This window comes from Rutilus rutilus (assembly GCF_951802725.1).
Source record: "Rutilus rutilus genome assembly, chromosome: 12".
In the NCBI taxonomy this organism is placed as follows: domain Eukaryota; kingdom Metazoa; phylum Chordata; class Actinopteri; order Cypriniformes; family Leuciscidae; genus Rutilus; species Rutilus rutilus.
The window spans coordinates 26450762-26522850 of NC_140217.1; the positions used below are offsets into that span (position 1 = coordinate 26450762).

Consider the following 72089-nt stretch of genomic DNA (forward strand, 5'->3'; position numbering starts at 1 on the left):
ACAATCTATTAGAGACGGCGGAGAGCTGCTATCACTGTGCAGGCTGGCTCATTCAGAACTGGGAGTGAAGCTGACGGTGTGTGGAAACTAACACGGGCACTGCGCTGTGACCGTGTCACCTGCAATCAGCGCCAGCACCCGGCCAGATTAATCATGACAGTAGGCAATATTTCCAACATTATTAGAAGAGAAACCTAATATTTTGGGACATCAGGGATCTGGGTTCTGGTGTCCATCAAAGTGAGAGCCTTCATTTTATGCTCCGTGGATGGGTAACCTCGGCACTTAACCCCTTTTAGATATTCCATCTCTCTCCTCTCCTGTCTTTCAAAGCCGAGCTCAGCCCACCTTGGAGAATAAGAGGTGTCTGGCTACAGCTATGCATTCAACCAATCCGTAGTATCCACACCTATTATGCCACGTTTTCCGACAGCAAAAATAAGTGATAGTAAAGTGATCTGAAAATAATGTCCCTGCATGCCGAACACCTTGAAGGCGCTGGGTGGCAGACCAAAGGGCTGCAAGAAGTGAAAGCAAAAATGGCATCCGAGTGTATTGTATTGTATCTGAATGAAATGAAGGAGGAAGCTGTCTATGTACAAACACCTTAAACGGGAAATGCATTCATTTGTGTCTTTGCATTTGCAACTTGTTACCATTATTTAATGCATTCGGTATCATAAACTACCAATTAACAATATTTTTTATCAATTTAGGTTATTGTTAATTTCTTTATATACCAATACATTTTATTAATCTTAATGTATCATATGAGCAAACATTTATTATTATATATTTAATTGTGAAGCAAAAACTGGCATGCATTTAATGTAATGTTATAAAATGTAACTTTATATTAAAATAATGAAATATTTTTATTAATATAATCCAATGTAGAAACTTTTATTTTTATCTAGCTTGTTCATGAGATTTGGCACTTATTTAATTGTCATTTTTTCAGTTTGTGCTTAATCTATAAGAGGTAATTTATTCATTGATCTGACTCTCACCGCTCTCTCTCACACAGCTCCGTGGCTGTTTTCTAGCCAGCACATGTTTGATTTGTCTGGCACAGGACGCTTTGTGCACCAACGTGTGACTGTTCATTAAGGAGACTTAGTGTGTGTAATACACCATAGCGTTTCCCCATTTATTTAATTTGTAAGGCTCTGACATCAATTGTTGAGCTTCGTTTGCCCAGTCGTGGCATCAGATGTCAGTGTTAATAAGGTAGTGGAGGTGTGTGTGTGTGTCTATGTGTGTGTGTAAAGATGCAACCGCATGTGTGCTGGGTTGTGCCGTGCAAAGTAAAGCTGTGAAAATGCTTCGTTTCGACTCCAGTGTCTGAAAAGATCAGCAAGATTAAAGAACAGAGAGATAATGCATAAAGACATTCATTGCAGGCTATTTTGCCTTTAGAAAAATGTGTTGAATGTAATATAATCTCCATTTCCTCAGACATTTGAACTGTATCTATATATCTGGCAGACTTTTGCCTCTTGGGCCATTTCCCACATTCTTGCTTGGGTTTTAGGACAAGACATTTATTGACCAGCCTTTCTGGTCACATATTCTGTCCTTTTAGATTTCTATCGGTCTTTTATGCAGAATGGGCTCGCGTTTTAAAACTAAACCCCATTTGAATATGGGTGGACAAAAGGATGGTTTAAATCAGACAGCTGCCTTCTATGTGCTGGAAAACATGACTTCACGACACATCCTCATCTCAGGCCTGGACTCTTTTATCATTCACATTGGCTCTAACCATAAGCGCGCCTAGAATTTGATTAAAATGGACAAACACAATGGCCAAAGGTCTGTGGTGCACAATGCAGACAAAATGGCATGACTCAGTTCTCAAACGTACTCGGTCACAATTAAGAAGCTCTTTGTCACAGAGAGAAAAACACCATGATGGTGTTGTCCTCTGAGTTCAACCCACCCACTCACAGGTCCAAGCATAATTCATATGACAATGATACCCATTATGCTCTTGTTATGGCAACTCGGGAAAGGATGTTCTAACAAATAAGATGGCAAGATTATACCTTAAAAAAGGAGGGAAAAGCGGGATAATTCTGTCGTTGAGGACCAATATATTTGTACCCACGCACTTTGAGTCACCTCACAAAAGATCCAGTGTTTTCTATTCTCAGCAGCAGGCCTTGAACGGAGAAGCTTGGAATGCTTTGTAGGCTACGGAGGAGAATTTATTCTTTGTGGAGTTTCATGAAGTATGTTTTACCATACGCCTTTGCACCGGCTGTCAGACATTTGGAGTTGCAACAGGCTAAAGAAAGTTTGAATAGATTAGCAGAGTTATTGCAAATCTGCAGCCCACTAATGGATTAATCAGTGGGATGCAAATAGAGACTTTGTTCTGACTGACCAAAAAGGTGAACGCTGGTTTAATGACAAGCTCTGTATGCACAGTGTTAACGTCTACAGGGATAATTGATGCGCTCTTGGCCTCGATTTTATTTCGTTGAAGCAGTATTTTTGGTTGGACTCTAATGCAATTGCTCATTTAATTGGGGATATTGAGCTTAAATGCATTAGTTTGTGTGCATATTAAGCCAAGATTGTTTTATTTGGTTAACATAATTTTCAATGACTACTACTTTGTGAGCCAAAGCATTGTAAAAAAAACAACAGCAACCTTATTTACACACTTGTGCCTTCATACTGTTGTATAAATGCAATATCACACTCGTAGTCGTGAAATATGGCTCTGTAAGCACGGCTGTGATTACCTATGGCCGAATTCGTATGACCCACATCACGCGACTGCAAATGTAATAGGCCTATTGCATTTATACAACAGTTCGACGGCACAAGTGTGTAAATAAGAAAAACCTTAAAAACCCTCTTGTTTGTGGAATTATTTCCTTCCACCACTGATTCAAATCTCAAGTTGACAGTTTAACTGATGAGCCCAAGCCTCTATACTATTTCGAAAACATCACTTTAGAACCAGTAACGAAGGAACACTGAGATGCTTCATTGAAGTTGAAAGCCAAATGTAAAAATATGTAAAATACTTTAAAGCTATATGCTAAAATTATTATGTAGAGTATTACGAGAGAGAGATCAAATGGGCGAGTGTGATTACCTGCATCTGATACAGCACTCTCTACTCAACTCTACTCAATCAAGCTTCAATGAAGCGACTCAACGTTCCTTCGATACTAGTTCTAAAGTGACGTTTTAGAATTAGTAACAGAGGCTTGGGCTCAACTGTTAAACTGTCAACTTGAGACTTGGATCCATGGCGGAAGTAGTTCTGCACAAAACAGGGTTTTTATAGACACTCCGTTGTTGTTTCTTATTTATTTACTCACGTGTGCCGTCGAACTGTTGTATAAACGCAATATCACACCCGTAGCCGTGGGGGTTGGGGGTTAGGTGTCTTGCTCAAGGGGACCTCACCTCAGTCATTTCCTGCCTGTATTGAGAATCGAACCCGCAACCTTCAGGTTACCAGTCTGACTCTCTAACATAGGCCACAACTGCACTCATTTAGTCATATTAATCCCCCTCCCTTCATCTTTATTTGTTCGTCACTCTCTCAAATCTATGGAGGGTGAGGACTTTATTCAACCACCGAAGAAATGTTTCTTGGCAAAAACAGCTGCCCTGCTTTTCTTGCAGTTTATTAGTTAAAATGCAGTGTAATGAGAGAGAGAGCAAGAGCAACAACCCCCTGATTCAATAAAGAAACTACTTGTCTTGAACACAAAAGTGCGAAGCCTCAGTCACTCTCTATCAAGATGTGAATTTTTTTTATCACTTATACTGTCTGCCATTCGCATGCATGTACTCTCAGGTGTGTCGTCTTCATAGAGCCAAAGGTTGTGGTTACATTTAAAATAATTACTGGTACATTCCAGTGGAAAGAAACTTACAGTGTTACATGCACTATACATCTGTGAATAATATTTCTGCTGAATTAGTATTGAATATTGGTCATAATTATGAGGATTCACATAAATGCTTGTTTGGGGTTGATTATGAAAATAGGCAAGCGATTTGATTAACTGCTCATATGACTACAGTTCATGCAACTGGTCTTTTAGTCCAAAAGTATCACCTCCTGTCACCGTTTGACTGAAAAATTGTTAAATCTTTATTCCAAGACAAACTCCTTGTGTGTCTAAACATACTTGGCAATAAAGCTCATTCTTATTCTGATTAAAGGAAGATTTTCATCTTCTTGGAAAAATACCCCCCCCCCCACACACACAAAAAAACAACATTTTGAACATGAGCTTCGTATTAACATTTAATACGAAGCTACGAACCTCTCCAAAAAGTAAAACAGGCTATTTTATTCTTTGCTGTAGGTATTAGAAGTGTGATGTTAGAAGTTTTGGGAAGTAAACTTTTGTTTAGAAGTTTCGAGTTTTTTCATACACCACTGTGTTACTGTAAGTAACCATCTCAGTAATGAATTAAATATAATCAATTACCAGAACCTCCTAGGCAAAAATGTTTGCCTTCCCCTACCTTAATTGTATTGTTTCTTGAACAATATATTATGTTTTAACTGTCTTATTATATTCCCTTTAAGTCAACATAATAAAAACAAAAAGACACAATGATGTATTCACTTCTTGGAAATAAACTTGGGCAACAAACAACGATAATTGTTTGTCACAAGTATGAATTCCTGACTCCTGAAATGTAGTGTTCTCCACTGGTAAAAATGATCTTTTTTTAGCATGGCATGCAGTATAAATTGTCTCGCCAATTATCAAATAGCATCCTCGTCTCGTCTCTAATTGGCTGTTAGCAGCTGCTTGAAATATGAAACAAACAAGCCTGTTTTAAAGTTAAATGTGAAACTCGATTTAACAGTGCTCAGGTCTCTTCTACTACAAGACTGTGAGGTTGTGTGGCCTATACTTTTAATGGTAAATAAAATAACTGAAATAAAGTTGTTAACATCAGGTAATGTGTTATTTTAAGAGGTTTTGTTTTGGCGGACTATAGAATAGGTTTTCATGCTTGCATGTAAAAAAAAAAAAGTTCACACATTTTACATAATTGCAGCACCTCTCTTTCATGTTCTATTTAGTTCATGTCTCTATGAAGCCCCTCCTTTCAAAAAGTGTAATGTGCTCTGATTGGTCAGCTGGACCAGTGTGTTGTGATTGGTCAACCACTTTGAGTGTGTTTCGAAAATGATCATGCCCCACACCATAACCGTGAATTTCCACATATTTTACATAATTGCAGCACCTCTCTTTCCAGTCTGTCAGTAACGTGCTATTTAGTTTGTCTCCATGAAGCCCCTCCTTTCAAAAAGTGCAATGTGCTTTGATTGGTCAGCTGGACCAGTGTGTTGTGATTGGTCAAACACTTTGAGTGCATTTGAAAATTCTCATGCCCCATACCATAACCTTGAATTTCATCACACTACTAATTCAACCGTTCCAGGCCTCTCCCTTTTTTATTTTGTGGGAATTATTTAAATGAGGAATATTGTGACTTATACGTTCCTGGAAGAAAACTCAAGACTACAAGCAAGGCGTTTCAGGGAGTTTAGAAGCTGTGCTTTCTGAAATAGAGAATAACTCCCTTTGTGACTTTGTGCTTTGTAACTTTGCTGACCTTTTTCATGCGGGTTCTCATTGTTCTGAACACCGCTTTTAACCCTGAGTAAAGGAACATTTCACACTTGTAATTTAGATACAGGGTTAGCACCGCTTTTTACCCGGGGTTATGAAACCCTGCTCTGGAATGTGATTGGAAAAATATCAAATGGCGATGGAAAATGCAACAATTGGAGTAAAGAAGAGATCGTTATTCTTACCTTTTATAGTTCGAAAAGTTCACTCAGAAATAAACTTGATATTACAGTCAGCAATGTGTAATGACGACGCGCAATGCTAGAGCCTTTAGGCTTGTTCGACTGACTTGAAGCGGCGCTGCACAGACTGATCGGTTAATGACATGAAAGTACCGCGAGAGTGTTTAAAAAGCATTCGGAGCCATCTGCTCTCTAATCGCTCTCACTGTACTTTGTTGTCATTAACCGATCGGTCTGCGCAGCGCCGCTTCCAGTCGAACAAGCCTTTTATGTAAACGGGTCACGTGCTGCGTTTGTCCTGTCAGTAACACTGACAACGCAAATATGCAAATAAGTCTTTAACCTGGGGATTAGGAATGTGCAGTGTGAGGCCCCGATCAGACAGGACGTGTATTTTGCAGTGAGAGGCCCCTTTTTTAATTGTTTTCTATTTGCAGTGAGCGTTTTAGAACAAAAATTTGAGGCTGTCTACACTCGACTCGACAAAAAGCAGTTAGAAACCCATTTGTCCTTCGTATCAGAAGAAGCAATATCCCTTGAAGTACTGTATGTCAAAATGGGGCAACAGTTTACTGTTGTGGATTTGTCATGTCGTGTCTTGCCATGCCACATCCAGTGTAGACAGCATCATTGGTTATAATGGGTTTAGATATTTGTAAGTGTTGTGTGGTTGCTGTGTGTGTTCACAGCATTTTAATGACTTTAGGTCAGCTCTATAAAAAAATTAGTTGTCCATGCTAATGAGTATTTGTGAAAACGGTCTGCAAATATTTACTATATGCAAAACATGGACTATAATTTTGAGTAAAAAAAAAAAAGAAATCTATTGAAAGTAACATATTACTCGTTTTTTATTACTGGTCACACTGAAAGTGTGATTTCAATTTATAAATGCCAAATGCAATTATTTCAGCCTGTGGATCAAAAAAGCACTTAGAGAAACAACATTCTTTTGAAAGAGAGATTAAACAGGTCAGTACATGTGTCATAGGGATGCAGCTGTGGTGGTACACAAGGTAGTCTTTACAGAAGGACTTTTGTTGAAACATTACTGTATTATGCTAACTTGATCAGAGAGCGCACAGATCTAATGTAAAGTTGTTTCAAAACAGGTGGGCATCATTCCTAAACTAATTATCATGTTTGGGGAAACAAGTCTGTTGACGTGATTGCAAAAATGCGTTGGATTGCTAACAAGACTTATGAAGATCAAACTTTTGTAATATGTTTAATATGAACAAGAAACAGTTTGAATCTCTATCCCAACACTAAGAAGGCCAAAGTTGCAATGAAAGACTGGCGAGTGTCTGGCTGGCCCCTGTACAAAAAACATTTCCTCTTCATCTCAATGACTGATTCATTCTCAATTAAATGATTTTTAACTCTTTGAGGCATGTGTCTTGTTCAATTGAATCCAAGTGAGTAGTCCTCTCTTTTTTTCTCTTAAGGACATAAGACATCTTTTATCTCTCATTGGGAGTGACGTGGCCTCTGGACAAACTGCTAATTCGCCAAAACAAATTGACATCTGAAGAATTTTGGTAGTAGATTCACAGATTTACCTAACATCAGCCAAAGTCTGAATAAAGGTCTTTTGGACTCAACTGGAGGCAATAATCTCCTATTTAATTGTATTTCCCAAACTCATCATCATGTACTTGAATAACAAGGTTAATATGATAAGTTATGTATTGTGACATGCTTTTATGGCCTTAAATAGGCGGGGATCAGTCTCTGGAAAGGTCACCCTAGTGACTTTTATCCTTCACCACCAATACGTCATTCAAAACCTTTGTAATCTTCTGTGAAACACAAAAACATTATTTTTTTTTTTTTTGAAATGTCTGAGCTGCTTTGTTTCACAGTAAAACGGATTTTTAACGTCAGCATAAACATAACTATACAAGTGTTGTAAATTTTACTTTTTACACCATATTTTACACCATTTTACACCATATTCCTCAAGTTTTCTAAGTTTTGTTCCTCAATAAATGAATGAATGAATGGCGCTTGCTTTGCCATTTTTATAAAATTATTTTAATTTGTACATGTTCTTTCTGTTACTTTTTTGTTTTGTTGTGGAATGTTTGGGAGTTAATATATATTATACATATTCTGTTGAGTTCATGGAAATTTCCTTAAACCCTAAAACACAGCATAATGCAATTAAAATAAAAAATTAAATCGGGGTAAAACACCTTTTCCTACAAATACAGCACACTGGGCCCTATTTTTACAGACTTTTTCTTAGAGTGTATATATAAACATTTAGTAAAACATTGTAGTTTTGTGTTTTTTTCCCCAATTCAAACTGGTTGTATTTTAAGTTTGCCAACCGTATGATTGAAAACTGAGGAAAGATTGACATTTTGGTGGTGCAGGATAAAAGAGCCATGCAAAATATACTTTAGTCTTTGCTTCACTATACTGCAGTGCAGTCTTCTCTAAACCTTAAGGGAGCCGTTAAGGGTCTAATTTTCTAGTTAAAAATTCACCAAACAATGGCAGCTGTGCAGTCTTGATTTACCGTTTCTACCTTCATACTGTCTCAATCAAAGAGCATGAAAATAGTTTGAGATCCCTCTCTATCTACCCCCCTTTTCCCACAAACAGTTGATACAACATGATGAGAGATTTTTTAAAAAGCATCCTTTGTTTGTGTCCTGGTGTGCTTTAGAATCCTTTAATTAGGGAAAGTCATAGTGCCATCAGAGGATAGCAGCCCTGTAGGCTCATCGTGTATATTTGTTTTCACAGTGCTAGAGAGAAGTGATTGGGTTTTAATGGCCGGGGCCTGTGCTGTGCTTACCAATGCTCTAGCGCAAACTTCATTTTTATTACCTTGCGGAAAATATTTGCTCATTGCTTTCCTGTTTTGTTCTTTCTCAGCTTTGATCTCTCAGGGTAAACCAAAAGCCTTTGAATATAACAGTGCTATGATTATAGAATACGTAGAATATATTACATTGTGCTTATACATCTCTTTGAGTCTGTTTAAAATGTAACCATGAGCAGTACTTTTAATCATTCCTGAATGGGTAAAGCTGCAGGAAAGGAATGAGCTGACCAGCACAACCACAATTTAGTCAGTTGAATTAACGCTAGATTGACACCCTTAGATGTAGGGTTAAAGTTGATGCCACCTCAGGGTAAAAAAAGAGAGTTATTGATGCCAGTTCTCCTCTGATGCCTCAGGGTTCAGTCTCCTGGTCCCACACTATAGCACACAAAAGCATCTCTGTGCGAAACAGTATCAACTGCACATCTAGGGGTGAAGGGGCAGGTTGGACTGCATTTAATTGCTTTGTGAATCACTTGTCTGGATGCATGAAAACATGCAATGTTCATAGATGGTGCATTCTGAACACAATTAGTTTACATTATGAGTACAATCAAAACTGTACACTGATTTTAATAAGCGGCTAAATCAGGTCTTAATGTCCATCAGACCTCTGTGAAGCCAGTGCAGTTTTAATACCAGCCTCGGTCATCTCACTGCAGCCACTATTTTGTCCACTTCTGCTGTATAAAGTCATCCAGTCCAGTCGTTAGAGAAAGCGAAATTACATTACTGCTTTACTAATGTTTAATTACATTAATGTGCAATATCAGTCGTTAACGGCCATTAATTATAAATGAAGATGTAATGATGGCCATTAATATTTAATTAAAGAGCAATCAAGTGTTATTTGGCAGTGTTACAAAACTAGACACTAATAAAAGAAAGAATGTTCTCAGCCTGACAAGACAATGGCCAGTGTGCCATCATATATTGCAGGAACTGAATGAGAAGGGCATGGATACATTTTCACAACCTTTCAGAGGTGAAGTTACTTGCTGATGAGCTTGGCTAATGTTTATGCCTAATGTTTGTGATGAAACGTTCACATGTTATTGACTGCTTTGCTTATGCTCACTGAAAAATCATCAATTACTCACCTGAATGCATTTTGAAAAATGTCTTTGTGTTGTGTGTGTGTGTGTGCATGTATGTATGTGTTTGTGTATGTGTGTCAAAATACCCAACAGGGACAAAATATCCCCACAAAGAGGGCGATATGTCCTTATGGAATTTTTTTTTGTTCCCCATGAGAAAAACATCTTATAAATCATACTAAGTGACGTTTTTGTGATGGGTAGGTTTAGGGTTAGGGGATAGAATATAGAATATACAGTTTGTATAGTATGAACATCATTATGCCTATGGAAAGTCCCCATAAAACATGAAAATCTACACAAACAAAACGATGAAAAAGTGTGTGTGTGTGTGTGGGCACCCATATGATGGAAGTTTCAGTGGTGCAATGTTGTTTTGGACACCAATGACTTTAATTGTATAGACAAAAACAGTTGATACATTCTTCAAAACATCATTATCAAAGAAATGAATTCAGGTTTATAATGAAGTCACTATGAATAAATGTTGACAGATTTGTTATGTTTGGGTAGACTACCCGTCCAAGCTTAAAATGGATACATTTTAAAAAAGCCATTTTTTATGAAAATATTTGAGCTTAAAGTTGTGTATTTCTTGCTTTGTGTGTGTGTGAGTGTGTGTGTTTGTTTTATTTTTGTACAATTAATGCCACATGGTTCGATTATTTTATATTTTTTATTCCAGTGAAAATGATGCTTTTTCTTTTTTTTTGTGAAAATACTGTGTGGGGCCACTATATTTCACAATAATTCACATAATAACAAAGCAAAGCTTCGAAAACTGCTAAATACTGCAACAAAAACCTCAAGCAGTGTCTGTAGATGGATTCAGATTCTCAAAGACAATTCCTTTTTATTGCTGTGCGTAAACAAAGAGCAGAAATCAAAATGCAGTGGGCTGTTTTAGGGACACAATTGAAGACTGTTTGCTGTTGAGTTCAGGCCATGCTATTCTCATAGTTTGCCTTGTGGCCCAGACTGTTGTGATGAAGAACACCCATGCAGCTCTATTGAGATGGTAAGCACTGCTTGTTTACTCAAGTTTTCCTTTTTTCCACATCCACAGTTACCAGTTAGCAAAACAAAAGGGCCTATGAGGCAGTCATTTGTCGAGTGGGCTCGCAAGCACACTGTTCGAGTGGAGGAGGCCGGTTTGTGGTACGGCACATGTTTGTTAAGGTGGGTGTCACCATTGTTTTAACCCAGGACACCCTCCCTCTGTTCCTTGTGATGTCTTTGTGTCTGTCCTCATTGCTTCCAGAGTTTCCCTCTCCATGCTGGAAGAAAGTTTGAGGAGAGACATTGAGTAAATGTTTATTGGAGTTTATTGTTGCCATTTGATTCAGGATTGCACTTTACAGTAGAATTATCTGTACATTTAGGTTGACATTGTTGCCTTGGTAGCCAACTTATACTAAGTACATTAATCAATCCAAACCTGAATTTGTCCTCAAACAAAGAATGCTTATCCATAGTCAAATTTAGTTAACTTGGCTAATCTAGATAATGCTTAGTAAGAAAAAAAAGAAAAAAGAAAAGGGTTCTTAACCGAAAGGCAGGACTTTATAATGCTTTCCAGCCGCCATATCAAATGTTTTTTTGATATTAAGTTCAATATCTTCCATATTGAACTTAATATGGTTTTCTTCCATAAAGTTCCATCAATGAACCAGTAAAACAATTCTCGACACAATGAACAAAATATTTAATATACCCTAAAACTCAAAATAATGATGACCTATACATGACTCTTTAAAATAGTCATCACGTCTTTGTCTTTTGGCTTTGCAGTGAAGTCCAAGAACAGTTCCAAATGTCTGATCTTAAGGTCTATGAATAGATTGCAGATTAAAACGACTCAACAGAAAGCTTGAATCAGATATATTAGCATAAGATTATTACTTATCGGCTGAGATGAGATTCATTACTAATCGGCTTCTTTAATGCTAATAGTGTATATACACTCACCTAAAGGATTATTAGGAACACCATACTAATACGGTGTTTGACCCCCTTTCGCCTTCAGAACTGCCTTAATTCTACGTGGCATTGATTCAACAAGGTGCTGAAAGCATTCTTTAGAAATGTTGGCCCATATTGATTGGATAGCATCTTGCAGTTGATGGAGATTTTTGGGATGCACATCCAGGGCACGAAGCTCCCATTCCACCACATCCCAAAGATGCTCTATTGGGTTGAGATCTGGTGACTGTGGGGGCCATTTTAGTACAGTGAACTCATTGTCATGTTCAAGAAACCAATTTGAAATGATTCGAGCTTTGTGACATGGTGCATTATCCTGCTGGAAGTAGCCATCAGAGGATGGGTACATGGTGGTCATAAAGGGATTGACATGGTCAAAAACAATGCTCAGGTAGGCCGTGGCATTTAAACGATGCCCAATTGGCACTAAGGGGCCTAAAGTGTGCCAAGAAAACATCCCCCACACCATTACACCACCACCAGCAGCCTGCACAGTGGTAAAAAGGCATGATGGATCCATGTTCTCATTCTGTTTACGCCAAATTCTGACTCTACCATCTGAATGTCTCAACAGAAATCGAGACTCATCAGACCAGGCAACATTTTTCCAGTCTTCAACTGTCCAATTTTGGTGAGCTCGTGCAAATTGTAGCCTCTTTTTCCTATTTGTAGTGGAGATGAGTGGTACCCGGTGGGGTCTTCTGCTGTTGTAGCCTATCCGCCTCAAGGTTGTGCGTGTTGTGGCTTCACAAATGCTTTGCTGCATACCTCGGTTGTAACGAGTGGTTATTTCAGTCAAAGTTGCTCTTCTATCAGCTTGAATCAGTTGGCCCATTTTCCTCTGACCTCCAGCATCAACAAGGCATTTTCGCCCACAGGACTACCGCATACTGGATGTTTTTCCCTTTTCACACCATTCTTTGTAAACCCTAGAAATGGTTGTGCATGAAAATCCCAGTAACTGAGCAGATTGTGAAATACTCAGACCGGCCCGTCTGGCACCAACAACCATGCCACGCTCAAAATTGCTTAAATCACCTTTCTTTCCCATTCTGACATTCAGTTTGGAGTTCAGGAGATTGTCTTGACCAGGACCACACCCCTAAATGCATTGAAGCAACTGCCATGTGATTGTTTGATTAGATAATTGCATTAATGAGAAATTGAACAGATGTTCCTAATAATCCTTTAGGTGAGTGTATATATTTGCATTAAAGAAGCCTTTTTTATATTATATGTATGTCTCATATGGATCTCCCCTGACAGTAATGACTTAATGTTACTTTTCATCCATGCCATTATTCTGATCAAAATTACTTCTCAAGGACTTTTCCTTTTTTAAAAAATAATTTCTGTCTTCTTTCCAGCAACAAATATTGTGGTTAAAGACAGTTGAAAGTCTGTTTGAAAAGACTGAAAAAAGAAAAACTGTTTCACTGTTCATTTGCAGTTCAACACACTGAACTTTGTGACAGTTGTTAGAGTAATGTAAAAATATGAAAACTTTCCATTGCTTCATTAATGAAATATGTACATTTCCCCCTCTTCTAACAATTATGTGGCTGTGAAAGCACATATTTTAGATTAATAATCATATTCACATCTATAATGAGTGTAGCACAGTATTAGTGCAGACTAGTGTGTGAAAACCGCTCAGGCCATTCCTCAGGTCATCAGTATGCAGATAACACTACACTATAATTAAACACAATCCCCCATGCTATATTCACCCTGCAATAGTTCATCCAATTTTGTCCATCTGATGGGTTCACCCCTCATGGAGTCATTTTAAGACAGTTGTGTTGGTAGATATACAGCATATTAAATAGGCTTTTTTATGATAAATATATTCAGATTTTACATGTATTTTTTATTAATTTTTTGGCGAAAAGATAGTAAGATAGTCCGAGACATAGCACAACTCTTGAAGCTGAAGCTATCCGTATAGCACTGCCAATGGGTTTGAGAGTGTAAAGACGGTCACAAGGCGCTGATGCAACAATTTTACAGTGACTTAACAGGCTGGCAACTTCAGCGGCCACCCCATCATTCTTACTCCCAGATGAGTCCTAATAGATCAGTGGAGACTACGGAGTCATTACTGAGAGCAGATATACATTTTCAATCCATTTTACTTACTGGTACCTAAATCCATTATCTCATAGCTGTAGAAGTAGCAATGAGGGGTGTCTTGGCATTACTTTTCTGTATTTGAGAGAAAATCCAAACTTCACTGGAATAAATAGTTGACCTGATAAGTTGTAAATTGTGTTTAAGTACACTCTTTGTGTTTAAATAATACATTGGACTACTTATGTACTGCATCAGTTAATTTAGTTATGAGAAATAGCTGCTAGGTCTATCTTTGTATTCAGGGACTTTGCTTTTCCTTGTTTCTGTTTCCTTTGTTCTCTGTTTCCCACCACTCATTTGTAACCTTGGTTTCCAATTATGTTCACCTGCCCTTCCTCGTTATTTCCTGTGTATTTGAGCCTTCAGTTTATGCTGCGTTCACGTCATGTCGTAATTACTGTAAATAAAGCTCTGAATGCTTTAGAATCGCTCTCGCTGTACTTTGATGTCATACACCGATCGCTTTGCACAGCACCACTTCAAGCCAAACACACTTTCCGTTTTTCTCAAACAGCGACCCCTAGAGTCGCTGTGGAGTACTTGTATTTAGCGTTACCGTCGTAAATACCACTCACGCTGAGCCGTCTCTGAACTCTTTCGACCGCTCTTTCTTTGTTTTCTTCGTCGACTCTGCCATGATTTACTTATGAAATGCTTGCTAGTGTCTTCCATAGAGGCTGCTTCATTTGTTGTTGATGTATGTGACGTCGTGCCGCAAAGCAAGTTGTGATTCTCGCAAGATTTGTCGGGGCGCCACCTCTCAAACCTGCATTGCTGGTTTTGCTAGCGGCGTACCCCCCCAACCCCCCCACGCTTTGCTATCGGGATGATACGCCCTGCTACGAGTTCGTTTACCATCGAATTGATTTCGAAGCTGTTATGTTAAGGTACAAATCTTGCATAGTGTGCCTTTAAATCTGCAGTGGTCAGGTGGTACAAGTCGCAGCTCTCAGAAAATTATGAGTTTACTCATTGTAATTACAAGTTCTACAAGCACATTAAGGCTTTTTAGAGTTCAGAATCATTACGGTAATAACAACATTGCGATCTTGGTCCAATATTTTCTTTGTTTTAGTGTGAAGCTGTTGCGTTGTTTTTCTCATGTGGACTGGTTTCTTGTCGGATTACCTTCTTTTTTTTTTAAATAAATAAAGTTACTACGACTGGTATTATATCTACATGACCTCTTCCTTGCCTTCACCTCACCTGCACCGTAACAACACCTACATTTGATATATTTAAAGGGGATTTGTCATTTTGATTTCCTTGAATAGTGTAATACTGAGGCTCAGTGGCGTAATATTACAGTGTTTTTTTGAGGGTCCCTACATTGGTTTAACCAATGGTGTGAGTTTAGGGAAGGACTACTATTTTTTGATCACTTTATATGATGAATAGATTGAATTTACGCTTTTATTCACATATAAACATTGTTCAGCGAATATAAACAGAAGCTTGACGTGCTATAACAAACCTCTTGCGGAAGCTCAAACCAAGAGCAGGCATTCTTTTATAATTAATTTTATTCCATTTTTTTCTTGTTGTATCGTTTATAATGAATTACTTGAGGAATACTAAGAAGGTTGACGTCTAACTTTAAAACTAAATTGAAGACTCTAAAGGCTCACTAAAGACCCGAGGTATGCGTTTAAGGGATACATAACTAAAATCTTTTACTGTTGTTAGTTAGAACAAGAGCACAAGCACACCTGCATGAACTAATGTGATTAGCAAAGACATCACTTTGCTGAAGTGTGCACAGCCATTGCTTTTTAAATAAAGCAACATTGCTCTGCTTTGTCCAGCTTGTTTGCAACTTAATCGGACCACATTTGGCATCGCCATTGTGCACATGCTCTGAAAGACAAAGGAGGTGCTCGTTTCTTTTAATTAATCATTTAAATATTAGATTATGCTTTGTGTCATGTAAACTTAGTCTGAACGGTAGAGACTTCAGCTCAACTACACAGAAACCTGCTGTAGCTTGATTATAACTGTGCATGTATATGTATGTGATGATAGTCATTTGTCCTCTTGAGGATCTTTGGTGTCTCTGGACTCACAGATCGAGGAGCCTGCATTATGCAAGAAGTGCAACTGCTTCGGGGACACATTTCCAAGAGCTGGTACAAGCTCCCAGGAAAAACACTTACATGTTTTCCCCTACATTCTTGACTTCAGTGGAACATGTATAGATTCACAGGAGGAGGCATGAGCTGCTAGTCCACAGTGTGTGACGTTTCTTTCGGAATGTTAACAGTGTGTAACCTGACTCTGTCTATCACCCATGTTACCCAAACAGCATAGGCATACCCTATACCTCATCCCGTCCAACTCCTCACCCCACCTGAAACCGCATCCATTAGGTGTCAATGTCTTCTCAGTCATATTAGGATAGTGCCGTTATTGTTAGAAATGCTGCATGTTTTTCTCCGCCTTGTCTCCCAACAGCTGTGCCTATAACTCAGCGTCCATGTCTAGTTATGTTTTATTTTAATGCGAGGTGTGATGAGTTATTGGGTTTGAGAACTGCATGTTCTTTGGCCAGAGGTCATCTGACATTCTAAACTGACTAAATCTGACTTTGAGATGTGCTGGGCTTATATATCGCCTGGTTAAACCAGGTATTAACAGGCACCCAACACGTCCAACATGTTTGTGATCCGGTCTCTCAAACCACAAGAAGTTGAAAGACTGCTATGCATAGTGTAATTGCTAATACGACCTAATGCTTTCTTGTGCATCGAAGGACCACCTGTCAATCAACCATTGAACTAAATATACAGACTTCACAGAATATTCTCAGTATAGTGACACAGAATATTAATACCAGAAATGTGTCTTGGCTTACAACGTGTGATCAAATCGCAAAAGGCAGATGTTAATATCATGTATAAACGAGATCTATGACATGCATACAAAAATAATCCGGAGATCCCTAATGAAGCCACCTTAGATAATGCTGTTGCAAGAACATGGACATAAATTGGACTTCCTGAATATATTTTTGGTCTAAAATGTTTTGAGCTTGCCCACTTTTGACCACTTCCAGAGGTAGTCGAAAACTGCATTCGACCGGATTGCTTTCGTGGTGTAGACGCTCTTGTGGTCGAATGTGTTTGAACAGCCGCAAAAGACCACCTACTCTCTACCTACTGACCTAATGCGAAACACTATGGGAAGCACGCTAGTCAGATGGGATTTAAACTTTGTCGGCTGAAGACCCAAGTTTGATTTGAAGATGAAAAACGTACACCGCACAATGTTCTATCCCCATTCCTGATTTGTAACACACACTCAGAGTGTTCGTGTGGTCTTGCGGCTGCCGGAGCAGAAACAAAAGCTGCTGCTCTACGTATGTTTTTCTGTTGTGTCCGGGCACGCTAAAATGTAAATTGCGGGAACTTATTTCATCCATTACATTGAAAAATCTGAAAAAGCCCTTATATTTACCCACCCATAGACCCTCCGCTCAAAGAAATCAGGACATAAGTGGTTGAAAGTGGACAAAAGAGACCATTATTTAAAGGAAATGTTTCTCAATCGTCTACGGATGAAACGGATCTTAATACCAGATGTAAACAGGGCCTCATTCATTTAGCAGATGATTTTATCCAAAGCCATGTATAAAAAAAAAAAGAAGCAAAAATGTCTTTCCAGAACTTTCACTTTCATGGCTCCGCAGTGGTGGAACAATACTATATTGAGTTGTATGCATGTTATGGCTAATATTGTTAAATAAATTCCCAATATTATTCTATACTATTTTGATTAAACAGTAAATTAAAAATAAAATACTTAAAATAAAATGATTTGTGTGTTTAGGAATCACAAGATTATGTATAATATGAAAAATGTATGTCTCTTTTGATATTTGCTAAACATTACATGTCGTGTTTTTTTAAAATGTTTTGTATTTTTAAAGATTTACTTTTCCTGTCACCTCACAATCACGTAAAATGTATGTAAACTAAGGAGCTGAGTATGCACAAAGAATACCATATGCTACCGTTTAAACGTTTTTGAAAGAAGTCTCTTATGCTCACCACCGATGCATCAAAAATACAGTAAAAACAGTAATATTTTGCAATATTATTACAATTTAAAATGACTCTTTTCTATTTTAATATATTTTAAAATGTAATATATTCCTGTATTTTACACAGCTCACCCATGCCAACATCAGCAAGACAGATTGTGCATCGGGGCAAGCACTCAGGGAGGAGAACCGTAAGACTGGCTGCTCATAGGCATAACAAGAGCAGAGGTGATGCCTCCAAAGGTGAGAACTGCCCTTCTTCTGTCATCCCTGATGTTCTGGGGGCATCATCACCTTATTAGCCCGGTGAGACCTGGTAAAGGGGGTTGGTGCCCCAGATTGAAGAGGATTAGGGGAGCTGGTGAAAATCGCAGCTCCATGCGGAGAGACCTTCTCTAAGGAACAGGAGGGGGCAGATGGGAGGTGATCACAGGAAATCACAGGAACTCTGACACTGTTTGTGGTCCTGGAGTGTTAGTTCTCACCCATCATTGCCTTTGGTGCCATGGCCCACACTGGGGGAAGTTATTTTAGCACATTCATAAAAAGCGCCATTTAGCATTGTCACAACAACATTTAAAGCAGTGCTACTGAAAAGGAACACACGCACTACAAAGCCAGATGAGGGTCTTTGCGCAAGTGTACGTATTACTCTCAAGTAACTGTGAATGATCTCTCTGGGTACAAGTTATGGTGTTGATTACTTACATGACAGGAACAATGATTAAAACTTGGAGATGATAATGGTGTGGCATTCATGCATTGACAACTTTGACTCTATGTTCCTTTCCAAAGGTTGATGTATGGCATCATTAGGATAACCTCAGGCCCTTAAAGACACTAATCTTCTTCATCTTGTCCTTCACACTTTCTTGTTTTGACATTTAGAAATATGTGTGTGTGCACAGTACCTGTGGTGTGTGTATTGGCCATAGCAGTACTCATAGCAGCGTGCAGTGTTTTAGCTGTTTATTTGCTCACATATTATGCATTTTAAGAGATATTTCAATAGGATTTTAATGTAAAATTAGCAAAATTAAGATACAATTATATAATCACATGGTGCTTGATCATGCAAAATTTGACGCAATGATGCAAGGGTTTTGCGGCTGGTTACCAGGGTGTTGCTATGCAGTTAAATGTTCCGAATATTTTAAGTGTATGCGGTGGCTGGTGTGTTCAGAATGGTTGCTAGGTGGCTGCTAGGTTGTTGCTGGGTGATCAGGCCTAATTCAAAAGAGATCCTAACTCTGCTGGAAAAAAACTAAAAATAGGGCCTATATACCATGAAGCCGGTTTAGGACAGCTAAGTATGTTTCGGTTTAGTTTGTGCCAAACCTAGGTTTTAGGCATCATGAAAGTGGCTGGGCTTTTAGTGGTGATCATCGCCATAGTAAATTACGCTCCATGGCTAACCTGCTTCAGGACAGGTAATTTTCTGGGTAAGAGATCTCAAACCGAAATTGGACCAATCAGCTGTAAGCAAAGTGACACATCTCTGATGCAACAAAAGTCACTCCCCCAGTTTATATATATATATATATATATATACTATGTAATATTAATACACTTTGGAATCAATAGATAAAGCTTTAAAACTGAATACCTAGATATATCATCAACTATAAACTAACTTCATAACTCTCACTTGCTCTGATATAGCAAGATAGTTTCTTCTTGCTGTGTGAATTTATATACTTCATAATCTCTTAACCTTCAGCAGAAGAGGGAATTGAATCACGCTGATTATCTCGTGAGAAGTGAATAAAAATAAATAAAGTAAATAAAATTACCCTGATTTTTTTTTATTATTATTTTTTTATTTATTTATTTATTTTTTTTTTTTTTATTATTTAATGGGTGGCTGGTCTGTCTTCCAGCTCTCTTCAGCTAGTCTTCCAGTTAAAATGTGCCCCAAAAAAGAAAAATAATCACAGATTATCAGATTACATTCACGTTGGATTTCATGTGTTTCTTCAAATAACTACTGCTAAGTATATGCAATAGTCTATCACATTAGCAAGAACAACAAACTATATTCACTATATTTGTAAACACAGACATGTAATATAAGCATGTAGCTAATTTCAGTTTCCCTTTTCAGACCTGTCTGTATCCATCTAATAGCTCCCTTGAATTTAAAATTTGGTTTGTCAGGGCATCGGAATGGTGGTGGCTGTAAACACACTGCACTACCATCCGCCCAGTCGGGTTGCACTGGGCAAATGTTTGTCAGATCATCTCTGTAAACACGCACACCCCGACAGGGTCATTCAGAGGGTGTCCAACACTTAAGCCAGTGCGCTGATACCGCAGTCATGTCAACGGAAGTGTAAGCATATACCCAGTTTTCCTAACAAGTCAAGCTGACTGTAAAGTCCTCAGGCATCTGCCGACTCCAAACACATGCCCACCCCTCCCACGCCCCGAAATACACACTTTATTTTCAGCATATGTCTTCTTGATTATTCTAGCCACTGCATTTTAGAAGATTAGATTCCCCTTGCTTAGGTGCAAAGAGACGGTGGGGAAAATGAGTGGCAGCGACGTGAAATGCGAAAGGATATAGTTTATGGGTAACGGGCCGACGGAGCAGAAGAAGCCGAGGGCTCTGGTTTCAGCGCCGCTTTGGTTCGAGACAGGAGCTCACGTCTGTTGCCTCCATCTGTCTGTCTGACTGTCAGTCAGTCTGTTTTGCCCCTGTTGAAGTGCAGTGTAAATGAGAATAGCAGACATGGTCTATAAAGTGTTAAGTCTAGGCTACTTTGTGATGAATAACATTTATGTTTCAGTTGCCTACTTAAAGGTTCCCAGGAAGTAAACACTGCTAGCATGTTAGCTAAATACCCTATAACAGATGGTTTTGATATTGGTGACTATATTTAACACTAACTATTCATTTATACCCTAAGTTTGTGATGCTATTTAGAAGGCCATCACATTTTTTTTTTCTACATTTTAGGTCAATGTAATAAGTATACACACAGCTAAGAAGCGTCTGCGCACTTAGCCTGCTAGCCAAGCACACTGCAGGTTTTGAGGCTAAATTTAACACTATTAATTTATACCCTAAGTTTGTGAGGTTATTTTGAAGTCTATAACATTTTTTTTACACTTTTAGGTCAGTGTCATAAGTAAACACAGCTTAATGGCTCAACACTTAAGCACCCTACAGGTGGGTTTGGGTACTGTTTGCTAAATGTAACTATTCTTTTAGGTTTTTGAAATTTTTTTTAGAAGAGACATTATTGTTTAAAAAAAATGTAGGTGAATGTCATAAGTAAACATAGAGAAGAAGTGACTAAACACCTGTAGCTTATTATCTAAGCACCCTACAGGTGGTTTTGAGGTTTTATACCCTTAATTTATGAATTTATTTATAAGGCCATAGCACTTTTATGAAGCCATTTTTAATGAATGAAGTCAAACAAGAGAATATAATTTACATATTATTTTTTCCATTCAGTGTGAGAGCCACAGCCGTATCTCTGTTACTCTTCACAGGACTTACAAGAACCCTGAATATTTAAACCTAAAAAATAAAAAAAAACCTAACAGCAAATTACTACTCCAAGTTCAGTCGAGTGATAGATGTTTGACATTTTCTCGGCAACTGGTGGGTGTGTTGGCAGTTAAATATAAACAGCACAACAGAGTTTGTGGCATTGATTATTTGAGACAATCTTTGGAAAGGAGAAATAAGAGCTCGCCGAAAAAGATAAATGATCTCTGTGTTGGTTTCATCTCGACAAAGACCAAATCTCCTTTCTCCCTCTATTTGTGCTTCTAGTAGTATTAAAGTTTAAAAGTAAGTTGTACAAATGACCCGTTGGAGTTCCTAAATGGCAATTTCGAAATGAATAACTCCGATATATCACAGCTCGAGTTTGCTGGGGCTGTTATGCTAGATTTATTAGTTGCTGTATTTTTCTAGCATCAACTGATGTTCTCAGTGTCCGGGGTTTAGAATGACCACCTGAGCGATAGGCTATTCTTGTTGTAGTTTTAAACACAACAGATTAAGACACTTCGCAAAGCTCCCAAGGTAGTATTAGACCACTTATCCTATTAGAACAGCCGCACTGGCTCATCTGACACTCCCCCACATTCAGCTGCCCTGTAACCCCAGTGCTTGAACATGGGAGATTGCTGTGTCCTGGATTCCTGTACTAAACCTGTTTTTGGCCTACACCTTTAGCCAGGGCAGAAGAGATGTAAATCTACTCAACAGCGAACCGATGCACACACTAGTTTAGCGTATGAGAGGGAGACCAATAAAGAGACAATGACATCATTCCATCAAATCATCAAAGATATAAAATGACTACCTCTTGGTGTATATTATATATTTATATATTGAGCTCAGTCTTGACATGGCATCAATGGGACCGTACAGAAATGAAACATGACTGGGGTCAGCTTAATGATTGGTTAAGTGTTATGTGAGTACGCTCTGGGACGTTACTAAAGATACCAAAGTATCGATATCCACACATGTTTAGTCACATATTCCATATCCGCATAGTGCTCATAGCTGCAGTATGACACGGCTCCCCTGAGCTTCACACACTGGGGCATATTGCCAAAATATATTGTCACGTTGAACATTTATTGATTTTTCTCTTCTCGTTTATTCATCTGCAGTATTTTCTTTCACACAATTATCTTCGTCATGTTAGTTGTGACTTTATAGGGTTATGAATCATCCACTATGATTGGCAACAGAAAAGTTATTCTTCTGTACGGCATTTTTACTGTTAGGTTTTTATTATTAGTTTTTATTCGTTTTTTGGGAACATTTATAAGAGAAAAGTGAACACAATAAGATAACGGTAACACTTTACTTTACTTTAAAGTCTCATTTGTTCACATTAGTTAATGTATTAACTAGCATGAACTATACATTTGTTGCAGCATTTATTAATTATTGTTAATGTTAGTTAATAAAAATCCAGCTGTTAGTTGTTTGTTCATGTTAGTTCACAGTGCATTAACTAATGTTAAAAAAATACAACATTTGATTTTAATAATGTACGAGTAAATGTTGAAATTAACATTAACTAAGATTAATAAATGCTGTAGAAGTATTGTTAATTTGTATGTTAACTAAAGTAGTTAACTAATGAACCTTATTGTAAAGTGTTACCACAATAACAGTGAACAACAATATTTTTTACAGCATTTACACTACCGTTCAAAAGTTTAGGTAAGCTTTACTGCTTCTTGTTTCATCTAAAAAAAAATAATAATACGGTGAAAACAGTAATATTGTGAAAAATGATAATTTATTCATGTGATGACAAAGCTGCTTTTTCGGCATCATTAATTCAGTGTCACATGATCATCATGTTCAAAGCAACAGCATTTATTTAGAAATATTTTGTAACATTATAAATGGCTTTACTTTTACTTCTGATAAATATATCTGAATAAAAGTATGATTTTTGTTTAGCTTAGCTTAGTTAATAGTAGATGTAGAAATTACATTAACATTTAAAATTAGCATTAACCTAGAATTACAAATGCTGTAGAATTTGTTGTTGTTGTTAAATATGTAAATGAAAAGTCAACTGATGGTGTCACTCATGATTTTGTGTCTATGTAAGTGCATATACAGCATGTGTACAGAGAAGGGTAAAACTTGTGTCCGTTTAAGCTTCTCAGTGTGAGCTGTTTGCATAGTGAGGGCTTAAAAGCTAGTGAACATGGCATGCCAGGACTAATGTGTGTTTTTGCAAGCGCTGGTGTAGGGTATTCCACACCTCACACCTCAGCTCGCCTGCCCCTGACCACAACTAAAGACTCAGGGAAAGCAGGTGAGCCAGATTAGAGCCTTTCCTGTTGTGCTGAAACCAGGGTCAGGGTTGCAGAGACCTCTCTTCTCTTGTCCCTCTCAATCGCTCTCTCTCATGCCCACACACACATACACAAGCACAGCTGAAGATTTGACCTGTCAGCTACTTTCTCCCTTTCTCTAGCACGCATACTCGTACTCAGCGGTGGTCGTAAAAGAGGCCGCGCTGGCAGATGCCTGTCTCCCTCGGCCATATATGAGCTGAGAGGAGCTTCCTCAGCTGTTCCCTTCGCATCAGCTGTAATTAAACCATCTCTATTCTGCTTCTGCTGCCCTTTCTCTAGCACTGCTGCATGGCAACCTAATCTGTGTGTGGCATCAGTGTGTGCACAGTTTCAGCTTATGTGTGCATATACTGGTTATTTTAAATCACTGAAACACAAAATTCCTTTGTTGATGATTTAAGTCACATGAAAGTTGTGGCTTTTTATCATATTATTCTCAGAGGTTAATTCAGGATATCTTCAGTCATCTCAATGGCAAAAAGTGTCCCAGTTTACTTGTATTCAGCCTAATTATGATTAGCATGATTTTTTTTTTTATCACATTATTATTTATTATGAGTAGAAAAAGAGATTATATCATGTACATACATGGCTATATGTGTATCTAATCTATGTATGTGATATTTAATGTTACAAAAGATTATATTTAAAATAAATTAAATAGAAATTTCTATTCATCAAAGAATCCTGAAAAGAAAATATGTTCAGAACTGTTTTCAACATTGATAATAATAGTGAATGTTTTTTTGAGCATCAAATTAGCATATTAGAATGATTTCTGAAGGACCATGACACTGAAGATTGGAGTAATGATGCTGAAAATTCAGCTTTGCATCACAGGAATAAATTATATTTTAAAATATATTCAAATAGAAAACAGTTATTTTAAATTGTCATAATATTTATCAATATTACTGTTTTTTTTAAATCAAATAATTGCAGCCTTTTTGAGCATAGAGATTTCTTTTAAAAACATTAAAAATCTTACCAGTCCCAAACTTTTGAAAGGCTATCTATCTATCTGTCTGTCTACACACACACACACACACACACACACACACACACATACTGGTATATATGGTTTAAGAGGACAGCATGTAACCACTATGGTTTAGAGGGACACCCATTGCCTAACACTCTACAAATTAAACAGACATGCTAAACAATGTTATATGGTCTCTTTAAGATACATCTCACTTAAAAGTGTTGTTCAAACTATAAAATCATGGAAAATAACACACCTGATTTTATATGGTTTACGAGGACAGCATGTAACCAATGTGGTTTAGAGGGACACCCAGTGCCTAACACTCTACAAATTAAACAGACATGCTAAACAATGTTATATGGTCTCTTTAAGATACATCTCACTTAAAAGTGTTGCTCTAACCATAAAATCATGGAAAATAACACACCTGATTTTACACAGGCTTCCATGGTCAACTGAATCATGGTTTGCTAGGACATCCAGGTTTAAAGGGACAGTTCCCTTTCGTTCAATCACTCTGAGTTACGTAAGTGATTGACGAATGGGGGTTTCGCTTGGAAGCCTATCACCTTCGAGATCTTACAAAACGAGCCAATGGCAAAACTTGAATTTGCATAACGCAACTCCGCCCCACCGCGTGGGTATAAAAGGAGCAGCGCGGCAATCTCGCATTATGTTTTTCCATCGGAGCCGAGTGTTTCTTTACTTCTCTCCACTGCAAGCTGTCTACGAGTTCTAGATACTGTACGAGACGAGTGACTCTTCAGCGGTGTTGGTTTGATGGCGTGTTCCAGCGAGATCTCTTTCCTGCTGCTGGTCTGTGCAGTGATCTGCCAACAGTGTGTGTTTTCTCCTGTCACCGCGGAACACTCGTCCTTCCCTAGCCTCCTCTGTCTGGACGCGGCCTTGCTGCCCCATTGAGGGTATGTCTGTGGTTCACATGATATGCGGGAGGCTGAGCAAAACACGTTCCTCAACACCCCCATATCCTAGGCTGGCCTCTTCTGCGGCGCATCCCAGGACTTTGCCCAACAGTTTTCGCCCACCCAGGAGCAGCCCGAGGCCATTAAACACTCTGCCCCGGCGGCCAGCTGCTGCTTCCACCCAGCCGCCGACTCAGCCGCCTCAGTCCGCTCACCGCCGAGGACGCCCTACTGTGGCTCCCGCTCCTCCCGCCCGGACCCAGCAGCAGCATTCACCAGCCCTGCAGGCTGTCAAACGGCAGGCAAAGCGGCACTCCTGATACGGGCAGATGGAAATGTGAAAGCTCCACCTCGCCACTCTCATCCCCCTCTGTCGCCAGACTCGTCCTTCCCTGGCCTTCTCTGTCAGGACCAAGCGTGCCGCACAAGCCCTGAAAAGTGAAGCCAAAACGTCTCGATCGCCCCCCGGTGACTGGTCCTAGTATAGGTCATAAGCCCCGCCTCCCCGTGTTATTCAACGAGACGTGAGACCAACTAAACAATTAAATTACACTTCAAATATCTTTTTTCCAAAGGTGGTTTCTTTCATTTGCTGTCGTTTTTATCACGCTGATGTAAGTTCAAGTGTCTGTTTCAAAAATAAGTTGTTTTTTAGTTAGTTACGTGATGTGGTGGTGTAACGTCATGATTGACAGCTGTGATTGACAGGTTCTCTGAGCGAAGTAGTCACTGAAGCACCAACGGACATTTTTTTCGGGATCTTCGGAGGACTGAGGAGATTGTATTTACTTTATTTTAACAAGCCTCTTTTAATTTTTAAAAAAAGTGTGCAGAACTGTGAGAGTGAGGGCGGAGCGTTGATTTTGCGGCTTTACTTCCTGCTCACTACTGCGCAGGTCTGGTCCCGAGATCGCTACTGCGCAGACTCAAGTTCCAATATGTCAGCGCCATATCGGGACACTGGCGGCTTCAGTTCTCATCAATGGAAGAGAGCGAAGGGGCGTCGTCCATCTTTTTTTACAGTCTATGGTCAGGACGCAGCCTTGCTGCCCCATCATGGGTACATCTGTGGTTCACATGACCCCGCTGGTTCAGTTTTTGGGAGCCTGGCTGGAGCTTCCTAAGCTGTCCCGCTGGCTCGCGAGAACCATCAGGCTCGGCTATGCATTTCAGTTCGCAGTCTCCTCCCTGAAAGCAGGGAGTCTGCTATACCATGGTGGGTGGCAATGCCCCTGTCATGCGTGCAGAGGTCACCACCCTACTGGCGAAGGGTGGAATCGAGACCGCCCCTCCGGCCGAAATGTAGTCCGGCTTCTATAGCCCCTACTTCATTGTACCCAAGAAGAGCAGTGGGTTACGGCCAATCCTGGACCTGCACATTTTGAATATATATACAGGCTCACAGGCTTCCATTCAAGATGTTGACAGCCATACGCATTTTTGAATGCGTTCGTCCGTTGGATTGGTTTGCAGCGATCGACCTGTAGGACGGATACTTTCAAGTCTCCACTCTTCCTCGACACAGACCGTTTCTACGGTTTGCTTTCGAGGGGCAGGCATACTAGTACACGGTACTTCCATTCAGGCTAGTGTCTCCTTGCATCTTCAAGTCGTTGAGGCACTCCTTGTGCCACTCCGGCAACACAGGGTTCACAACCTGAACTATCTTGCCCGTCTGGGCCTTCGGGTCAACTGGGAAAACAGCAAACTTTCCCCCGTGCAGAGGATCACTTTTCTTGGTATGGAAATTGACTCGGTAGCCATGTACGCACAGCTTACGAGCGAGCGCGTGTAGTCACTGCTGAACTGACTCTTGAGTCAATTCAAGGGCAAGTTTGCGGTTCCACTGAAGTTATTTTAGAGGCTCCTGGGGCATATGGCATCCGCAGCGGCTGCCACGCCACTCTGCACCGTTTACGTTTGCTCAAGGACCAACACATACTAGTCCGTTCAGACATCATGGCGACAGTAGTGTATATCAACCAACAAGGTTGCACTCCCGCTGTATATCGCAACTCACCCTTCACTCTTATGGAGTCAGGTCGCTTTGAGCCATTTACAGTCCGGGAGAGCTGAATTGTGCAACCGCAGGCTCTCACGATTTCGTCCACTTCCCGGGGAATGGAGACTTCATTCCCAGACGGTTCAGCTGATTTGGGAACAGTTCGGCGAAGCACAGGTAGATCTGTTTGCCTCCCCAGACACTTCCCACTTTATTCCCTGACCGAGGGGACCCTCGGCTTGGATGCACTAGAACACAACTGACGGCTGCATGTGTGTGTTCTGGACAGGACGCGGCAGGTTTGAGTACCCTACCACCTCAGGTGGTGGCCACCATCACTTCTGCTAGGGCCTCCACAAGACACGCCTATGCTCTGAAGTGGAACCTCTTCATCACCTGGTGTTCTTCTCCATGTATACCATGATTGTGTTTACACAAACACATTTGATAGAGAGGAACTGTCAGCTGTAGAACTACATACACAAGTCCTGCTAAACCATGTGTCCTTGTATACCATGATTGTGTTTACACAAACACATTTGATAGAGAGGAACTGTTGGTTATAGAACTACATACACAAGTCCTGCTAAACCACGTGTCCTTGTATACCATGATTGTGTTTACACAAACACATTTGATAGAGAGGTAAACCATGTGTCCTTGTAAACCATGATTGTGTTTACACAAACACATTTGATAGAGATGAACTGTCGGCTATAGAACTACATACACAAGTCCTGCTAAACCATGTGTCCTTATATACCATGATTGTGTTTACACAAAAACATTTGATAGAGATGAACTGTCGATTATAGAACTACATACACAAGTCCTGCTAAACCATGTGTCCTTGTAAACCATGATTGTGTTTACACAAACACATTTGATAGAGAGTAACTGTCGGCTATAGAACTACATACACAAGTCCTGCTAAACCATGTGTCCTTATATACCATGATTGTGTTTACACAAACACATTTGATAGAGAGGAACTGTCGGCTATAGAACTACATACACAAGTCCTGCTAAACCATGTGTCCTTGTAAACCATGATTGTGTTTACACAAAAACATTTGATAGAGATGAACTGTCGATTATAGAACTACATACACAAGTCCTGCTAAACCATGTGTCCTTGTCAACCATGATTGTGTTTACACAAACACATTTGATAGAGAGGAACTGTCGGCTATAGAACTACATACACAAGTCCTGCTAAACCATGTGTCCTTATATACCATGATTGTGTTTACACAAACACATTTGATAGAGAGGAACTGTCGGCTATAGAACTACATACACAAGTCCTGCTAAACCATGTGTCCTTGTAAACCATGATTGTGTTTACACAAACACATTTGATAGAGAGGAACTGTCGGCTATAGAACTACATACACAAGTCCTGCTAAACCATGTGTCCTTGTAAACCATGATTGTGTTTACACAAACACATTTGATAGAGAGGAACTGTCGGCTATAGAACTACATACACAAGTCCTGCTAAACCATGTGTCCTTATATACCATGATTGTGTTTACACAAACACATTTGATAGAGAGGAACTGTCGGCTATAGAACTACATACACAAGTCCTGCTAAACCATGTGTCCTTGTAAACCATGATTGTGTTTACACAAACACATTTGATAGAGAGGAACTGTCGGCTATAGAACTACATACACAAGTCCTGCTAAACCATGTGTCCTTATAAACCATGATTGTGTTTACACAAACACATTTGATAGAGATGAACTGTCGGCTATAGAACTACATACACAAGTCCTGCTAAACCATGTGTCCTTATAAACCATGATTGTGTTTACACAAACACATTTGATAGAGATGAACTGTCGGCTATAGAACTACATACACAAGTCCTGCTAAACCATGTGTCCTTGTATACCATGATTGTGTTTACAAAATATTAATAGGGAATAGGTAAGCAGTTTGAATAGAAGAATAAAATAGAAGACAGATAGAATAAACTCATTTACATATTTATTTATTGTAAGTTAGGGAAGCAGTTTGAATAGAATAATAAAATAGAAGACAGATAGAATAAACTCATTTACATATTTATTTATTGTAAGTTAGGGAAGCAGTTTGAATAGAAGAATAAAATAAAAGACAGATAGAATAAACTCATTTACATATTTATTTCTTGTAAGTTAGGGAAGCAGTTTGATTTGACGGTCACTTACTGAATTGTGACAGATAGAATAGAAGATGGATAGAATAAACTCATTTACATATTTATTTCTTGTAAGCTAGGGAAGCAGTTTGATTTGACGGTCACTTACTGAATTGTGACAGATAGAATAGAAGATGGATAGAATAAACTCATTTACATATTTGTTTCTTGTAAGCTAGGGAAGCAGTTTGATTTGACGGTCACTTACTGAATTGTGACAGATAGAATAGAAGATGGATAGAATAAACTCATTTACATATTTGTTTCTTGTAAGCTAGGGAAGCAGTTTGATTTGACGGTCACTTACTGAATTGTGACAGATAGAATAGAAGATAGATAGAAAAAAATAATTTATATACTTGTTTCTTGTAAGCTAGGGAAGCAGTTTGATTTGACGGTCACTTACTGAATTGTGACAGATAGAATAGAAGATGGATAGAATAAACTCATTTACATATTTGTTTCTTGTAAGCTAGGGAAGCAGTTTGATTTGACGGTCACTTACTGAATTGTGACAGATAGAATAGAAGATGGATAGAATAAACTCATTTACATATTTATTTCTTGTAAGTTAGGGAAGCAGTTTGATTTGACGGTCACTTACTGAATTGTGACAGATAGAATAGAAGATGGATAGAATAAACTCATTTACATATTTGTTTCTTGTAAGCTAGGGAAGCAGTTTGATTTGACGGTCACTTACTGAATTGTGACAGATAGAATAGAAGATGGATAGAATAAACTCATTTACATATTTGTTTCTTGTAAGCTAGGGAAGCAGTTTGATTTGACGGTCACTTACTGAATTGTGACAGATAGAATAGAAGATGGATAGAATAAACTCATTTACATATTTGTTTCTTGTAAGCTAGGGAAGCAGTTTGATTTGACGGTCACTTACTGAATTGTGACAGATAGAATAGAAGATAGATAGAAAAAAATAATTTATATACTTGTTTCTTGTAAGCTAGGGAAGCAGTTTGATTTGACGGTCACTTACTGAATTGTGACAGATAGAATAGAAGATAGATAGAATAAACTCATTTACATATTTGTTTCTTGTAAGCTAGGGAAGCAGTTTGATTTGACGGTCACTTACTGAATTGTGACAGATAGAATAGAAGATAGATAGAAAAAAATAATTTATATACTTGTTTCTTGTAAGCTAGGAAAGCAGTTTGATTTGACGGTCACTTACTGAATTGTGACAGATAGAATAGAAGATGGATAGAATAAACTCATTTACATATTTGTTTCTTGTAAGCTAGGGAAGCAGTTTGATTTGACGGTCACTTACTGAATTGTGACAGATAGAATAGAAGATGGATAGAATAAACTCATTTACATATTTGTTTCTTGTAAGCTAGGGAAGCAGTTTGATTTGACGGTCACTTACTGAATTGTGACAGATAGAATAGAAGATGGATAGAATAAACTCATTTACATATTTGTTTCTTGTAAGCTAGGGAAGCAGTTTGATTTGACGGTCACTTACTGAATTGTGACAGATAGAATAGAAGATGGATAGAATAAACTCATTTACATATTTGTTTCTTGTAAGCTAGGGAAGCAGTTTGATTTGACGGTCACTTACTGAATTGTGACAGATAGAATAGAAGATAGATAGAAAAAAATAATTTATATACTTGTTTCTTGTAAGCTAGGGAAGCAGTTTGATTTGACAGTCACTTACTGAATTGTGACAGATAGAATAGAAGATGGATAGAATAAACTCATTTACATATTCGTTTCTTGTAAGCTAGGAAAGCAGTTTGATTTGACGGTCACTTACTGAATTGTGACAGATAGAATAGAAGATAGATAGAATAAACTCATTTACATATTTGTTTCTTGTAAGCTAGGGAAGCAGTTTGATTTGACGGTCACTTACTGAATTGTGACAGATAGAATAGAAGATAGATAGAAAAAAATAATTTATATACTTGTTTCTTGTAAGCTAGGGAAGCAGTTTGATTTGACGGTCACTTACTGAATTGTGACAGATAGAATAGAAGATAGATAGAAAAAAATAATTTATATACTTGTTTCTTGTAAGCTAGGGAAGCAGTTTGATTTGACGGTCACTTACTGAATTGTGACAGATAGAATAGAAGATGGATAGAATAAACTCATTTACATATTCGTTTCTTGTAAGCTAGGGAAGCAGTTTGATTTGACGGTCACTTACTGAATTGTGACAGATAGAATAGAAGATAGATAGAATAAACTCATTTACATATTTGTTTCTTGTAAGCTAGGGAAGCAGTTTGATTTGACGGTCACTTACTGAATTGTGACAGATAGAATAGAAGATAGATAGAAAAAAATAATTTATATACTTGTTTCTTGTAAGCTAGGGAAGCAGTTTGATTTGACGGTCACTTACTGAATTGTGACAGATAGAATAGAAGATAGATAGAAAAAAATAATTTATATACTTGTTTCTTGTAAGCTAGGGAAGCAGTTTGATTTGACGGTCACTTACTGAATTGTGACAGATAGAATAGAAGATAGATAGAATAAACTCATTTACATATTTGTTTCTTGTAAGCTAGGGAAGCAGTTTGATTTGACGGTCACTTACTGAATTGTGACAGATAGAATAGAAGATAGATAGAATAAACTCATTTACATATTTGTTTCTTGTAAGCTAGGGAAGCAGTTTGATTTGACGGTCACTTACTGAATTGTGACAGATAGAATAGAAGATAGATAGAATAAACTCATTTACATATTTGTTTCTTGTAAGCTAGGGAAGCAGTTTGATTTGACGGTCACTTACTGAATTGTGACAGATAGAATAGAAGATGGATAGAATAAACTCATTTACATATTTGTTTCTTGTAAGCTAGGGAAGCAGTTTGATTTGACGGTCACTTACTGAATTGTGACAGATAGAATAGAAGATAGATAGAATAAACTCATTTACATATTTGTTTCTTGTAAGCTAGGGAAGCAGTTTGATTTGACGGTCACTTACTGAATTGTGACAGATAGAATAGAAGATAGATAGAATAAACTCATTTACATATTTGTTTCTTGTAAGCTAGGGAAGCAGTTTGATTTGACGGTCACTTACTGAATTGTGACAGATAGAATAGAAGATAGATAGAATAAACTCATTTACATATTTGTTTCTTGTAAGCTAGGGAAGCAGTTTGATTTGACGGTCACTTACTGAATTGTGACAGATAGAATAGAAGATAGATAGAATAAACTCATTTACATATTTGTTTCTTGTAAGCTAGGGAAGCAGTTTGATTTGACGGTCACTTACTGAATTGTGACAGATAGAATAGAAGATAGATAGAATAAACTCATTTACATATTTGTTTCTTGTAAGCTAGGGAAGCAGTTTGATTTGACGGTCACTTACTGAATTGTGACAGATAGAATAGAAGATAGATAGAATAAACTCATTTACATATTTGTTTCTTGTAAGCTAGGGAAGCAGTTTGATTTGACGGTCACTTACTGAATTGTGACAGATAGAATAGAAGATAGATAGAATAAACTCATTTACATATTCGTTTCTTGTAAGCTAGGAAAGCAGTTTGATTTGACGGTCACTTACTGAATTGTGACAGATAGAATAGAAGATAGATAGAATAAACTCATTTATATACTTGTTTCTTGTAAGCTAGGGAAGCAGTTTGATTTGACGGTCACTTACTGAATTGTGACAGATAGAATAGAAGATAGATAGAATAAACTCATTTACATATTTGTTTCTTGTAAGCTAGGGAAGCAGTTTGATTTGACGGTCACTTACTGAATTGTGACAGATAGAATAGAAGATAGATAGAATAAACTCATTTACATATTTGTTTCTTGTAAGCTAGGGAAGCAGTTTGATTTGACGGTCACTTACTGAATTGTGACAGATAGAATAGAAGATAGATAGAATAAACTCATTTACATATTTGTTTCTTGTAAGCTAGGGAAGCAGTTTGATTTGACGGTCACTTACTGAATTGTGACAGATAGAATAGAAGATAGATAGAATAAACTCATTTACATATTTGTTTCTTGTAAGCTAGGGAAGCAGTTTGATTTGACGGTCACTTACTGAATTGTGACAGATAGAATAGAAGATAGATAGAATAAACTCATTTACATATTTGTTTCTTGTAAGCTAGGGAAGCAGTTTGATTTGACGGTCACTTACTGAATTGTGACAGATAGAATAGAAGATAGATAGAATAAACTCATTTACATATTTGTTTCTTGTAAGCTAGGGAAGCAGTTTGATTTGACGGTCACTTACTGAATTGTGACAGATAGAATAGAAGATAGATAGAATAAACTCATTTACATATTCGTTTCTTGTAAGCTGTGCCCTTGTTCCGGACAAAGTCTCTTATGTTTTGGCTTGTCCGTGAAGCAAGAATGGGGTGGTCTGCCTTCTTGCAAGCCTCACATTCAGTCAAAGTTGCCAGCTTCCCTTTTGTGATGTGGTTTCCAAAGAATTTCATGACTGATTTGACCTCTGAAGCGGTCCATGGTCTTTTTACATAGGCCCTTTTTTTCTTTGGTCTGTCAAGCTCTATTAGAAATGTATTAGATGGTTAAAGTACAACATAGTTAAATCCAATGTATATAAGAGAGAAATGAATACCAAGGTAATGCAAAGTTGAAACAAAACCAGACATACCTTTAACTTTAGTGGATGAAGTAGCATCTCTGCAGACTTGTTCATCTCGCACATGTTCACCTATACCGTGTAAAAAAATTAAATTAAAACCTTTTTTCATGGCATATTTACCAAATTTCATTGCATATGAAATCATATGACATTGTTTCCCTCTCAAAAATCAGTTGCATGCTGCATAAGAAACATATACTACACTTTTATTCATAGATGATTTTAAAGGCACAGTATGTAACTGTAAGTTGTGCCGCTACAGGTCGCTTATTCAAAAAGATAAAAGGCGTAGCTTGATGCAGTGAATGATTATGGAATCTCATTCAATAGGGACAGAGACAGAGACTTGAGGACAGAGACTTGGGGTTTCCACGGAGGAGAGAGGTGAGGGGGCCGGTGATGACACTGTAGTTCTTGATGAAGAGATAGATGTTATCAAAACCAATAAATCTCTGGAGTTCCCTTATGGTGGTGGGAATTTAGGATAGTATCCACCTTCCTTTCATCCATGGTGCCTTGTTTGTTTATGACGTACCAGAGGAACTGGATCTCTGACTGATGGAACTGGCACTTCTCTGCTTTCAAGAATAGTTGATCCAAACTCCGGGAATAAATGAGGATGTTGTTGTAGTAGACCAGTACAAATCAGTGGAGGAAATTCCGGAGCACCTCATGCGTGAAGTCTTGGAACACGGAGGTGGCTTTTACCAGCCCATCAAAAGGTATTTCACGAGTTCACACTTACATATAATTAGATAGAGTTAAGGTTTATGTGTATTTGGTGTGCTGTCCAGGGCAGGGGTTTTGAGCACGGAATTTGGCCCGAACCCAGAGTACTCCCCCCTGTTGTGGTAGGAATAGTAAGAAGTCAGGAGATGGGGTGGTGGAGGGATGCTGATAAACTGTCAATAAACAGAGGCAGGTCTGCTGTATATATACCTCTTATCGTTAATGGAGTTGATTTAACTGAATGCCCTCCTCTCGTGTTAATTAGGTTAATTATCTGAACATGCTCCTCCCAAACTTTGTTAATAAAACATCATTCAATGTGGCCTGTAGGTGTTACCACGTAGTTGTTTCAGGGCTGAGTGAACTAAAGGAAGGGGATCTCGGAACTATGAGGCATTTATTCTATCTAACTTATTTGTAAGTGTGAACTCGTGAAATCACAATTCTCCAGTGGCAGTCATCTTTGTTGTAAACTAATTCAACCCAAGCGCTCTTTGGTTATGTGGATGATTACGTAATTGTAGATCATCTGTCCATCATTCGTATTCGTACTCCTCAACGGATCAAGTCCAGACCGAACTTCCCGAACAAAGAAATGTTGTGGGCGGGGTTCGGGCTGGCATCCAGGCTAGTGATATCCAAGGAGCAAACAAGGAACACGGAACCAGGAAATCGATTGGGAGGTAGGTAGCACAGGTAAGTAGCTCATCGGAACGTCACGAAAGTCCTTGTCGCAGTCGAGACCTGACAATGACTGTGTCTGGTGTCAGCTTATACAGAGGTTATATGGTTGATGAGATGATTGGATAAGTGAAAGGTGCAGGAGATTAGAAGTCTGGTAAGGCTGAATGGAGTGAGGGTGGAGCATGGTGATTCCTTGACACTTGACACATTATGCTTGACATAGTGATGCAACTAATCAGGGGTGAAAAATGTTACATGCAAGACCTGAGAGAAGTTTTCTCTGTAGGGTGTCTCGGCTGACCCTGAGAAAGAGGGCGAAAAGCTCATATATGCTGGAGGTACTGGGAGTAGAGCAGCTGCTCCTCCAAGTTACAAAGAGCCAGCTAGGGTGGTTCAGGCATCTGGTTAGGATACCTCCCGGATGGCTTCCAGAGGATTTTTTTCCAGGCATATCTAACTGGAAAGGGACTCTGGGGAAGACCTAGAACATGCTTAAGGGATGATATCTTTCTGCAAGCCTGGGGACAATTTTGGTTCCCACAGTAGGAGCTGGAGAAAGTGGCTGGGGAAAGGAAAGTATGGAAAGCCCTACTTGGCCTGCTGCCACCGTGGACTGGTTCAGGGTAAGTGGAGGAAAATGGTTGGATGAATGGTAACAAGGTAACATTAATAAAATGTTGATTTCTCATCCAAAACAGTTTTAGTTGATGCTTAAAGTTATGTTTGACCAGCAGTAATTGCAACTTTTGTCCAGTGTCTAATCCTGCTCCCGGAGGGTCATTGCTCTGCAGTTAGCTCCAACCCCAATTAAACACACCTGCTTCATATTTTAACCAGGATATATCAAATATTGTCCAGCTATTATCTTTGCCTCCCCTCACATACCCTTGCGTTCTCCCCTTCACACTTTGAAAATCCGTTTCTGACTGCAATAAGATCCATCACACAGACAGAATGCTAAAATGAACTAAAATTAATCATCATACATACACGTTTACACAAATATTAAATAACATTAACCATTACTGATTGAGTTGAGCTCCAGAGGTCTGGCTCCATTGGAGTCTTCATCGCTGTCAATGTCCTGGTCGTCATCTTCGTCTGTAAAATCTTAGAAAACACAATGGAAAAATAAGCTTAACATTGCTCATTTCATGTTAGTTAGTACTCATTACTTAATTGATTAAAAAATTGTATAGTAACTGTACCTTGGATTTCATCAAGAGATTTTCCTTTTAATTCTGTCAGCTTACCCTTTTCAAGGGCTAGAAGCAGTTTTGAAATTTTGGTCACCTGGATGGTTGCCTCAGGTAGTCTGTAATATTCTCTATGCACATTAATATTGTGGCCTAGAAAGTCTGCCAGTTGGTCCAGTTCATTATTTTTTAAATTAAGAATTTGGGAAGTTGTTGCAACTTGTTTCCTCAGTTGTGTCGATCTCAAGTACTCTGGGTGAGTTGCACCACACTCAGCAGCAAACCTCTTGAGACAGTCGTGACCTCTGTAGTAGCTAGAGCACTTTGGAATGGCAAAGAGGAATTCATTTTCTTGCAGTACTCCACATTGTGCCCGCTTCTCAATAAGCATTTCCAGAGCTTTTGTGATGTCTGGGTTGAGCAAAACAGCTACTTTTCGTCCTCTTTTTCCTTTTAGCTCAACTCGTGTAAAATATTTGCACAAGCTCTTCTCATAAGCTGAAAGACCCAGCTCGTCAGATGTGTAAGAGTCATCTCTTTGGAGGAAATTTTTTAAAGGCATCTTGGAGACCTCTCCAACCCGTCGTCTGTTGAACAGGATGATCCTGGTCATTGTTAGCTTGGTGAGACATGCATAGTTGCACTCTGAGGTATTTTGGCTAAGTTCCTGGAAGGCCGATTCTGCACTTCTTTGTAAATAGTCATTAAGCTTTTCAATGTCTTGAGTGAGTGGCATTTTGGTCGGCTTGTTGTATTTCGAATCATTAATGGTGCTTAACGCTGAGTTAGATATGAATTCCGACCACTTTGATTTGTACAGTTTCTGGAATGCTTCTGCACTGCTTGCCAACTCTGCATTTTCAGCAATAAGAGCATGACATTGGATAATTTCGCTAACTTTTAAGAGGGAGTGTCCGATTTTTAAAGCTAAGCTTGGAATTTGGAAAGAATGTGTATTTTCATGAAACCCTGCAGTTTCTCTAACTGCTTGAATGACATTCATGAAATTTGCTGGCTTCATGGCATCATCCAGAGATGCAGATGGGCATTTTTTACGCAGTGTTATCATGAATCTGCCAAGCTCACGGACCTTCTGGCGGATGTATTCATGCTTTGAAGTGTGAAATCCGTGGCGATTATATAGGGACTGAGCAAATTGAAGAAGGCCAGAATCATGTCTCACAACATGGGCAATTTCATCTTCATTCATTTTACTCAATATTTTCATTAACCCTTCCTCTGTTTTACCAGAGAAGCAAGATTTGGCCACTGCAGCAATGGTGAGGACTCTCTGTCTGCCCTCAGTAGCTTTATCTATCTTAGCTGGTTTGGACTTGCATCCTCTCATGTGCCTCCACAGCTCATTTCGCAAAAACATTCCCTTGCAATACAAGCAGTATTCATATGTCTTCTGGGTTGAACCTGTGTTTTTAAATGCTCGTCGTTTTACTTTTAATGTACCTTCTCCCTTTTTAAGGACATTGTTGTTGTGGTTGAAGTTGCCTCTGTTTCTCAATTTTTCAAGCAGTTGTTTTCTTATTTTCGATTTTGCAGGTAAACTCAGAGCCTTTGCTATATCCATGTCTTCTTTGGCATGGACTTTAAAGTGTCTTGAAATTTTGGACTGAGGTTCTCCACACACAAAGCAAAAATTCTGCCATGCTTTGGCAAGTGTTGATGATGTTTGAGTTTCTGAATAGCTGTCAGGAAAGTAAATTTTTTGTGTTGTATCTTGAACTTCTGTGTAGTCCATAGAAATAGGCTCATCTGGTGTCGTTTCATCTGGTGTCGTTTCTACATGTATTTTACATGTAATTGATGCATCAAGTGGACTACTGACTGAGTTTTCACTTTCACTGTCTGTGTCATTATCAGATGCAGAACAGGGGACATATTCCTCTCCAGAGGACCTTTCATCCCCCTCACTTTCATCAGCTGATGCTGATGTATACTGAAGAAACAGTGTAGTAGATTTATAGAATTAAATTTCATATGCATGCATAGAAATTTATTAAATATATTTTAATGTAATTATTTATGGTAATTGCTTACATCATTTCGTAGTTTTTCAAAACATTTTGCATGCCATACTGTGAAGCAACCTGAGAAGTAAAAATCATTTAATCAGTTCAAATGAGATTTTCAAATATGGTAAATGTAATTTGATTATTTCACAATAACAAACTGTTCACCATTCATTGTTGTTGAGAACTGGACTATAATTTAGTGTTATTCAAAATATCTATAAAAAAATCCAGACAATTTAAAAATTACCTATACATTTGACTCCAGACCACTTTAGAGAGGAGAATGGTCCATGGCAAGCAAGACACTTCTCAAAAGAGGACAGTTGTTCAGGTTTTATAGTGTGTTTCTTACAAACTGAAAGAAAGCAGAAAATAAACACTTTCACTTTTGAAATTGATAGATTCAGCTAATGTCCTTAGCTATCCTTGTCAGGATAAATCACACTGAGAGGGTGATTAAACTCAACAAAACTTTATTGAACACTAGGGTGTGTGAACCTTGACTGGTGTCACGATTTGATTAGAATAGGATTATCATGTCAACAATTCGGTTCAATTTAATATCACAGTGCATTGATGATGTGTTGCATGATTTTGATTACATAAACTGAATTTGCGTTGCATGATTTTGACTACATTTGAAAGAGGGTGGCAAACCAACATGAGGAAAAAAGGTAAAGTGTGGCTCTTACCTGATGTACCTTGAGCAGGCTCATCGGCTTGACTGAATTCTTTAGGGTGCCAATGGGCTGGATCACGCTCTGGAGTGGCCTCATGGGCTGGATCACGCTCTGGAGTGGCCTCATGGGCTGGATCACGCTCTGGAGTGGCCTCATGGGCTCGATGACGCTCTGGAGTGGCCTCATGGGCTGGATCACGCTCTGGAGTGGCCTCATGGGCTCGATCACGCTCTGGAGTGGCCTCATGGGCTCGATCACGCTCTGGAGTGGATTCTGTTGTGTTAATAGAAGTTGTGTTGTGTGATTTTGACTAAATTCAAGAGGGCTGCAAACCAACATCAGGAAAAGAAAATAAGAAAAGCGGTGCTCTTACCTAATGTACATAAAGCGGGCTCATGGGTTGGAGCAGATTCTACAGTATGTTCTTTGGCAGGAACGGGCTCTGGAGCTGATTCATGGGCAGGAGTGGGCTTTGGAGAGGACTGTTTTCAAAATATATTCAAAAGTATATTCTTAATACATAATACCCAGATAGCAGACAGACGTCAATTCAACATTGATTTTTAGTTGTAAAGGTCTGTATCAGTTAGGGGTGTAACGGTACGCGTAATCGTGTTGAACCGTTTGGTACGAGGCTTTCGGTTCGGTGTTACGCATTTTCAAACCGAACGGTTATTTCAAATGTACGCGCGTCGCGAGTAGGAAATTTCTCTGGCATTTCTTTCTTTTTGCTGTATCGAAAACATACCGAACCGTGACACAAGTGTATCGTTTTGAACTGAACCGTGAATTTTGTGAACTGTTACACCCCTAGTATCAGTCATGAACTTTTGTAAACATACCTTGTTTTTTGACGTTGTGTTAACACGCCACGGCAATCCAGTTCCTCCATAATCATATGTGACTTCTTCTTCAAAAAAAATGTCCTTTATTGCAAATAAACATAAATGAGGGAGGCCATCAACTTCAAGTTTTTTCATTTTTGCGTTGGGTTTTGCGTCATCATTGACGCGTCTTCCTAGGGACCCATCATCCATTAAGGCATCAATACTGAAAAGAAGTAAATAATAAAACAATCATATAAATTAATAGGCTACTTCTTACAGTATTTCTGAATCATATGGCTGGTTAAAAATAATCCTCCAATTAATTACAATCTCTTTTTAATAATCTTAATAATAATTCCTAAAACTCCAAGATTATTTATGATAATATAACAGAGAGGAAGATCAACTAAGCAAAGAACTTGTTGCATATATAGGTAAACAGGTATTACAAAAAAGCAGTAACATTTCACTGAAAATGTGCCCAAATAAAATCTTAAATTTATGGTCAACTATTTCACAGATGAAAATACATGGCTTAAAGAAGGAAATTAGAAAAAAAAAGTGTTCTGGTTTTAAAATAAAACTACCCCTTCAGTAGCTAATGCTAAATAGGGGAATAATAAGTAATCAATTCTTCCTTACCCCTCATTTACACTGCAAATGTCTGCGGCGCATTACGGCTGCAACACGGCTACCGGAGCTGATCGCGCCCATTCTAGTCAATGCTTGTGTTTACACCGGGCGCGACGCGGTGCGTTTCAGAAGCTTCCCAGAAGCGGCTCTCCGCACCGCTTCGCTAAAAATAGGCGCCTAGTCTATTTTTGACGGACGCGCGTCCAAGTCGCACTGGTAATACAAAATAAAAGTAAAAAAAAAAAAACTCAATTTCAAAATAAAGACGTATATTGGCAATATATCCTAGGAGGTAAAAAAAAGTAAATTTTCAGGGTATTTTTTTATTTATTAAGCACATAAATATGTAAATGTATTTTTAGTATACTTATAGCACACACACACACAAACAAATTTCCAATACATTAAATTATATTTTTTTTCCTCTATGGTGGACATTTAAGTGTATTAACTATGCCGGCAACAGCACAACAAAATAGGACATATCAAAAAACATAACAATAAACACAATTACACCGGACAAAACATAAACATTTAGCCATGGTATCTAGAAACCCCAAAATCAAGAAAAAACACGTCGGGGTCAGGCAAATAACGTGGTCTCACGCATCCAGTCGCTCCGCTTCTGATATGCTCCCGGTGTGAGTTGGCACCGCGTGAAGGACGGAATAAAACCTTGTCGCAGCCGTAATGCGCCGCAGACGTGTGCAGTGTAAATGAGGGGTTAGAAGTAATGCTTTAAACATACTTTAAGAATAAGACTTTGCATGGTCACTAGTACTCACCAGAAATCTATATTGTGGTGCCTGAAGTTGTATGCATACGGATTGTTAACCTGTTTTTCCACAAGTTTTCCTTTATACTCCAAAATAAAGTCTCCTTTCGCTATGCTTTGGGTAGCAAATACTCCATGTCCTGACAAAAAAAAAAATAGGCATCATTAAAAGTCATTAAGTATGTATATAATTGAGTCATTCCGTGCCATAATTTTTTTTTTTTGTGGAAAAAATCTAGACTCAAATGTTTCATTTTGATCATTTTTCTTCTGATGAAAGAAGTACATGTATGATGAAGAAAGGTAAAATATTAAATGGAGCCAAATTACTGGTGAGTAAAAATGACTTTATAAGATGGCAGTAGGCATGTGCCGGTATCAAATTTTCATGCTGCGATTAATTGATTGTAGGGCTGTAATCTCTCAGTCGTCTAGTCGATTAATTGGTCGATACGTTCTTGCTCGACCAAAATTCTGATTGGTCGATGTGTTTGCCGTGTTAATTTCATCAGGTGGAAAGCAGGAATTGCTAATGGGGGTGTTTTCAGAGCACTCCTGTTTCGCAGGTAACAGTCTGTCTTCAGAACAACCCCCTTGTTTTCGAGACGAGAAGCGCCGCGCCATGTCTTTACAATTTGAACACATTATTCTCAGTGTACACACACTGGCGGCGTCTGACTGTCCGCGGCGCCCAGCAACAGCTCAGGACCGCGTTCAAAATCTTGCCGCACCACAGAGCGCTATTTACATAGTTTTATATTTAATTGACATTATATTTGTCTCAAATCGTCGTTAATGTATATACTGCCTTCACCATGTGCTGCAATATACATTTAGTTTTACATTCATTCACAGAAATCAGCTGATAGAATGAAAATTGCAGATGTTATCGGAATTATAGGTGAGATTCTCAATTCATTCAGTTTTCTTTGGTTGATTACAGCCCTAATTGATTGAGCTTTTATCACAGTATACAGTATTATCACAATATATTATTTGCACAAGAGAAACGGATAGATTGGGTGGGGATGTAAAAAAACCCGGTAACTAAACAGAATTTTATTCATTTTAGTGACAACATAATGTACCATGTAATAATAATAATAATAATTCATTACATTTAGGGATGGGGCCGATCCGATCCAGTATCGGTATCGGGACCCGATACCAGCGTAATTCACGTATCGGATTTTCCCGATCCAACCTGCGGAGATTTCCGATATCCATGAGTCATGTCTGCGCTCGCTTTAACGTCTGCTGAAATGACTCCAAAAGTGATTCCCGCTGGATAGTCTGCTAGCTGGCTGCAAACTGCGGAATGGATTTCCTGAACGGAGGCGCGGCTCAATGAGACACAGAGTTATGAGACACGCTCCCGCTCAGGAAATCCATTCCGCAGTTTGCGGCTAGCCAACAACGTCTGCTGTGTGGATAAACTTCACACTGGAAACACCGCAGAGCAAGACAGCAAAATGCAATGATGCAATAAGTCCTTTGAAGCTCCCTCGCGTCGTACAACACAACGAACTCAATAAAACATTTAAAAAAGCACAACGTTACTGTGCGTTCACACCAAACGCGAATAGCGCGTCAAATTCACGTCTACCGCGTCTAGTTGGACGCTTGAATATTTTGAATCCATTCGCGTGTCCAGAGAAAAATTGACGTGCGTAAAAAGCAAAAGTTTGAAGCGAAGTCGACGCGCGTCTGAGGCAAAATCCGCTTGTTTGTTTGCACGATGCTGATGTTGATCGAGCATTTACTGCATCGGAGCGAGGATCACCCTTCAGATAGTGTGTGTGTGTAATATGTTTACACTTGCACTTTTCTTTCAAGACGCAAGTATTTGACATTTTGGGAATGTAATAAATATTGACATGACAATCAATTTGAAACCTCAGTTGCATATTTGTTTTCAGAATGGGATTTTTCCTGTTAACAGGATTTCCTGTTTTTCTGACTTCCTTTTCTGACCTTATAACTTACCTCAAGTTGCCTTTTGGGACATACATGCATACATAGGCTACATACATAACATATTATTACTTGCCTGTTGAGAGAAGTTTATTTCAGCCTCATATAAAATAAACAAAAATGAAATTAATAATAATATTAAAGCAAACACAGCTCTGGTATCGGAATAGTATCGGTATCGGCCGATATCCAAATTCAGGTATCGGGATCGGATCGGAAGTGAAAAAATGTGGATCGGTGCATCCCTAATTACATTTATATAGCGCTTTTCTCGGCACTCAAAGCGCTTTACATAGCTGGGGGAATCTCCTCAACCACCACCAATGTGCAGCATCCACTTGGATGATGCGACGGCAGCCATATTGCCCCAGAACGCCCACCACACACCAGCTTACTGGTGGAGAGGAGACAGAGTGATGACAATGTACAATGTTTACATGGTACAATGACTGGTAGGCTACTGTTTGTATTATTGCTCAACACAATTTTCACGATTTCAATTCAATACTTGGGATTTGATTTCAGTCTTGACTCATTTGAATAAATATTATGTAGGCTACAGTTACAGTAGATAGCCCATGTTATTTTTTCTCATGAAAAAAAAAAAAAAAATCAAACATGTAAGTAACCATACAGAGAGCCCTATCAGCTGGTATTATTAAAGGTTAAAAATAACACATTAAATCAAACATAATGTGGTTTTCATTATAATAACAATTATGTAAGGACACAAGTAAAAATATAATGAATATGTAATAAAGGGCACCTATTCAGCAAAATACTCCTCTATTATCCAATCTCTAGCTATTTCTTCTAGTCGACTAACGTGCTGGTCATTAAATGGCTTTGCTGAGGTAAATGTGTTTTTTCCCTCAAATTTCCCATGTGAGGATTGCTTACATTAGACTAGAGTGCGCACTGCGCTGCATGCTCACAGTGCTTATAAACATGTGGCGATTGTTTACATCAGAGTGTGCACGTGTTTCGCGCAGATACGCAGTGTTTGTTTAAGCGGTTAATGGAAAATAAGCTAATGCGCGTTCTAAAAATCTAAATTCGGATCTATTATTTTTCACGGTATTTTAAAGTGCCCGCGATAACAATATTGTGAATATTCATTACTGCGATTTATCGCATTACCAAATACCGGCACATGTCTAGATGGCAGCATAGTTTTACACAGAGATTGTTAGGTCTATTTGTGAAACCTGTTCAAAAGTCAATTGAAGAGTTCAATCCAGTTGTTTCAACTGGTTTTGAAGAGTTTTAGAACGTTTGAGCAGTGTGTATGATTGTCAACAATCAGGCACTATCTAAAATAGGGATGGGCATTTTTCAAAAATATTGCTTTCGAATAATCAGGCTCATAAAAATAGAATATACGAATATTTGTTTATTTAAATGAAGTTTAACAAAAAATACTATTTTTTTTATATATATTTTAATATATATAAAGTATTTTTATATTATTTTATAAAGTATTCGTATATTATATTTATAAAGTATATTCTGGTCCATTCTCATTCGTGTTTCTTCTGCCGGAATCTCTTCATCATCTGGGTCTGATTCCGGTTCATACATGTACGGCTTAATGCCATACAGAACAGCGGGTCTCTCACTCTCAGCCATTCTGCTTCTACTGACTGTTTATTGCCATAGGTATGCAAATTATTATTTTTTAAGTTACGCCCTCATCCAAAAGCAGGGCGGGGATATGCAGCTCATTCCCATTTAAGGTGGTACACACCAAAACAGCTCTTTTTAAAACAGGCCTCAGTGTTTCCCACAGACTATAAATCAATTTGTGGCGGGTGGTAATAATCTCCGTTGATAATCTGTTACACAGAACTTTATTATATTAAATATTAATCAAAAATGATTCACACCTTCACAAAATCCAAATATTCAGTGTAAGAGTAAAAATTACATAACATTATTTATAGTAAGTTTATTTGATTCACAGCTTATTTACAGTTTTGACCTCGACAACCCAACTGCATTTACCGCAAACAGTCTAAACTAAAAGATTGTTTTGGTTGAATCGGTTTAAAGGAGTCATTAGTTCGCGAATCGGACGTGTCATTAGCGGACTTGTACGCGTTGAGTGATTATCCGGCAGTTTAGGACATCGCACAAGATTTGTCAACACAGAAAACATTTCATCATTGGATAGGTTTTTGTTTAGTTTATTGAAAGTGTTTTTTATGTCAGCTGAATGGGCAGAACGCTTTTCAGAGAAGAAGGCAAGGTAAAAAAGTTTTTTTTTGCACAATTCACACCCAGCGGTAATTCAGGAAAAAAATATCCGAATGCTCCACGTGAAACTTCGTTCTTCCGATCTTTTACCATTGTGTCAATTCTCAATTGATTTAGATTAATAAGCGCGAGGGAGTGAGAGAGAGCAAGACAGTTTGAAGACGCGCGCGCGACCGGGCCTCTCTCTCTGCTCGTTCTTTCAGTAATATGCGATTTTCCTCAGACATACGTTTTTCTCCCACACAAAAACAGAATTTTATTCCAAATATGTAAAATTCCGCAAAATTCCGCGTTGACACTAGATTCCGCGTTAATTTGCCAATTCCGCGATCGCGGAAATTATAGGGCCCTAGTTTAGGATGTTTGCATGGAAGGATTGTACAGGGAGAATACAGATATAAAATCTGCTGACTCGTTAAGTGATTCTTTCCCTCATTAAAATCAGATAATTTCCAATTAATTCTAAATACTAGGGAATACCAATATGGTGGCACAGTGGCTTCCCTATTTATGGTGTCATGAGCAATCCAGTCATTTATATAGATCAGTGGCGTGAACGCAGTTTGATTTTGGGAATGCTGCTAGTTATTATCAGGACTAAACAGGATCTAGAATGCAAACAACATGTCTGGATTTTAATTAGAGAAATGTTAATTGATAAACATACATTAGAATAAATAAAATTACTTACCTTTCACATCATTTATAAAAACAGCTTGGATACAATTCTTGTCTCTACTCTCCTGTATATAAAACAAGGCCTCTTCAATGGGGGTACGTCCGCCCTTTGATCTTGTACAGATCCTTGTCACTAAATGAACAAAACATTGAAGATTAACATCTAAGGCTACATGACATTCAACAAAAACTTTTAAATGAATAAAAAAATATATATATATGTAGCTATAGAATTACACCACATGTCCTTGTAAACCATGATTGTGTTTACACAAACACATTTGATAGAGAGGAACTGTCGGCTATAGAACTACATACACAAGTCCTGCTAAACCATGTGTCCTTGTAAACCATGATTGTGTTTACACAAACACATTTGATAGAGATGAACTGTCGGCTATAGAACTACATACACAAGTCCTGCTAAACCATGTGTCCTTGTAAACCATGATTGTGTTTACACAAACACATTTGATAGAGATGAACTGTCGGTTATAGAACTACATACACAAGTCCTGCTAAACCATGTGTCCTTGTAAACCATGATTGTGTTTACACAAACACATTTGATAGAGATGAACTGTCGGCTATAGAACTACATACACAAGTCCTGCTAAACCATGTGTCCTTGTAAACCATGATTGTGTTTACACAAACACATTTGATAGAGATGAACTGTCGGCTATAGAACTACATACACAAGTCCTGCTAAACCATGTGTCCTTGTAAACCATGATTGTGTTTACACAAACACATTTGATAGAGAGGTAAACCATGTGTCCTTGTAAACCATGATTGTGTTTACACAAACACATTTGATAGAGAGGTAAACCATGTGTCCTTGTAAACCATGATTGTGTTTACACAAACACATTTGATAGAGAGGAACTGTCGGCTATAGAACTACATACACAAGTCCTGCTAAACCATGTGTCCTTGTAAACCATGATTGTGTTTACACAAACACATTTGATAGAGATGAACTGTCGGCTATAGAACTACATACACAAGTCCTGCTAAACCATGTGTCCTTGTAAACCATGATTGTGTTTACACAAACACATTTGATAGAGATGAACTGTCGGCTATAGAACTACATACACAAGTCCTGCTAAACCATGTGTCCTTGTAAACCATGATTGTGTTTACACAAACACATTTGATAGCTTCCATTTCATGTAGTAACACAAACACATTTGATAGAGATGAACTGTCGGTTATAGAACTACATACACAAGTCCTGCTAAACCATGTGTCCTTGTAAACCATGATTGTGTTTACACAAACACATTTGATAGAGAGGAACTGTCGGCTATAGAACTACATACACAAGTCCTGCTAAACCATGTGTCCTTGTAAACCATGATTGTGTTTACACAAACACATTTGATAGAGAGGAACTGTCGGTTATAGAACTACATACACAAGTCCTGCTAAACCATGTGTCCTTGTAAACCATGATTGTGTTTACACAAACACATTTGATAGAGATGAACTGTCGGCTATAGAACTACATACACAAGTCCTGCTAAACCATGTGTCCTTGTAAACCATGATTGTGTTTACACAAACACATTTGATAGAGATGAACTGTCGGCTATAGAACTACATACACAAGTCCTGCTAAACCATGTGTCCTTGTAAACCATGATTGTGTTTACACAAACACATTTGATAGCTTCCATTTCATGTAATAACACGAAAAAGCTTTGATTTATATGCTTATTATTGTTTGATGATCATGTTTGATCTTATACACCTGATCAGTGCGTCTGACGCGATTGGATCTTTCACTTTATGAAAATAAGATTTTGATATTACTATTATCACCTTTATGAAAAATAATTTAGTACATAATTATAGATGATATAACTACTTACTTTTATTTGTCGAGCTTCTGTCTGTCCCTCCACTCTCCAGAAGCGCAGATAAACAGCTGACAGGACTTTCCCCGCGAAGGTTCTGTGGGACATTTCCATGTGTGGCGGGAAAGAGAGATGACGTGTACAGGTTTAAAGGATAATATATATATAAACGTAATAATATATATATATATATATATATATATATATATATACACTTATTCTCATAAGAGGCAGAGTGTTCATGATGGCCAGTTTCCAAAGTGTGAATTTATTTCTCTCACACAAAAAGGTCATTAGGGTGGCTAGAAAAAAGCCAAATTTGTTATACTATTTAAGCTATTATTATTTTTATTATACAATAATAGTGTACAAACACATTTGATAGAGAGGAACTGTCAGCTATAGAACTAACTTACATAACGTTACACAAGTCCTGCTAAATCACATTTTCTTGTACACTGATGTTTACACAAACATGTTTGATTAGCTTCCATTTCATGTAATAACGCACAAAAAGCTTTGATTTAACGTTATATGCTTATATAATGTTCGATGATCATGTTTGACGTTACACCTGATCACTGCGTCTGACGAGATCTCCTCAGGCAGGGATCGATTGGATCTTTCACTAACTTTATGAAAATAAGCTTTTGATATTACTATTATCACCTATATAAAAAATGATTTAGTTAATAATTATAGATGATATAACTACTTACTTTTAATTGTCGAGCTTCTGTGTCCCTCTCCAGAAGCGCAGATAAACAGCAAGCTGACAGGACTTTCCCCGCGAAAGTTCTGTAGGACATTTCAATGTGTGGCGGGAAAGTGATGATCACGTGTACAAGTTTAAAGGATAATATAAAAAATATTATTATTTTTTTCATTCAATCATTCTCATAAGACGCAGAATGTGCATGATGGCCAGAGTTTCTAATATGTGGTGAATTTATTTCTCTCACAAAAAGGTTATTAGCCGTTTAGAAAAAAGCCAACTTTTTTTTAGCATTTATAACAATAATAGTGTAACGTTATACACAAACACGTTTGAGACAGTGAGGAACTGTCAGCTATATTACTACACACAAGTCCTGCTAAACCACATGTCCTATAATAGCCTAACGTTACAATGATTGATTGTACACAAACACGTTTATGACCATTTTGTTGACAGCAAGGAACTCCACTCTCACCCGTCTTCAAAGCGCTGCAAATCTTTCTCCCTCGCGCATATTAATCAAAATCAATTGCATGGTAAAAGGGTGGAATAAGACCGAAGTTTCACGTGGAGCATTCTGAGATTTTTTTTCCTGAATTACAGCTGGGTGTGAATTGTGCTAAAAAAAAGTTGCCTTATCTTCTCTGAAAAGCGTTCCGCACATTCAGCTGACATAAACCACACTCTCAATAAACAAACAAAAAACTATCCAGTAATGACCACAAATCTTGTGCGATGTCCTAAACTGCTGTGATAATCACACAACGCGTCGTAGCCTATAACGTTACACACGTGCTAAAAATGTACGTCCGATTCGCGAACTATATGACTCCTTTATACCGATTCAATTGAATTAGCAGCTAATGGTTCAAACAACGGATCTGTTCAACACTGAATTCACAAAACGTCTGAATCGGTGTATAACAATTACAAATCGGTAACACTTTACAATAAGGTTCCATTTATTAAACTCTAGTTAACGACATCAGTTAACATTAATTATTACTATTAACTGATAAACTGCACTTCTATTTATTAATCTTTGTTAATTCACCAAATTTTAATAGTAGTCTATAAATCAAAAGTTGTATTTGTTAACATTAGTTAGCATAATGCACTGTGAAGTGACATGAACAAACAATGAACAGCTGTATTTTTATTAACTAAGAATAACAAAGATTAATAAATGCAGTAAAAAATGTATCGCTCATGCATGGTTCATGTTAGTTATAGGCTACATTAATGTTAACAAATCACATTTACTCAGAACACCTCTTAATATGATAACATAAGTGAGCTTACCCCATTTGTTTTTAGTAAGAGTGTTAGCAAGATTTAACCTTAATAAACTACAGTATTTTCAGGTTACTTACATGACAATGTGAAGAAAAGTAACCCAAAAAACTTTTTGTTAAGATTAAGACTGAGGTGAAACCAGAAAAAAATGGCAAAGCAAGTTGTTGTTAGCTAGCTGCTAATTGTATTCAATTGTATATGGTAGAAAATATAGACAATTAGTTAAAATGTACTTTTTTTTATTCTATTTTTTTATATTGATATATACCAAAATAATTATTAGGTCTAGCAAAGAAGGATTTTATCTTACAAAGCTATGAAATCCAGTGGTAAAATCACAGCTTTAAAAAAAAAAAGAAGGCAAGAAAGGACGACAGCCACCACCAAAGACCAATTTTGACCCAGGAAAAACCCGTGGGTTCATTCTCACTGCATTCTAATAGGCTTCATCATGCAGTGCTTTTGGAGTATTTAATTTTTTTTTGCAAAAGTGACAATGTCAGCTCGCACAGATCTCTAAAAACTGCACAATTTGCCTTATAGATATTTGCAGGCACTGGCTTCAAACACAAGAACTCATCATTCTCCAGCCATTTTTCATTAAACTTGCATGCATTACTCATTTTAAACTGGAGTCTGTTCAGATAGCTCAAGTTCTGCTTTCTGCTTCTGTCGGATAACGCACTAAATAGGAAAAAAAAATTCTAGATCTGTCCATGATTGTATCTTGATGGGACATGTACAGTACATTCATGCTTGCACATCATATATAACAAGTGTTGAACACTAGTGTGTACTGCAGTGTAAATGCTGACAGGGGAGGGTATAAAGGGGTAGGTAGGGTATAACCACTGGTCACCTGATGTGAGCAAACTATTTAAAAAAAATCATCATTTATACAAAAAAAAAAAAAAAAAAAACATATATATATATATATATATATATATATATATAGGAAACGCATAGTCATGTTTTGTAAATGATTAGCTAGATCATTAACTAATCAATTGTAAATGACTTAACTGAATCTACAAAACTTACATAGAATAAAGAACATATCACTTATTAATAATTTATGATCCGATAGTCGTTTCATAAATGATTCGTTAATCATATATTATATATATAAATAAACATACATAAAATGTTACTATATCACTTGCTAATCATTTATGAATTTATGAGTTCATCATTAACTAACCATAACTTACTTACAACTGAACGTTATAAGTGTTACCCTCACTATAAAAACTAGACAACACCACTGTACACAGGTATTATATGTTAAGTCTCAAAAATCTTAATTTCAAATTGTAATAACAGTGTCTGTGTCAAAGTGTTCTCAATATTTTGTACATATACACCAAAATCATTACCTGGTTTGAGAGGAATATTTACACATTCACATCATGGTATGTAAGGTCATAGTTGTATTCATACACATTCACATCATGGTATGTAAGGTCATAGTTGTATTCATACACATTCACATCATGGTATGTAAGGTCATTTTTTAGAAAATGATCAAACTTCATATGGGCATTTATTTATGCCAGAAAATAACATATATGACCTCCGAATTACGGGGACACTGAGGTGTCCTCATAAACCTAGGTGTCCTCATAATGCTGGTGAGTAACCTGACATATTGTCCTTGTAAACCATATACACAAGCACACACACACACACACACACACACACACACACACACACACACACACACACACACACACACACACACACACACACACACACACACACACACACACACACACACACACACACACACACGTTAAGTCTAAATAAATGTGAATATATCAATATAAATCTTATTTACTAATAAATATATAGTTGTAATGAATTTATAAATGAGTGTCTGAATTGCGCAATCTGAATAGATGTAAATCTGAAACTATATTCAGTTATAGCTATATTTTCAGTATTTAAATTTGTACAGGATTACATGTGTATACGTGTGTAAAATTACACATTTATATCACTGGAATTATACATCCCGCATTAGTACATGTCAACTCTAATCTCTTTCTCTGACCACTATTAAAAACATTCACATATAGTGATAAGAAAAGAGTGTGATGTGAATTTCAAAGAAATGAAAAAAAAGAAAGAAAAAAAAAGGTGAAAATTGAACTCTGAGACAAGATGTACTATCAGATCAATAAACAGCATTTTCGCCTGACATTAAAAAAGCTTTGGTCTTCATGTATTGCTTACTCCCTCCCTCCACGGAGTGTATACCTGTGCTATACACCGTTCTCTGCTCCCCTGAGTTAATTTAGTGTCCAGATTGAATGTTACAGTGTACCACTGCTTATAAAACATTAACAGCTAAAAAACCTGCTAAGCAACTGTGGTTTGTACTTAATGTAACCAATTATCAACCAGAAGCAGCCAAGTTACCAGATAGAATACAGACTTATTTAAAGAATGGAAGTAAACATAAGAGAAAGAAAATGTTAAAAATCATCTGTCACTGTCACTGGTGTGTAATGATCTCAGTAATTAGCGCAGCATCAAGCCTAAACATTTGCAAATCCCACACATCTGCCATTCTTGCTGTGAAACTTACAGAGAGGTTTCTTTTTTAGTGTAACGAAAAAGAATAAAATATATAATTGGAAACACAGCTTGGAAGTATTTGTTATTTTCTAATTTCTCCGATTTTGACACCAATAGCTTTTGAATATTTGCATAATCACAGTTTCTACTGATTGCGTACTTGAACCAGAATTGTTAAAGGAGCGCCAAACACACTTTATCACTCTTTCCAAAGCACTCAAATAGAAACATTACCTAAATGGCTGGCAAGCTGTGGCTGTTAGCCGAATGCTAATACATGTCAGAAAACGGGGCGAAAATTTATGACACGCCATCTGTTCTCCAGCATGCAGCTCAATGTGTACTTCCACTGTTAGCTCTAGTAAAGACCTCCCCATTCAAACTCACTAATCACTTTTCCTAACAAGAATTAGCTCTTGGTTCAGTCCGCCCAATAGTGTTTTCAACTTCTTTCCTCAATGGGATTAAAGTATCATTAATTCTCTCTTAGATGTCTATGAATAATCCCCTCCTGGATACAACATTATTTTGTAATTAAAAAAACAACCTGCATTATCATATTTTGGTCATTATAGAAGTAGTTATTATTTCGGGTTTTCTCAAAGCTATGCATCATTGTCATAGAAGATGAAGTCATTTTTCAAAGACAAAGTTGTTTATAATTTGGGCTAATATTTGTAGCAGAGGGTGGAACTGAATAATTTCATAAATATTTATGCTTCTGGAATTTTTTTTTTTTTTTTTTTGGTCATTTAGCCAATTTTGTATTTCAAAATTGTATTTCACCAAATGTAATGTATTAAAATTTGATAAAACTGGGTAACACTTTACAATAAGATGTACAATGTACAATACTTGTACAGTATTTATTAGTCTTAGTGTTAATTTTAGCAGTTACTAATAAAATGTTTTAAATCAAAAGTTGTGAACACTGTGAACAAACATGAACAAATATTAATACATTCTGTAAAAAATATATTGCTCATTGTTAGTTCATGTTAGCTAATGCATTAAATGTTAACAAATGAAACCTTATTGTAAAGTGACAAATCTCTATTTTTATATTTTTAACATTAATATTTTATATTTGTATATGACATTTATATATTTATACATATTTCTAAATAATTTATTATTTTAAAATATTTATAAGAAATTATTTAGAATACAATTTATTTTATATTGTATATATATATATATATATATATATATATATATATATTAAATTATTATTATTATTATTATTATTTGAAGGAACAGAAGCTAAAGATTTATACCTCTGACTTCTCTATATTTTCAGGGTGGCATTTAATATAGCTTGGCGTTTGCTTTTGCAGAGAGGTAAAAAAAATGGTAAAGGTTATTGAGGATTCCATCCAATCCATCTGTCCAAACAAGTTTATTTTTGCATTCGTCTTTTTCAGATCCCCCTAGGTCTAATGATGTCTAATCCTGTCTGATGAAGCACTAAAGATTTCCCATATCCTAAAACAGTAAAAACCTAATTGTCGAGCCATGGTCTAATTTACTGTTCAGTGTTTTATATGGCCGGCATCTCTAGCCCTTTGCCATGGTCTCTAAAGAGGCGTACGTTATGATCCCACTGTCAGTAAAATCAATCCTTATCAATTTTAAAGTTCAAATTTTGATTTCATGACTTTCTGGGGACCAGCCTAGGCTGAAAATGGCTATTTCAGCCTCCTTTTTTCTGCACTCCATCTGCCTATGTATTGATTGTCTCTTTTTCTTTCTGTGCTGTGAAGAGATAAAGAGACACTAGTTGAAGATTCAGGGCCCTTTCACACCTACCTAGTTCGGTCCGGATTGTCTTACCTTTCAGTTTGATCCGAATCAAAATTACAGGTGTGAAACCTCCCCCGGAACACGGTCCGGACCAAACAGACGAAATTTGGTCAGACGAAAAGAGGTAGTCTCGGTCCGGATCAAACTGAACAAAGGTTTGGTTTGTTTCTTGTGTGAAAGCATATTTGGACATTTAAAGGAATAGTTCACTTAAAAAATGAAAAGTCTGTCATCATTTACTCACCCTCAAGTTGTTTCAAACCTGTATGAATTTCTTTCTGTCGGTAACCAAACAGTTGATGTACCCCATTGACTTCCATAGTAGAAAAGAAATACTATGCAAATCAATGGGGTACTATTTGGTTACCGACATTTTTCAAAATATCTTCTTTTGTGTCAGCAGAAGAAAGAAATTCATTCAGGTTTGAAACAACTTTAGGGTGAGTAAATGATGACAGAATTTTCATTTATAAGTCGTCACCTTTATTTTTATAGCGCTTTTTACAATACAGATTGTATCAAAGCAGCTTCACAGTGATAACATGAAAATAATACAACAGAGATTGTTTCTAGAAGAAAATTGCATCATCGTCCACCTTAAGTAAGGCAGATCAATAATATTGTTGAATATTAAATGTCCCCAACTAAGCAAGCCAAAAGCCAAGGCAACAGTGGCAAGGAACCAAAACTCCATCAGTGACAGAATGGAGAAAAAAACCTTGGGAGAAACCAGGCTCAGTCGGGGCCAGTTCTCCTCTGGCCAACGAGCGAACAGTGTATGATTACACTGTAAAAAATTTCTAACCCTCCCAAATCAAAAATTTCAAGTGACCGATAACATCTAAATTTTTCAATTGGCCCAAGTGAAATTCTGTAAATTTCAATTGGCCCAAGTGAAAATCTGTACATTTAATTTTATAATTTACAGAATTTCACTTGGGCCAATTGAAAAATTTAGATGTTATCGGTCACTTGAAATTTTTGATTTGGGAGGGTTAGAAATTTTTTACAGTGTATGATTCATGCTGCATTACAGGTCAGAAGTCAGATTGGATCAGAACATTCAGAATATTTATCCAGTTCCATCGGGTTGGAAGTTGGAGTCATCACGCCGGTATGGAGACGAGTTTGTTGAGGATCAGTGCCAAGGAGGCCTTCACAGGGCTGATGAGGCTGGCATCTCAGGGATGCGTCATGGATGCTGGTCCACCATCTGATCTGGATACGGCCCGGATCCGGCTGACTTCAGTAAACCTCGGAATAAACAGAAAGACTAACATTAGCGTAGATGCCATTCTTCTTTTGATGTAACGAGTACATCAGGTGTTATGTACAACTGTTGCCTTTGGCTTGCTCAGTTGGGGATATTTTGGGGATATTTAATTTTAATTGTATCAATCAATTAATTCCACTAGAAACAAACCTTGTTGTATTATTTTAATTTAATACTGTGAAGCTGCTTTGATACAATCTGTATTGTGAAAAGCGCTATACAAATATACTTGACTTGACTTGACTTGACTTATAGGAAGTGTCCCCAGTTCCGGCTGACCTAATCTATGCAGCCTAATAATCATTTAACTGATTTGAATAATAGAAATGTATAATGTTCTATATGAATGCCAGGTAAAAGAGATGCGTTTTTAGTCTAGATTTAACCTGACAGAGTGTGTCTGCTTCCCGGACAATGTTAGGAAGACTGTTTCAAAGTTTAGGTGCTAAATAGGAGAAGGATATACCGCCAGCATTTGATTTTGATATTCTCAAATGGGCAGAATTTTGAGATCGCAGTAGACGTGAAGGACTATAATGCGTTAAGAGCTCACTCAAGTACTGGGGAGCTAAACCATTTAGTGCTTTGTAAGTAGTCAGCAATATTTTAAAATTTTATACAATGTTTAATAGGGAGCCAATGCAGTGTTGACAGAACCGGGCTAAAACGGTCATACTTCCTGGTTCTAGTGAGTTCTCACTAGATCTGAGGAAGTATGACCGTATTAGCCCGCCGCTATTAGCCGTATTAGCTGCTGCGTTTTGGACCAACTGGACTTTGTTTATTAAGCGTGCAGGGCAACCACCCAGTAGAGCATTACAATAATCTAGCCTTGAGGTCATGAACGCATGAACTAACTGTTCCGCATTTTTCATTGAAAGTATATGTCGTAATTTAGATATATTTTTAAGATGGAAGAATGCGGTTTTACAGATGCTAGAAACGTGGCTTTCAAATGAAAGATTGGTATCAAAGAGCACACCCAGGTTCCTAACCGACGACGAAGACTTGACAGAGCAGCCATGTATTCTAGATTAATACGTGCAGAGGTTTTTTGCCCAATAATTAGAAACTCTGTTTTTTCAGAATTAAGTTGTAAGAAATGACCTGTCATCCAAATTTTTATATCAGCTACACTGTTAAATATTTGTAACACTCCCAAATCAAAAATTTCAATTGACCGATAACATCTACATTTTTCAATACGCCCAAGTGAAATTCTGTAAATTCTAAAATTAAATGTACAGATTTTCACTTGGGCCAATTGAAAAATTTAGATGTTATCGGTCAATTGAAATTTTTGATTTGGGAGTGTTACAAATTTTTTACAGTGTATGCATTCCGTAAATTTTGTGAATTGGTGCATTTCGTCAGGGCATTTCGTTAAGTGAACTATTCCTTTAAGATACATTTAAAAATGTATGAATATCATTGATTAGAAGGCCTAAAAAAATATCAAGTGGCATATTTTATGTGTGAACAGGTGAAAATTTAGCAGATCTCAATCAATCCCTAATAAGGACCATGCCTTTTTATTTCCGTTTTTATGCCTCTGCTAGCAAGTGTACAAGCAAAGTTATTGCATTTTTCTTGGCAAGCTAGAGTGGTACAAACATTGCAGTGCTGGATATAGAGCCTGAGGATATATGGGTCCAACGGTAAACTAATGCTTCTGTGATAACTGCCCACTAAGTGGGTGGGACAAGGATGCCATGACCCTGCTGGCCTTACTACCAGTCCCTGCTAACAGCTTTGGCCCAGAGGTCAGCCCAATTTCCCCACTGCTGAGTACTCATTACACACACGGCCTGTGATAAATGCCCATAGCTGCACGTGGCTGCGTTGTCACGGCGCTGGTCGCTAGGGAGGATGCTGGAGACTGATAGTCTGAGAGTCTCAGAAGGAGCGGTTACTAAGCAACCCTAACCTGAGCCTCCCTCTCACAGTATCCTCTTTCCTCCAACTCTCTACTTTTTCTGTTTGAACTTTCTCTCGTTCATTTTTTTCCCCCTCGCGCTTTCAGCTGTCTCTTAGCTGTTATTGCAGATCTTTTTCTCTCACACACCCACTTTTAAGCACTTTTGCTCTGTTTTAAAACCTAGTGAGCTGCCTACAGAGGGAGCACTGATTTGTAAGGCATCATATGTGTACTATATAGTATCGACCCGAAGGCTGCTTCAAAAGGTAGGCATATACTCTTGTGAAAAAGAAGTGAGCTTCATTTTGTTGAATGTGCTCTTGTACCTAAAAAAAACCTATACTTGCAGATAATATAATATTAATAAAGTTAAGTCCACTTAAGAGCACTTAAAGAGAGTACACTTTCATGACTGTTTCTTTACACACAATTAGTACAAATTGCACTTTTCTAATAATGTCAAATTAAAGTTTTACTTTACAGTACATTTTGAATCTTTGTTTTATTAATCTTTTGTGTGCTTTAAATAAGTATACTCTTATTTTGATGGGTTGTTGACTAACAATTGATATTACAGTTAACATATTTTAAATGTACTAAATTCCAACTTCATCATTACAAATGTCTAATTACAAATATATTGAAATGAATGGCATACAAGTTTCAGTAGAAATGACATTACATTATATTTTTAGTTTAGTTTACCTTAAATGCTTGTCAATACATTCAGCACTACACTTTAACCATATTTCAGAGACAACAGAAGTTATTAAGAAATAACATTTAAATATGTACTTAAGTCCTACTTAAGTGGATCAAAAAGTACTTTAAAGTTAAGCTAATTGCATGTAATGTAAATGCAAGTTTTAATACATTTTAATTGAAATTCACATGCATTCTATTCAGAAGCATGCTAAATATACCGTTTTTTCACATAGATTTGACTAAATTCCAAGATGGTGGATGAAGCAAGATGAATGTTGATTATATATAAACAAAATATATATCAATATTTATAATATAAATATTTCAGGTTCACTATTAACTATGACTTTTGCTTGAATAAACTCCTAATTTACTGCTTATTAAGAGTTAGTAAGGTTTGTTGTTGTAGTGGTTCGAAGTTTAGGGATGTAGAATATGGTCATGCATGAATAAGGCATTAATATGTGCTTTATAATTAGTAATAAACAGTCAATATGGTAATAATATGCAAGCTAATAAGTAAATAGTTAATATTGAGAATTGGTCCCCAAACTAAAGTGTTATCCTATTTCATTTAGTACTAAGAAGTTTTCATAAAAACATTCTGTGTAATTAAAAATGTTGTTTTGCAATATTTGTGGGTGATATGCATTTACTAGCTTAGTAACATGCTAATGTCATACTCTAGTAAAATCCATTGCAAAACGAGTCTCCAAAATGATTTGTGCAGCACTTGAGTTTTGGCATTTATGGACTGTTCCAAATCAGTAACAGGCAGCGAGGCAACTCACTAGGTTTTGAAACCGAGGTTATATCTTTCTCTCTTTTGTGCCTTACCCCACATATTTACTGAGGTTATAGTAATGAAAATAGTTGTACCACAAAGTGCAGTAAGAGCGATTTTCTTTAAAGGGACACTACAGGGGCGGTGCAGCTTATTAAAAGACCTTCACATCACATCAAAGACCTTTGAAAGTCTTTGTTTGACATAAAGGGTGATTATTGTACCAGAAACTTCCAATGATGGACACAAGAAAGCGGATTACTGTTGTTTACCACTACTTAAACAAGACCTATTGTTTTTCCAACATTCTGTGTTTATAAGGATGCACAAACGTACACATACACGCCACCCTGATCTGTGCGTGAATGTATTTTTATTTGTTTTGTTTACATTCTTATCCCAGGGCCTCAAATCCATTTGCAGTCATGGGATTCAGAAACCAGAGGCAGACAAACTAAAGAGTCTCCAGGGTTGTGTGTGGGGACAAACTGACAGCAGTTCATTGAGTGGCAGCAGAGGGCGTTCTCCTGCCTGGTGCCAGGCATTCTGTGCCCTGTTCTACTGCCACCTGTGCCATGCACACATCTACCTTTCTACATATTGCACATGGGGGAGACCAGGCCGTATACTGACGAAATCATTTCTTCAGTGAATATTTCTTAGGTTCATTTCTAAGTTTATTTTTGAAACTCAATTTCAGGTTAGACATATATAGTACTTTAAAGCAGTGGTTCTCAACTGTTCTGACTCAAAGGCCCTCATTTCACATCTTAATATGTGCTTTTTTAACAGTTTATTTTAGAAATAGATTATTTTAATATATTATTAATCATTTATTACATTTGAATACTTAGCCCCCCTAGTGGGCCCCCGTCCCCTGGTTAAGAAACACTGCCTTAAAGTTTTGGCTATGAAAAAAGCTGTTTTACTGTTCAAGATAGGAAAAGAATATATAGTTAATTCAAAAATAAATCTTTAACAATTTGACATTTTTTAATGTTACATTTTCCATTTATACTTTTCCATTAATTATTTTTTGCTTAAAATGCTGTTACTTAATGCACTGTATTTAATATACTTTAATATACTTTTTAAAACATTTAACTTTTTTTTTTGTCATTTATGGGGTAAGTTGTCACAATGGGAACTAGCCTATTATATGCTTTTCAAGGAAATTTAAGCAGTAAATATGGCAGAATTCATGGAAAAGGTAACATTCAAAAGTATCAAATCATTGCTTTCCTGAATTTTAATTACTACGAAATTAATGTGACAGTTCACTTGGCCTAATGGTAAGCCCTAGCTTAACATAGCTTCATAATAGTAGATCATTGCCTGAATATATGCTAGAGTTTTACTTATTTATACAACAGATGTATCAAAAACTATGATGACATTGGGATCTCAGTGTGGAGTACAAAACATGTAAATGATCCTGATTAAAGAACGTTTTCAACTGGGTGTTTGAAACCAACATACCAGGAAACCACTGTTAGAGAAAACACATTTGGCCAATTGGACGTTTGATTTGAAACCACATTAAGACATTGCCCTGCATGACAACCTGTCCTGTTATCTCCTACATATTGCATTTTTTGTTCCAAATGTTCCAAAGAAAAACCCATCATGGCCGCTGTACTGCAGTGGGTTCAATGACTAACCAGCCAATCACTTCCCTGCATTTAGCTCTTGCCAATGCATTGCTCAGTAGGGCATAATGCCAGGCTTTACTCTCCACTGCAGCAGACACAGCCCTAAACAGCTGGCATACAGCACCTCAGTGGGCCATTACTGCCACGAACATGATGATAATGTAGGTGTAGTGCATTTTAATGTAGCTTATTCTAATGCGCAAAAGTACAGCGTGTAAGAACAGAATATAATCACTGACATTGTTTACCGCTGTGCCAGACGCTTTGTGCTCATGAACAACATCGAGAGTGCGTGTGTTATGTGTATGACAGCGGTATCCTCTGAAGGGAGATCACAGGCAGTTCGGAGAGAGGAGAGAATAGGTGCTAAAACACCGTCTAACAGACCTCCCTTTCATTCCTGAAGAAACAAACACATCTTGCATGTGTACTGAAGATGCCACAGTGTGCACTCAAAGCCTTTGAACGTGTCCATCTGGGTGTTTAAACGAGTCTCTGAGCCTGAATGTCATTATTTGTTGCTGTAAGAGCCTTAATGTTTGGATACATGCGCATTACAGTTGACTTTAGCGGGAGAGGAAAAATCAGAAGAGCTGTTGGTTAAAAACGTTTCCTTATCATCTGGGAAACGTTTTCTTAATGCTGCACGCTACAGCTGTTTACAAAACAGAGCAAAATGACTATAAAATTGAACGCAGCTCTGCCAATGCCATCCTGAGACTGAGGGAAGGCGTAGAACTTCTTAAAACACAGAGCACGGCAACATACATGTGACCCGACGTAAAGAGAAACAGATTGCCGATGAGGTATCATGGAGTCTGCCAACCCGTTCATGATGTATTGAGATTCACTCTGACACTAATTACCTTAAATTAACAGTAGAGTTTGGTGTGACAGTTCAGGTAACTATTTTTCTATCAGTTTCAGATGAATGGGTTGGGGGAGTTGCTTGAAGGATGCTGTTGACAATTGGATTCTCAACGAATCTGCTGCAATCAATTTTTCCCCCTCCTCCTCTCTTTCCCCTCTCCCTCCCCTGTTTCTCTCCTCTCCCCCTCTCTCCATCTGTGATGTGAGGGGGGCATCGACACAACCACGGCAATTAAGATGTTATGAATGTGTGTGCGTGACACCTCGGATATTGTCTTAAAATATTATTTTGGTGTCAGATGAACAAGCAACATGGCTTCACTTACTCTTATACAGAGATTGTTTATGTTTCGTCAATGCACTGCATAAGATATTGGCTAATGGCTACATAAGGCAATAAAGATTTGCTACCAAAGGCAGTACAGGAACAATTTCAAATGTTTAGTGTGGCAGACACATTAAGGACCTCTTCAAATCACTTAACAAACTTGTTTCCTTATGTTTACATATTTTCTATTAAAACAGGATGTCAGGGGAGACATTTTGAAGGGCCCATCCCCTTTTTAAAATGGCCAAAAGGCTTAATTTTTGTCATAACCATAAATAGATTTGCTACTTTATGGTCAGTTGCATGTGCTATCAGTGGGAGGAGCATTTTACTTCTAGAGAGCATCTGATTGGGCCAAAATCTGTGTAGTGCGGGATGAGTCATCAATACTTGTGGACTGTTTTCTCAAAAGAGAAAGACTACATTTAAAATGTGTAAATCTGCTTAAAATGGAATACATTTTCTTTTAGGAGTACGCTATCATATATTTATATAGGCTATAAATATATATATAAAGTTTTAAAAGTTTCTATTTACACTGCTGTTCAAAAGTTTGGGGTCAGAAAGTTTAATGATCAAAAGTGACAGTAAAGTCACTTTAAAATGTAAACTTTAAACACAAAATTTCACTTTAAAATGATTTTAAAATATACATTGTTGTACATTTTAAAATCTTGTACATTGCTGTTTATTTAAACTTTTCATTGATTAAAGAATCATAAAAAATAAATTAAAGAAATCATCATGTTTTCCACAAAAATATTAAGCAGCACAACTGTTTTTTGATAATTAGAAATGTTTCTCGAGCACCTTAGAATGATTTATGAAGCATCATGTGACACTGAAGACTGGAGTAATGCTGCTGATAATTCAGTTTTGCCATCACAGGAATAAATATTTCAAAATATTTTAAAATAGAAGTTATTTTAATTTGTATTCATATAAAAAATATGATTGTATTACACAATCTTACATAATTGTTTTTTTTTATCAAATAAATGCAGCCTTGGTGAGCATAAGAAACTTCTTTCAATTATATTATATTATATTATATTATATTATATTATATTATATTATATTATATTATATTATATTATATTATATTATATTATATTATAGTGTGTCTCTCTTACTTTCTAGTCCTACCCAATACCATCCTATATCAGTTCCTCTCAGTCTGTTTAGCTGGTGTACTACAGTAGATTATGTGCTCCAGCCTCTCTAAAGAGAGCTTAGGGAGGATTTGTGGCTTGGTGGAAAGGACCAAGAAAAATGTTTTCTGATCAATTATTCACCATCTCACAATACCTTTCAGGCAGAGCGTTGCATCTGTAGCAGCACGGCACATTACACCTTCATCTCTCTCTCTCTCTCTCTCAACTACCCCAGGCCTCCCTCTCCCACCCCTAGAGAGCAGCCCAGCTAACAGCCAAGATGCTGTGGATAATGGTGGCAATTAATAACATGTCATAATCCAGCACTGGACTAGCAGGGGGTGGAGTGACTGAATGTGCATGTGTTTTCGTGTGCGGCCGTGTGTGTGAAATCCAAGGGATGCAGGTGTTGTGTGCTTTTAGAGTTGTGCATTGCATTTCAGGCTTCTGCGTTTTGTGCCAAGCCGCAGTTCAGCTCGCACCACACTGGCACATAGCTGAGTGCCGGCGGAGGATTGCTTCCCGCTGCACAAGTTCACCGACACAGCTAGTCTATTGTGCCTGGCTGAGTGTAGAGTGTAAACTGCGTCACACAGGTGTGAGGCCATGCTAACCGTGAGTGCAGCAACTACAGGCGGGACGGTGTTAACGTTTTCTGGATGATATCTTGAAAAGGAGGGTGCCGTAAGACACATGTAACTTGTTTGTGTCCTTTAGCGAACTCGTGCCACATAAGAACATATTAACAGTTATTTCACAAACTGAGGTGCTGTTTCAAAGCTGTTATAGTCTGGTATGGAAATATGCGAGTACCCTGACCCTGATTTTGTCTTTTGTCTAGAAAAGAAAGGAGTTCACCCAAAATTTTAAAGTCTGTCATATTTCAGAACATTTCTTACCTTCATGCTCTAAAACAATCCTTATGTTTCAGTTGTCATATTTTTCAGGTTGTTTCCCATTCAGTTACAATGAGTAGGAACTTAAGCTTTTAAAAATGTGGTCCATATATGACTTGCACTATATTTCAAGTCTTCTTAACCCATAGAGTTTTGTGTGAGGAACAGATCGAAATGTAACATCTTGATATCTGGACTGTCTCTCACATGTTCGTTAGGATTCATAAGAGAAGTAGAGACATGTGATTTGTGAATGAATCATTCTTTTAGTTTGAATCTTTTCAATTAATTGTTTGATCTAGTTCATAAAACCAATCTGAATGATTCATTTATGGGTTGGGCTGATCTAGTTCTTGAGTTCAACTAATTTCAAATCAGTTATCTGGTCACAGAGGTTAAAAGCTCACTGGTAAGGAAGATCACAACTTAAAATTTGAATTGCAACTTAAATGTCACTCTTTTCCTCAGTTATCGTATGAGTTCAGAATGTTTGGCATTCAGCGCATGAGTTGTATGGACACTTTTATGATGCTTTTTGAAGCTTGAAAGCTTCAGTTCATGTTCATTGTAATTGCATGAAAAAGAGCGAACGGTAAAATCTTTCAAAGTTCTCTTTAGGTGTTTCACAGAAGAAGGTAAATCATATTGATTTGGACTGGCTTGAGAATGAATAAATTATTACAGAATGTTCATTTTTGTGTGAAAATATTCCTTGCGTCAGTGAGACATTTATAAATATTCCTGGGAATTGAAATGCAACCCCTTTAAGTCTGCATGAGTTTATTAACGTTCGCTGTGGGAGTGTGCGACGTTTTTATGAGTTTTAGTGTGAATGTGTGCACAGTCAGCCTTGATGCTTGTTAAAACACTTCCCCCTGTGTTCGTGCTCGTAAAAAAAAAAAAAAAAGTTGAGCTCACGGTAAGTGTGGGAAGCTGTTAACTCGCTCTCTTCTTAGCCCACACACTTTTGTCCATTCCGCTGCCGTCTTTTTCACCGCGGAAGCTTCTAGAATCTAGAAGGCGCTCTTTCACAGTCACTATGGATCCCTAGACTTGTGTCTGTATGCATTGGAACACGTTGATTTAGTCAGCGTTTGCAGCCAGCTAGACACCCCGGGCCTGGAAAAGCAGGCAAAGTTTACAAACCTCTCGCCATTTGTACACTCCTATTACCCACGATGGTCAGCGCATTAGTAACTGTCAGTGGGCCCTGCCCTAACGCACTGCTCTCATTTGACCCAATTCATTTCAGTGGGTGTGTCCGACTGGCATTGATATATGCCCCACAGTATTTTCCTGATGTATAATCCCTCAGTTATTTGCTTACCAGGGTTCTCTTACCTTCAGGCGGGGCCAAGGCCTGACACCGGTTTAGTTTAAGTGTGGGGAAGGGGGAAAGGGCAAGGGGACATTCTGGTGTTATGCTAATGTTATGTATGCGTGGGATTATTAAATACTAACATGCACTGACATGATTAATTTGTGAGAAATGGATGGATCTTAAACTTTGCTGTGTTATTTTGACTATATTGGGAATTTTACATTTAGTTATTTAGTTAGTTTGTTATTTCTGCTTCTGAAATGGCTGTCATATAAAAGTCTTTTTAAAAACAATAAAAAAATGATCCCCAATGATATTTTACAGTAAAATTTTATTAATTAATGGTAAATCATTAGTTATCATGAATTAACAATGAACAATGCTTTTACAGCATTTAAGTTGAACATTTTAAGATGTATAAATTAACTCTAGAATATTAGAATTTTCTTAGATTAATAAATGCTGAATTTTTTTTTTGTTTATAAGATATGTATACTTTATTGCATAGGGAAATTTGATGATACTTGAACCTTATTGTAAAGTGTTTTCACAAAAATTGTGGAGTTAATAAGTAGCTAAATAATGTTTTTGTGAATCCCTTTATTAATATAATTTGCGTATCATTTGCACTTGAAAATAAGACTCTGTTCTGATGCAGATCGTTTGAAATTCCACACATAATCAGTGGTTCTGTTTTCATTTGCCATTACTGCAATCTGTAGGATACTGCAGGTAATAACTGAGAAGTCCCATCCCCAGACGATCTGGTTTAGCCACACCACTATAAGGAATTATGGGAAATCTGTTAAAAATGTTGAGAAAGGAAAATTTTAAATATAACAAAGAAGTATCATAGTTTACTGCCATTGTGAGAATAACATGTAATCAATAAAAAAAAGTAACTGTAGTCTGATATATGTGTATATATGTATACATATAGTAAGTAACTGATTACATGTAATCTGGATTATGTAATCCGATTCCAAAAAGTAAGTATATGCAATTAGATTTAAAAAATAAATAAATAAATATAATTGCATATACTTACTTTTTGGAATCGGATTACGTAATCCAGATTACATGTAATCAGTTACTACCCAGCACTGATAGAGACATAAGAGAGCTGAGCATAGGCTTCAACGTTTATTTTATTATTCATAAATTGACAAATAGAGGAATGAAGGGCTTGGGGATGGAATGATTCTTAAACGCACGTTCAAGGAAGGTGAGACCGGGAGCAGGTGGAGGGAATCTAAATTGAAAGAGGGATGTTGAGATGGAGAAAATAGAGGTGCTGGAGGAGAGCAGGGTGAGGGCTTCACTCTCGAGGTGATTGCCTCCCCCTGATATTGCTCCTCACCTTCAATGCTCCGTGGCCCTGGAGAAATTTCACCATGCATCCCAGATCTTCCCAATGACACCTTTTCTCCCTCTCCCTGAAACGTTTTCATCCCATCTCGCCTGCGTTTGTTATTCTTCTGGCGTGGTGGTGAAGAAGAGTGGAAGAAATGCATGAGATTCGCCCCTTTTTTCACCTTTTCATCCCCCTCCACAGCTAGCCTAAACGCTATCGGACCGCCGGCCCCCCGGCCTCTATATTGCTCTGCATAGCTTTGGCATAAATCACTCTGGCCCCAACTGCAAAGCACTCTTTTTCTCCATTGGACTCGCAGATTTAGTGGCATTTCAAATAGATAAACACAAGCAACATCTATCAACACAACAAAAAAGGGGCCTTAATCAAAGGTCCCTGGTCCTTGGTCTGCAGTGTCTCCATTTACCTTGAGATAAATCCATTGGGGTGACCAGCGCTGCGGCGGGGGTCTGACAAATCACCCGCGTCAGGCTGCACTGTGCTAGAGCTTATTGGCCTTTCTCTAAGTGGTCTTACCCTTCACCGAAAAGGATGGTGCTTGTCAGGCAAGGCCAGATTAAAGCTAGACAAAAAGAAATGATTTGTTATTAGAGAACACCCATTGTGAATCTCTAAAAAGGAAACAAATATGTATGAGAGGCAGATATTCCTGTGCAAGCGTGTGTGTGTGTGTGTGTGTTTGTTTGTTTGTGTGTGTGAAGAAGAGCAGTATGCTGGTGGAAAACGAGTCATGGAGATGAAGCAGAGGTGTGAGGTCAGAGATATCTGAACACAGGAATCAGGCAGGAGTTTGTGTATATATTTAGAAAACTGCATGTTATGGACTAATAGACCATTTAGGAGTATGTGATATTTTTATGTTTGGTGCAAAGTGCAAGATAGGAAAATCTAGTCAGCGACTCAAATAGGAGTAGAGAGAAACTTTAATTAAATGAAAGAAAATTAAATGCTTACACAATCGTAACACTTTACAATCAAGTTTAATTTGTTCACGATACCTTATTCTACAATAAATTAACAATTTTACAGCAATTATTAGTCTAGATTAGTGTTAATGTATAAATATACTGCTTGTGGTTAATTTACATTTGTTCATAATATGTGATTTTATACTGTTTCTTGATATTTAATACTTGATCTACTTGATCTTTATACTGTTCATTTATCACTTAAAATGCTAGTACATATATATATATATATATATCATTGTTATTTTATGTTATTGCATTAATTAATATTAATGTATAATCTTATTGTAAAGTGTTACCAATTAACAAAATATTTAAAAAAATTACGCAGGACAATACAATAAAAGTATTTTATTTATTTAGTCTTGGTTTTACTGTCACTGCATCTTTACAGAAAAATGTACTCCAGTTTCCAAACACTGTATTTAAGCAAAACTTATTTTATTTTTAAAGACAAAAATAGTCTAAACTACTTATACAGATACTGTAACAGATATAGTATCAACCATTCTCTTCTTTTCACCTCAAATGTATTTCCCTACTTTCATATATTCCATTCTGCCTTCAAAAACTCCCAATACTCCACCCAGATCCCAAACCCCCTTGCCCACCGCTTTAATTTTTCATGTCCTCAAGTCCTGCCGTTCAGATTGCACCTGAAGACAGAACACCTTTCAACACCTACCAGCTCATGATGAAGAATGTCATATCCAGCTGACCCACAGCTCATGCCCACCCTCAGCCTGGAGTAACATTAGTACAGTAGTGCTCTCAGCTTCTGGGGAGATGTTCGAGAGCGGCTTATGACAGGAAAAAATGGACGAAAAGCAGTGAGAGAGAGAGAAAGAGAGAAAGGACAGGTGAGAGAGTGAGGTTGGGAGGGGGTGAGAAAAAGAGAGAGAGAACCTGTCAGGCTAATGGCCCCTCGAGATTGGCTGTCTCTCTCTCTTTTTCTCCAAAAGTAATCTCCACTAGCTCTAAGCAGGTGTACCATGGCCTGCCACACCATAAATAAAATGGATTGGCAACTGAATGGGGAATCGCATATAAAGCAATAAAGCAATTTTCAATCACAGTCTGCTTGCCAGGCTTCACTCTCGGCCATTGTAGACTTTAGTCAGTCCCAAGGTTATGGAAACAGTTAGTGAGACATGGGGTGCTCAGACCTCTTCCCCACTAGTGCATAGACAAACACGCACACGTGCACGACGACATACTTCACAACAGGGTACGTAACGCAGTAAATACCCACAGCACATCGAACTGACCTTGCCAGAGGTGCTGCCACTGGCCCCGCTGCCAGAATGCATTGCCAGTTCCGGCAGCTGGGAAAGCTGGGAAACGATGCTGGGGAATACATAATCCCAATATGTGATGCTGTTGCTTGCCATCCATTTATTTCAGAGGCACTGTTACAGCCCAAAAGTCTACACACATATAACAGACAGCTTAATATTTAAGTTAATGGCACCTTTTAAGAAACTTTCAGTAAAATTCGAATAACTGCAGCAACTTCTATGAATCACAGTCAGTTTTTCATATAAGAAATAGACAAGTTACTATGTTTGTATGTTTATTTATTTCTTTATTTTTTATATACTGTGAGTATCATTTATTATTATTAGGGCCCGAGCACCGATGGTGAGAGGACCCTATTGGAGAGGACCCTAAATCCAGAAGAACTGCGGCAACGTCTCCAAGACACTTGAAGAAACCTTCCTGCAAAGCTACCTAAAAAACTATGAGGACAAAAGCTGTTTTAAACACGAAGGGTGGTCACACCAAATATGGATTGGATTTACTTAATAGAAGTTAATTGATAAATAAAATCTATTTATTATATTCTTTTTGAAAGCATCCTCACTTTACAGCATTTTTACACAAGTGCCTAAAACTTTTCATAGTTCTGTAGCTTTACAGGTCGGTTTCTTCAAGCGTCTTGTTCTTCTGGATTTAATCTGCCTCAGTTTTTTTCTGTTTTTTCATGTAATCCCAGACTCGATGATGGTGAGATCATATCTGTTATCAGACTCCTTGCACATACAAAAATCTCACTGGATTATTACAATTAATGGCAAAAGGAATGTGTGGAAATGTAAACTGATGAATATCTAGCTTAAAACTATTTTTTGTATGTGTAGCATTTGTGGTGAAGAACGTAATCAGACTGAATCTACAAGTAGGTATGTAAAATATAAAGTACTTAGTAGTACGAAGTCATATAAATATTGTCGAACAGACAGGTTTCCGGGGCTGTGAGGTGAGACTTTGCAGTGTGTAGGTGATGTTCACAGGTCTGGCCCGCTGTGAGCCCAGCTGTGTTTTCTCGGAGTGTGCAGGTATGTGTGTTGTGTTCAGAGGCCAGACAGTGATAAAAGGCCCTGCTCCCAGGACCCTTGACTAACCCAGCTGTGACGAATAGTTTCCCTCGTACTCCTCTCATCATTGCTCTCAACCCTGGGCGTGAATTTCTTTGGCAAACAGCTCGATTGGATGGGCAAATGTTTAGCCAGCTTCGAAAGAGTGTTTGGTCGGAATATTTTAAAGCAAATGTTTGCACAGTTGTTTCGACTGTCTGTTTTAACTTTCTTTTGCGAGATTTTTTTCTGTCATTTGGATGAGCTTCCCTCTTGATTAGTTTTTCCAGAGAGAGAAGAGGTTTCCAGATATTTAGATTATATGTAAATCACAGCATATTTCCAAAATCCAGTCATAGCTCAATTGTCCATATATATATATATATATATTCTCACTGAAATCTGAAATATTATAATTAAATAGTATCTATACGTTTCAAAAGATAGATAGATTTCATAAAACAGTCTAAGGGAATCTTAAAAGTTTCAAATGCTTCAGAAACGTATATATATATTCTTAGACGCAGAAACATTCACAGACGGAAGCATTTCACATATCTTCCACTGGCAAGGTTGTTTGTGCTCCAACCTTCAAATAATTTACAGCTGGTGAAACGCGCACTGTTAGCCACAGAAGTGTCTTTAAATCTTTGCTTTCAAAGTCAAACGTCAGATAAAGCACAGAGAAATAATGTTTATTTTCCACTCTGTGTCCACTCCTCACCATAGACCATGTCAGCAGGATAATAGAAGTTCTCCGATTTGGCCTGGACTGCAATGTTTTTAGGTGCCATAAAATATGCTCTGAATGTTCAAAAATATTACCAGAATCACATTTTAGCTTAAGTGCAACTGCAGCATTTGAGAAAGGTCTTACAGAGCATTACTAGAGATTGAGAACGGTTGCATAGTGCTATCTGGCATTTTAAGTTCGATTGCATGCATATCATGATAAGTGTTGTAGGTCACTTTAGGGTGAGCGAGGCATTTGCTTTACCCAAAATGGCCCTGGTGGAATATCTGAGATTGCTTAGAGATATCTTGTCTATGAGCTGTGAAGAGCAGGATTCAGAATCCTTGACGTCCCACAGATTTCCCCATAAAACCATCTTTTGTCCCTCTGCGTTTATTTGATTGCGTTTTTCACAATGGTGTCACTGAAAGTATGCGAGATGTTATGTTACACCCTATTGATTACCTGTGTTAATTAAAATTTTAATTAAAGTTTTTTATGGTGTGCATTTGCGCTTGTGATA

At 37.6% G+C, this 72089-nt stretch overlaps 1 protein-coding gene across 1 annotated transcript; it reads right to left on the bottom strand.

The window, feature by feature from the left end:
* Positions 1-34173: 34173 nt before the first annotated feature.
* Positions 34174-40224, bottom strand: LOC311301653 (uncharacterized protein; the record flags this gene model as incomplete). Its single annotated transcript, XM_084426929.1, has 8 exons — positions 34174-34412; positions 34521-34580; positions 36951-37034; positions 37133-39071; positions 39173-39222; positions 39395-39502; positions 39840-40137; positions 40210-40224. 8 exons carry the CDS (start codon positions 40222-40224, stop codon positions 34174-34176), a joined length of 2793 nt encoding a protein of 930 aa, XP_084283055.1.
* Positions 40225-72089: the final 31865 nt, after the last annotated feature.